This window comes from Zea mays, chromosome 4, assembly GCF_902167145.1.
Source record: "Zea mays cultivar B73 chromosome 4, Zm-B73-REFERENCE-NAM-5.0, whole genome shotgun sequence".
In the NCBI taxonomy this organism is placed as follows: Eukaryota; Viridiplantae; Streptophyta; class Magnoliopsida; order Poales; family Poaceae; genus Zea; species Zea mays.
Window position 1 is genome coordinate 226,318,565 of NC_050099.1, and position 72,089 is coordinate 226,390,653.

At 48.3% G+C, this 72,089-nt stretch overlaps 1 protein-coding gene across 1 annotated transcript; it reads left to right on the top strand.

Moving 5' to 3' along the window:
• The first annotated feature begins 31,216 nt into the window (after nucleotides 1-31,216).
• On the top strand, nucleotides 31,217-34,438 carry LOC100191247 (Reticulon-like protein B17). Its single transcript, NM_001136681.1, has 8 exons — nucleotides 31,217-31,895; nucleotides 32,001-32,151; nucleotides 32,249-32,323; nucleotides 32,404-32,545; nucleotides 32,635-32,704; nucleotides 32,787-32,852; nucleotides 32,952-33,074; nucleotides 34,033-34,438. The coding sequence occupies exons 1-8, from the start codon at nucleotides 31,310-31,312 to the stop codon at nucleotides 34,137-34,139; spliced, it is 1,320 nt and encodes a 439-aa protein (NP_001130153.1). The 5' UTR covers nucleotides 31,217-31,309; the 3' UTR covers nucleotides 34,140-34,438.
• Nucleotides 34,439-72,089: the final 37,651 nt, after the last annotated feature.

The following is a 72,089-nucleotide window of genomic DNA, read 5'->3' on the forward strand; positions in this document are numbered from 1 at the left end:
TTGGTTGACTCCTCTATGTGCCTAGGGGTCCCTTTTATAGCCCCAAGGCAGCTAGGAGCCGTTGGAACCCAACAAGGAAGGCAATTCTTGCCTTCTGTCGGGTGGCGCACCGGACAACCACTGTAGCATGTCCGGTGCGGATCTCCTTCCATTCCTGGCGCAGCCGACCGTTGGAACTTCGGGCTGGTTGGCACACCGGACACTGTCCGGTGCACACCGGACAGTCCGGTGCCCCCTGCCGACCGTTGGAGCGGGCCACTCGTCGCCCGCGGATTTGGCGGCCGACCGTTGCGCTGGCGGCCGTTGGCTCACCGGACAGTCCGGTGCGCCATCAGACAGTCCAGTAAATTATAGCCGTATGCCGCCAAAAACTCCCGAGAGCATCCAGTTCGCCGGAAGCCAGCCTGGCGCACCGGACAGTCCGGTGTGCCAGACTGAGCAGAGTCTTGGCTGCTTCGAGCCAAGTTCTTCTCTTCTTTTCTTTTCTCTGATTCTAGCACTTAGACAAATATATTAGTACACAAAAACCAATGTACTAAGTCTAGAATCATACCTTCTTGTTGATTTGCACTTCATTCATCATTTGGCATAAAATAACCCACTTAATATGTGTTGGACACTTAATCACCAAAATATACTTGAAATGGCCCAGAGGCACATTTCCCTTTCATGTACTCTCCATCAACGAGATTGCAATCTAATGAATGCAATGAGTAAGATATATGCATGACATGATATGTAATTTAACAATTAAGATTTGATGGGGATGATCAATTTAATAAGGTAGGGCTTATTCTTACTATTAGAGATTTTTGTGGTATACTTAGCAACCTAGGGTCAAGTTGATTACTGAATGGTTAACCCATTTTTAGTGTTCTACTGATTTTCTTCTTTATATCTTATGGATATTTTTAACCATATTCTTAGCTGCCATGTTGGGGTAATACTTATTAATCTTTCTAATTCCTCTATTCTTCTCTATTTTTCTTGTGCTTTTAAGGTGGGTTTGAACTACAAGATAGCTTAATAAATTTCCAAAAAATCTGCAAAAATTACAGTGGCTTCTCACTGGTGTATAATTCTTTGTACAAAAAGTGAAGGGTTCTCTCTGTACAAAATTATCAAATATTAGGGCAGAGGGGGTGTTTTGAACTACAACTCCCTTTTAGCAGCGGGTTATTCTCTAGGACTTATTTTTGCTGGCATTTAGATGTTATAACATGGTTTTGTACAAATTTTCAGCCACTAATAGTTATTAGTTATTTTGCTATCATTTTCTAAAGTTTCTAGCCAAAGGGGTGCTTTCTACTACCACTATACTTGAAAAATATCAATCAACAGATTTCCAATTTTTCCTATCTTCTTTTTTATGCAAGAGCAATCATTCTAAGATTTGGTAACCTTTTGATTAAGGGAAAGGTGGTAGGAATTTCTTGAATTAAATGACCTTTCTCATGAAGTAGGGGCAAGGGGTATTACTTTGTAGTTTTGAATAGGTTTTTGTATTTTTCTCTGGTGGTTTATTCCATTAATAATCTGGTAAAAATTTATTTGCCCACTGTTGCACACTTTTTGGCTTGCTTATGATTTAATTGAAATATGGCTTAATATCAAGTTTTATTTGTTCAACCCACTTAAAAAGATGGGCTGGGGTATCTATCATTTTTGGAGTGGTGTCCTGGTGGTTACAAGTCTACTGAATGTTTCTTACAAATTTTGAAATTGTTCTTATATTTTTAGTAGTGGCCTTTCTAGTATTATTAGTGCCCAATAAAACATTTCACCATGAATTTGTTCTGGACTAGGGTTTCCTTTATTTTTCCTAGGTTCTTTATTCCTTAAGTGGACTAGGAAAAATATTTGCATCCACTGTTCATTATTTTCCAGTGTCTTTCTCATTTTCCTAAGTTTTGGGCAAAAATGGCCTTTAATAAGTAACCTTGTCTAAATCTTTAATACTGGGGTGCTTACTATTTTTGAATAGTGTCTAAGTGGGGTTTATACTTCTACAAATTTTCTTAAGTTCAGCACAGAAGTATAACTAATTTTCTTTATTTTAAAAAGGTTTGGTCAGTTTCCTTAATTAATTCCAAACTATAAAATGTAAAACAGAAAGCACAAATTTCACTATTTTTATATGACGATTCATAATATTCTGAATCCAGTAAAATTGGTTTGTCTAGATTTGGCTAAATGTGTTACAGACAGGTCCTTGGTTCATTATTCATCTGAGTCTAAGACTCTGCAGAAAACCCCCTAAGGTTTTGCGAAATCGAACCCGCAGTCCTTCCCCTAATGGAATAGTGACCACGGCGGAGGAAAAGGGCGGAGGGGCTTACCGGCGGCGAGGTTGCTCCGGTAAGGGGTCGGGCGAGGTCCGGGGGTCTCTAGCGATCACGTCGAGGTACGAATCGTTGGCGATGGTGGTCGGAGTAGGTCGGTCCACGCGCGCAGGCGGGGGAGCTTGTCGTCGGCGAGGAATTCAGCCTAACCAGGGCGATACAGTTCAATTGAATGGGTCAGGGAGCTTAACTGGAGATCAAGGAAGATGTGCGCACGAGGATTTGAGAATGGCTCACCGGATTGCTCGGTCTACACGCGGCCGCGGGCGACCGAAGTCCGTCGAAGGCGATCCTGGGTCTCCGGTGAGGTTCTGTCGGGTCCGAGGGCTTGGAAAGCTTCATGGGCCACTGGCGAAGCTAACCGAGTGACAGGCGTGGCTTGGACGTGGCTGGAGTGAGCTGGCCGCGGTGGCCGAGGCTCGGGCAGTGATGGCAGGCGGAGGAGAGCTCGCCGAAGCTAAGGGAGAGGTGTCTGGCCAGCAAGGGTGAGCGCGGAGTGAGGTGAGGCGCGCCTGGGAGTGGTTTTAAAGGCGCGGGCGAGCACGACCGAGGGGAGGCTTTGACAAGCGCTCGAGGCATGCGCGGGCGAGCGCTAATGCGCGCTCTGGCGTCTGGGCACGGCGTCGAGGGTTTAACGTGTCCAGGGCACGCGTCCCAATGCCATCTTCAGGTATGAGGTAGAGGGGTTAGTTAGACACATTTTTGTCAATGGGAGCTTAGAGTTTTGAGAAAGAGATCAAGGTGAACGCGCTCGGTTTTGGTTTAGAGGCTGAAAATTCAGAAATCTGAATTTTAGATTTCCCCATTAAACCTCCACTTGAATGGCTTGCTTGGAGTTTTTAACCAACTATTTTGGCCAAACTTTTATAATCTTTATTGTAGCTTAGTTAGTGTATTCCAATTTTAATAATTGGCCTAAGCCATGATTTCATGTTTTTCATGGTCTTTTATCCCTTTTCTTCCTTTCTACTTAAGTGGCTTAATTAGTGTCGGGGACCATAATTAGGGGTACCCTCAAGACGCCTAATTCTCAGCTGGTAACCCCCATCAGCATAAAGCTGCAGAGGCCTGATGGGTGCGATTAAGTCAGGGATCAGTCCATACGAGCGACTTGATCACGCCTCGCCCGAGCCTAGCCTCGGACAAGGGCAGCCGACCCCGAGAGACTTCCGTCTCGCCCGAGGCCCCCCTTTAACGGCGGACACATCTCCGGCTCGCCCGAGGCCTTGCCTTCGCTAAGAAGCAACCCTGACTAAATCGCCGCACCGACCGACCGAGTCGCAGGAGCATTTAACGCAAAGGTGGCCTGACACCTTTATCCTGACGCACGCCCCCCGGCAGAGCCGAAGTGACCGCCGTCACTTCGCCGCACCACTGACCGGTCTGACAGAAGGACAGCGCCGCCTGCGCCACTCCGACTGCAGTGTCACTTGACAGAGTGAGACTGACAGGCAGTCAGGCCCTGCCAAAGGCGCCATAGGAAACTCCGCTCCGCCCGACCCCAGGGCTCGGACTCGGGCTAAGACCCGGAAGACGGGGAACTCCGCTCCGCCCGACCCCAGGGCTCGGACTCGGGCTAAGACCCGGAAGACGGCGAACTCCGCTCCGCCCGACCCCAGGGCTCGGACTCGGGCTAAGACCCGGAAGACGGCGAACTCCGCTCCGCCCGACCCCAGGGCTCGGACTCGGGCTAAGACCCGGAAGACGACGAACTCCGCTTCGCCCGACCCCAGGGCTCGGACTCCGCCCTGGCCTCTGCCGAACGACCTCCGCCTCGCCCGGCCCAGGGGCTCGGGCTCGGCCTCGGCAACGGAAGACAGACTCGACCCCAGCTTCGGAGGAGCCCCCACGTCGCCCGACCTAGGGCACAGGCCCGCCACGTCAACAGGGAGCGCCATCATCACTCTACCCCGAGCCGACTCGGGCCGCAGAGAACAAGACCGGTGTCCCATCTGGCTAGCTCCGCCAGATAGGCAATGATGGTGCCCCGCGTGCCCTGTGACGACGGCGGCTCTCAGCTCCCTTACGGAAGCAGGGGGACGTCAACAAAGACTCGACCGCTCCGACAGCTGTCCCTCCGCCAAGCTCCGTTGCTCCTCCGACAGCCACGACATCACACCTGCAGGGTGCCAAGATCTCTCCGGCTGCCACATTGGCATGTACTTAGGGCGCTAGCTCTCCCTCCGCTAGACATGTAGCGCTCTGCTACACCCCCATTGTACATCTGGATCCTCTCCTTACGACTATAAAAAGAAGGACCAGGGCCTTCTTAGAGAAGGTTGGCCGCGCGGGACGAGGACGGGACAGGCGCTCTCTTGGGGCCGCTCGCTTCCCTCACCCGCGTGGACGCTTGTAACCCCCTACTGCAAGCGCACCCGACCTGGGCGCTGGACGAACACGAAGGCCGCGGGATTTCCACCTCTCTCACGCCCGTCTCCGGCCACCTCGCTCTCCCCCTTCGCGCTCGCCCACGCGCTCGACCCATCTGGGCTGGGGCACGCGGCACACTCACTCGTCGGCTCAGGGACCCCCCGGTCTCGAAACGCCGACAGTTGGCGCGCCAGGTAGGGGCCTGCTGCGTGCTGACGAACAGCTTCCCGTCAAGCTCCAGATGGGCAGTCTCCAGCAACTTCTCCGGCCTGGGACGGTGCTCCGTTTCGGGAGTCTTGAGTTCATGTGCTTCGACGGCAGCTACGACATGATACTCCTTCCACCGCCACACGACAACGACAATGGCGGCCGACAACCCGCCCGCCGGCGGCGGAATCGACGACATCTTCCCCGCGTGGTGGAAGAACAACATTCGAGCTCGCCCCGTCCTCTCCCCCGCCAATGGAGGAGGAGGCGGGGCAACCAAGGCCAAGCGGGAGGCCGCGCTTCGTCGGCCGTCGAGCGAATCGACGTTCCCAGCGCCCCAACGGAAGGCACGCCGGGCGTCGACCTCGCGTTCGAGACAAAGGCAAGCGCCGTCCCCCCGCGACGCACTGATCCCGAGCAAGAAGACGACGCCAGCGCGCTCGCGGAGGGCTTGCAGGACGTCGCCCTTGTACCTGAGACGACGGTGCAACCAGTCCTCGATGTGACTACGTCGCTCCTCGTCGACCAAAAGGTACAGACTAATTCCCATCCTACGTCATTTCGACTCGGCCTCAACCCGCCTAGCGACCTTGCTTTGGCGGGCACTCTCGTTGAGGCGAGTGCAACCCCACTGGGGTTTCGTGTGCGGTCGCCTTGGGACCGATTGACGGACGTCTCGACCTACGGGCCCTCTGGGTCCGAGGAAGATGACGCCCCCAGCATCTGTTGGGATTTCTCCGGATTTGGCAACCCCAGTGCCATGCGGGACTTCATGACCGCATGTGACTACTGCCTCTCCGACTGTTCCGACGGTAGCCGCAGCCTTGACGACGAGGACTGCGGCCCAAGCCGCGAATGTTTCCACGTCGAGCTGGGGGATCCCTCCGAAGGCAACCATCTTGGCATGCCGGAGGACGGTGATCTTCCTAGGCCGGTGCCTCGTGCTGACATCCCGCGGGAGCTAGCTGTGGTCCCCGTTCCGGCGGGGGGTCACGACCCACAGCTCGAGCAAGTCCGCGGGGCGCAGGCCAGGCTCGACGAGGGAGCAGGAGTGCTTGAGCCGGTCCGCCGGGACGTCGGGCAGGTATGGGCGGGCCAACCCCCGGCCGGAGAAATACGTCACCTGCCCCAAGGTTTCCAACACCGCGTCGCCAACGACGTCAGGGTCAGGCCGCCGCCCGCATCCAGCGGGGTCGGTCAGAACCTGGCAGCCGCAGCGATGCTCCTCCGCACGATGCCGGAGCCATCAACCACCGAGGGTCGGCGAATCCAGGGAGAGCTCAAGAATCTCCTGGAAGGCGCTGCGGCCCGACGGGACGAGAGCTCTGCCTCCCGAAGGCAGGGGTACCCCTCGGAACCTCATGCTGCGACTTCCCGATTCATGTGGGAAGCCTCGGTCTACACCGGGCGCACGCGCAACACCGCGCCTACGGCCCCGGGCCACCTCGGCAACGAGCACCACCGTCGCGACCGTCGGGCCCATCTCGACGAAAGGGTGCGCCGAGGCTACCACCCCAGGCGTGGGGGGCGCTACGACAGCGGGGAGGATCAGAGTCCCTCGCCCGAACCACCCGGTCCGCAGGCCTTCAGTCGGGCCATCCGACGGGCGTCGTTCCCGACCCGGTTCCGACCCCCGACTACTATCACAAAGTACTCGGGGGAAACGAGACCGGAACTGTGGCTCGCGGACTACCGCCTGGCCTGCCAACTGGGTGGAACGGACGACGACAACCTCATCATCCGCAACCTCCCCCTGTTCCTCTCCGACACTGCTCGCGCCTGGTTGGAGCACCTGCCTCCGGGGCAGATCTCCAACTGGGATGATTTGGTCCAAGCCTTCGCCGGCAATTTCCAGGGCACGTACGTGCGCCCCGGGAATTCCTGGGACCTTCGGAGCTGCCGGCAGCAGCCGGGAGAGTCGCTCCGGGACTACATCCGGCGATTCTCAAAGCAGCGCACCGAGCTGCCCAACATCACCGACTCGGATGTCATCGGCGCGTTCCTTGCCGGCACCACCTGCCGTGACCTGGTGAGTAAGTTGGGTCGCAAGACCCCCACCAGGGCGAGCGAGCTGATGGACATCGCCACCAAGTTCGCCTCTGGCCAGGAGGCGGTCGAGGCTATCTTCCGAAAGGACAAGCAGCCCCAGGGCCGCCCATCGGAAGAGGCTCCCGAGGCGTCTACTCCGCGCGGCGCCAAGAAGAAAGGCAAGAAGAAGTCGCAATCGAAACGCGACGCCGCCGACGCGGACCTTGTCGCCGCCGCCGAGTACAAGAACCCTCGAAAACCCCCTTGAGGTGCTAACCTCTTCGACAAGATGCTCAAGGAGCCGTGCCCCTATCATCAGGGGCCCATCAAGCACACCCTCGAGGAGTGCGTCATGCTTCGGCGCCACTTCCACAGGGCCGGGCCACCCGCGGAGGGTGGCAGGGCCCGCGACGACGACAAGAAGGAAGATCACCAAGCAGGAGAGTACCTCGAGGTCCGCGACTGCTTTATGATCTACGGTGGGCATGTGGCGAATGCCTCGGCTCGGCATCGCAAGCAAGAGCGCCGGGAGGTCTGCTCGGTGAAGGTGGCGGCGCCAGTCTACCTAGACTGGTCCGACAAGCCCATCACCTTCGACCAAGCTGACCACCCCGACCATGTGCCGAGCCCGGGGAAATACCCGCTCGTCGTCGACCCCGTCATCGGCGACGTCAGGCTCACCAAGGTCCTGATGGACGGAGGCAGCTGCCTCAACATCATCTACGCCGAGACCCTCAGGCTCCTGCGCGTCGATCTGTCCTCCGTCCGAGCAGGCGCTGCGCCCTTCCACGGGATCATCCCTGGGAAGCGCGTCCAGCCCCTCGGACGACTCGACCTTCCCGTCTGCTTCGGAACGCCCTCCAACTTCCGAAGGGAGACCTTGACGTTCGAGGTGGTCGGGTTTCGAGGAACCTACCACGCGGTACTGGGAAGGCCATGCTACGCGAAGTTCATGGCCGTCCCCAACTACACCTACCTGAAGCTCAAGATGTCGGGCCCCAACGGGGTCATCACCGTCGGCCCCACGTACAAACACGCGTTCGAATGTGACGTGGAGTGCGTGGAGTACGCCGAGGCCCTCGCCGAATCCGAGGCCCTCATCGCCGACCTGGAGAACCTCTCCAAAGAGGTGCCAGACGTGAAACGACATGCCGGCAACTTCGAGCCAGCGGAGACGGTTAGGGCCGTCCCTCTCGACCCCAGTGGCGACACCTCCAAGCAGATCCGGATCGGTTCTGGGCTCGACCCCAAATAGGAAGCAGTGCTCGTCGACTTTCTCCGCGCAAACGCCGACGTCTTTGCATGGAGTCCCTCGGACATGCCCGGCATACCGAGGGATGTCGCCGAGCACTCGCTGGATATTCGGGCCGGAGCCCGACCTGTCAGGCAGCCTCTGCGCCGATTCGACGAGGAGAAGCGCAGAGTGATAGGCGAAGAGATCCACAAGCTAATGGCAGCAGGGTTCATCAAAGAGGTATTCCATCCCGAATGGCTTGCCAACCCTGTGCTTGTGAGGAAGAAAGGGGGGAAATGGCGGATGTGCGTAGACTACACTGGTCTCAACAGAGCATGTCCGAAGGTTCCCTACCCTCTACATCGCATCGATCAAATCGTGGATTCCACTGCTGGGTGCGAAACCCTGTCCTTCCTCGATGCCTCCTCAGGGTATCACCAAATCCGGATGAAAGAGTCCGACCAGCTCGCGACTTCTTTCATCACGCCCTTCGGTATGTACTGCTACGTCACCATGCCGTTCGGTTTGAGGAATGCGGGCGCGACGTACCAGCGATGCATCTCCATCGCCGAAGGTCAGGAACTCCTGCAAGAAATACACTCGGGGGCTTGCGGCCATCATGCAGCGCCTCGAGCCCTTGTCGGAAATGCTTTCCGGCAAGGCTTCTACTGGCCAACGGCGGTGGCTGACGCCACTAGAATTGTCCGCACCTGTGAAGGGTGCCAATTCTATGCGAAGCAGACCCACCTGCCCGCTCAGGCTCTGCAGACGATACCCATCACCTGGCCCTTTGCTGTATGGGGTCTGGACCTCGTCGGTCCCTTGCAGAAGGCGCCCGGGGGCTACGCGCACCTGCTGGTCGCCATCGACAAATTCTCCAAGTGGATCGAGGTCCGACCCCTGAACAGCATCAGGTCCGAGCAGGCGGTGGCGTTCTTCACCAACATCATCCATCGCTTCGGGGTCCCAAACTCCATCATTACTGACAACGGTACCCAGTTCACCGGCAAAAAAATCTTGAATTTTTGCGAGGATCACCACATCCGGGTGGACTGGGTCGCCGTGGCTCATCCCATGTCGAATGGGCAAGTAGAGCGTGCCAACGACATGATTCTACAAGGGCTTAAGCCCCGGATTTACAACGACCTCAACAAGTTCGGCAAGCGATGGATGAAGGAACTCCCCTTGGTGATCTGGAGCCTGAGGACAACGCCAAGCCGAGCCACGGGTTTCACGCCGTTCTTCCTGGTCTACGGGGCCGAGGCCATCTTGCCCACTGACCTGGAATACGGCTCCCCAAGGACGAGGGCCTACAACGATCAAAGCAACCAAGCTAGCCGAGAAGACTCACTGGACCAGCTGGAAGAGGCTCGGGACAAGGCCTTACTACACTCGGCGCGGTACCAGCAGTCCCTGCGACGCTACCACGCCCGAGGGGTCCGGTCCCGAGACCTCTAGGTGGGCGACCTGGTGCTTCGGCTGCGGCAAGACGCCCGAGGGAGGCACAAGCTCATGCCCCCCTGGGAGGGGCCATTCGTCATCGCCAAAGTTCTGAAGCCCGGAACATACAAGCTGGCCAACAATCAGGCGAGATCTACGGCAACGCTTGGAACATCAAACAGCTACATCGCTTCTACCCTTAAGATGTTTTCAAGTTGTTCATATACCTCGCGCCCACGCAAAAGTTTAGTCATCAAGGAAGGGTCGGCCTCACCTCGGCAAAGCCCGACCCTCCCTCGGGGGCTAAAAGGGGGGAGACCCCCTCTGCGTCAAAATTTTCCTCGAAAAAAGATCTCTTTTTAGCAGAATTTCTTTCGTGCTTTTTGACTACTTCGAAAAGCGGATCCTGGAAACGACGGAGTACACGTAAGCAGCCAAGGCTGACCGAGCCGAGGGACTCCTACGCCTCCGGGATACGGATACCTCACTCATCACCTTCTGCGATAAGTAACTCGCGTTCGGATAAAGTGATCCCGCGGACCGAACAAGTCTTTACGTTCGGAAGCTCTTCTGCCGAAGCGGATCCTTCGAGCCTTCTCGACTGAGTCGGGGACAGGGCCTCATGGACGGGTGAAAGTACGCGTAAGTGGCAAGGCCGACCGAGCCGAGGGACTCCCACGCCTCCGGGATATGGATACCTCACTCATCACCTTCCGCGAGAAGCAACTCTCGCTCGCACAAGCATCCCTGTTACCGACAAAAAGTCCAGATGCTCGAAATAAGAGGAAAGGAGACGTAGCTTTACAACGCAGCGAGGGTGTGTTTTCTGGCCTCAGCGGCCGCAGAAGGCACACGCTACAAGGCGATCTGATCCTGCAGGCTCGGGTCTTCACGCTGGAAGGGGGCTAGCACCCTCGGCATCGACGACACCTTCAGCGAGATCCGACCCAGCCTCGGACGGCGACGCGGTCCAGGGACTTCTCCGGGAATCCGGCCCGAGCAGGCGGCTCGGCCGGTTGCCTCAGGAGCCTCGGCCGACCATCTTCCAAGGGCGCCAGCCCGACCCGAGGCCTCGGCTGGTCAATTCCGGTGTCGGTCCCGCTGACGGACAACCCGGCTAGGCTCCGGCCAACCAGGTTCCCATTTTCGAGACAACTTCGCCTCTGTTCGTGCTGATATCGCTACCCCTGGCCTCGGCTCATCAAAGAGCGGCCAAGTGGTCTCCTTAACTAAGCTAGAGGAGCCCCAGACAACAAGGCCGATAGAGCCGAGGGACTCCTACGCCTCCGGGATACGGATACCTCACTCGTCACCTTGACACGGGGCGACTCATGCTTGGTGAAGCGGTTCAGATAATCAACAGGCGAGACTTAGTGCTCGAAAATGAGGAAAAAACACGGCTCCGTGCCGAAATTACATACATGTTCAGGCCTCGACAGCCACGATGAACAAACACACTGGCATCCAAGGTGCCATTACAAACGGAACTCCGGTTCCCCCTCCGCAGGTACGAACAACCCCACTCCATGGGGGTGGGCCTGCGGAGCAACAGAAGACCGACGAGCGGCTCGCCGCCGCCCGCTCTGACTACGACGACAATGACCCCCGCTCCGGATGGTCAAGCTGCAGCAGCGCAGGCCTCAGGGTGGGCGCTGCTGCAATCTTGCCCTCGCCCACACCGACGCTCGAGGGGCGAGGACAAGTGCGAAGAGCCGGAGGCCAGAGGCGCGGATGGTGGCGGTGACCCCGTCGGTGACGGGGACTTCTCGAGCCGCCTCCGCCTCGGCACCGACGGCAGAGCCCACCGGCTCCCCGGCAGATCCCCACTCAAATCCTCCCGGGTGAGTGGGGCACCGACCTCCGCGTGAAGGCGCCATCCCGGTGCAAAGGCAGGACCACCCCAGAACACGAACGCCGCCCTAGCAGCGCGCGGCAACTTGGGTGGTCCTCCCGTGCACACAGCGCGGCAGCCGCCCTCCGACAGGAGGGGCCGCCGGGAGCCAAGCCAACGGGCCCGACACGCTGGAGGTGACGACGCCCGCCGTCGACCAGCCCCGCGTTGTCGAAGTCCGGGCCGCCCGCAGGGCCAGTGAGCGCCCTCTCCCCCGAACGCCGTGGGAAAGGGTGACTCGCGAACCCGCGTGGGAGGTAGAGCGCCGGCTCAGCCCGGCCCCCACCCCAGCGAGGATGATGAACATCCTTGAAGCTGAGGGTGGGACCAAGATCGCAGCCCGGCTTGCTTCTCCCCACCCAGGAACTGGCGGTCACCGTCTTGGGTGACCACCAGCGGGGGGAGCGACCGGGCTGCATGATGAAAATCCTTGAAGCCGAACGATGGCTGAAAGGTACCAACTCCCGCGGAGTTGCGTTCCTCCAACGATGAGGTGAAAAGACGGCGGATGCCCCCCATCCGGGGGCTTCGAAGGTGGAAAGACGCGACGCATGAGGGAGGAAGAAGACATGGTTGCCTTCCGAAAGGGGTCGCCCTCCTTTTAAAGGCAACTCTCCCTACGTGCGCCCCCAAAGGCCACAGGCTGAGTCTTCTCCAACATGCTCCAAGGCCCTCCCCTGCGGCGCGGGGGCTGGGTCCCGCATGTCATGCAAACCAGCTCAGAGCAGAAGAAGCCAAAGCGCCGCGCGTGGTGCACACAACCGCCCAGCGGTTACAAGCGACCCCCCACTTTTGCCCAGACCAACGGGCGGAAGGAGTGGGCAGCCATGCAGGCGGCATGCAACCGCGCCAAGTGGACACGCTTCTCCGACTCCCAGCGCGCCAGCACGGAGGTCCAGGCCCACGCGTCGCGCAACCGGCGCGCCGGATGCTGCATGCAGGCAACTGCACCGCCACTTGCGCCACCGTCGCGCCTCTTCGGTTGCGGAACCAATGCCGCGACTCGAGGCGACCCAGCGCACGACCCAGCGGCGCCAGCCTGGCGCGGCGGTCAATGCGGCCGAAAGTGGGCCGACAGTAATGACGGTGGCAGGCGGGCGGGAGCAGCGGTCACGTCGTCAGCCAGGCTCACGTCCCATCCAGGGGCAGCAAGAGAGCCTCCTCTCACGGCATGAAGACGGCGCACCCGTGATCCGTCCCTCGAACGGCTCGCGCACGCGCAACGGCCGCCCCGCCAACCACTCGCCCCGTCGCATTAACTCCGCGGCGGGACAGGCGGCGTTTCTGGCAGGAGAAGCGGGCGACGCTTCGCCTTCGCCGTAATAACCGCGCCAAAAAAGGTACGCCACGTCGTTCGATTTCGTATCCTTTTCCTTTTTTTCCTCTTTCTCTATCTCTTGCAACAGGGACCGAGAAAGGGGGATACCCCGAAAAGGATCCTTCCCTGTGAAGGAATCGGGCTCCGAGCCCCCCTTACTGATCAGAGGTTCAAAGGCTGGCCCTCCGCGGGGTTCAACAGTCGCCTCAGATCGCATGGGCCCTACACCCACTACTGGTCAGAGGTTCGAAGGCCGGCCCCCCGAAGGGCTCCACGGCCGCCTCAGGCTACTCGGGCTCCACGCCCATTACTGATCAGGGGTTCGAAGGCTGGCCCCCGAAGGGTTCACAATCGCCTCAGACGCCGAGCGAGGGATGACCAGGGGTACGTTCGATACATAACCGAGGCTCGGGCTGCGCTCCCGAGGTACCCTAGGACATTTCCGAGACCAGCGGGAGCGATCTTGTAACGGAATCCCATCGGAGGGAGGCATCGAGCCCTCGGACCCCGTCGCCAGGGGACCGGGTCCGACAGATCACCCGCAGGTACTTTTGGGCGTGCCTCTGGGCCCCTAGCCGACCCCCAACGAACGGGGCACGGACGTCCACTCGGATTACTCGCTTGCAGCTCACCGGAGACACCATGTTCGGTGCCCATCGAGGGTAACATGGCGCACTCCCCCCTCCTCCTTGTGGAAAGGCGACGTAGGGGCGTATGTAAAAAAGCCGAGTCTGTCCCTGATCGCCCTCTCGCCCTGTGCGGAGGCTCGGGGGCTGCTCTCGCAAACCCGGCTCCGGCCGAACCGTTGACAGCGTCAACATACCAGCCCGAGAGCTTGGGCCCCGACCGTGCACCCGGGCTACGGCCAGTTCGCATGAGGGAACAACCAGACCAGCCGAAGCATTACGCAAGGCATTAAGACCTCGAAGGAGTGAAACCACTCCTCCGAGGCCTCGGGGGCTACACCCGGCGGGTGCGCTCGCGCGCACCCACCGGAACAAAATGCAACCGAGAAAGGCTGGTCCCCTTGCAAAAAAGTGCGACGAAAGCCTCCAAGCGAGTGCTAACACTCCCTTCGAGGCTCGGGGGCTACTGTCGGGGACCATAATTAGGGGTACCCTCAAGACGCCTAATTCTCAGCTGGTAACCCCCATCAGCATAAAGCTGCAGAGGCCTGATGGGTGCGATTAAGTCAGGGATCAGTCCATACGAGCGACTTGATCACGCCTCGCCCGAGCCTAGCCTCGGACAAGGGCAGCCGACCCCGAGAGACTTCCGTCTCGCCCGAGGCCCCCATTTAACGGCGGACACATCTCCGGCTCGCCCGAGGCCTTGCCTTCGCTAAGAAGCAACCCTGACTAAATCGCCGCACCGACCGACTGAGTCGCAGGAGCATTTAACGCAAAGGTGGCCTGACACCTTTATCCTGACGCGCGCCCCCCGGCAGAGCCGAAGTGACCGCCGTCACTTCGCCGCACCACTGACCGGTCTGACAGAAGGACAGCGCCGCCTGCGCCACTCCGACTGCAGTGCCACTTGACAGAGTGAGACTGACAGGCAGTCAGGCCCTGCCAAAGGCGCCATAGGAAACTCCGCTCCGCCCGACCCCAGGGCTCGGACTCGGGCTAAGACCCGGAAGACAGCGAACTCCGCTCCGCCCGACCCCAGGGCTCGGACTCGGGCTAAGACCCGGAAGACGGCGAACTCCGCTCCGCCCGACCCCAGGGCTCGGACTCGGGCTAAGACCCAGAAGACGGCGAACTCCGCTCCGCCCGACCCCAGGGCTCGGACTCGGGCTAAGACCCGGAAGACGGCGAACTCCGCTCCGCCCGACCCCAGGGCTCGGACTCGGGCTAAGACCCCGAAGACGGCGAACTCCGCTCCGCCCGACCCCAGGGCTCGGACTCGGGCTAAGACACGGAAGACGACGAACTCCGCTTCGCCCGACCCCAGGGCTCGGACTCCGCCCTGGCCTCTGCCGAACGACCTCCGCCTCGCCCGGCCCAGGGGCTCGGGCTCGGCCTCGGCAACGGAAGACAGACTCGACCCCAGCTTCGGAGGAGCCCCCACGTCGCCCGACCTAGGGCACAGGCCCGCCACGTCAACAGGGAGCGCCATCATCACTCTACCCCGAGCCGACTCGGGCCGCAGAGAACAAGACCGGTGTCCCATCTGGCTAGCTCCGCCAGATAGGCAATGATGGCGCCCCGCATGCCCTGTGACGACGGCGGCTCTCAGCTCCCTTACGGAAGCAGGGGGACGTCAGCAAAGACTCGACCGCTCCGACAGCTGTCCCTCCGCCAAGCTCCGTTGCTCCTCCGACAGCCACGACATCACACCAGCAGGGTGCCAAGATCTCTCCAGCTGCCACATTGGCATGTACTTAGGGCGCTAGCTCTCCCTCCGCTAGACACGTAGCGCTCTGCTACATCCCCATTGTACATCTGGATCCTCTCCTTACGACTATAAAAGGAAGGACCAGGGCCTTCTTAGAGAAGGTTGGCCGCGCGGGACGAGGACGGGACAGGCGCTCTCTTGGGGCCGCTCGCTTCCCTCACCCGCGTGGACGCTTGTAACCCCCTACTGCAAGCGCACCCGACCTGGGCGCGGGACGAACACGAAGGCCGCGGGATTTCCACCTCTCTCACGCCCGTCTCCGGCCACCTCACTCTCCCCCCTTCGTGCTCGCCCACGCGCTCGACCCATCTGGGCTGGGGCACGCGGCACACTCACTCGTCGACTCAGGGACCCCCCGGTCTCGAAACGCCGACAATTAGGGTTGGTCTAGAGTTTTAAAATTTTCCCCTTCTTTTTTTTGAAACCTCATTTGTTTTAGACATGATTCTTTAGATATAACTTAGTGGATCTTTTATTCTTAAGTTGATTGGTGCCTCTTGCCCAATTTGGTTCACATGAAATGATGGCACTTGAGTTAGTACTGAGAAGAAACCCTATGTGACACTGGGGTGTCACACCGTGCCTTCTTCGCTCGCCCGGAGTCACCGGCTCCGGTCATGGCGCTCGTGTCGTGCGCGCGACCAAGGTAGACGGTGGTCCTGACAAGGAGGACCCGCCCATAAGTATCCCCCTTCTTTCCCCGTTCTGTGTCACTGCCTGAAGGGCCCCGTCCGTCAGGGCGCGCCCGCGAAGTCGCGCCTACGCATGCCCTCTACCGCTGACTAGCGGGTCCGACCCCCCTCACCCCGCCCGTCAGACCCCCGCCGTTTCCCCCTCCCAAGTGCCTAAGTCGCCGACCTGTGGGCCCCGCCCGCCAGAGAGCGCCCGCGCTCGCATCCCGCACCGTGGATACCCGGGCCGCTGACGTGTGGGATCCGCTGGTCAGCCCTTGCGTCCGATCCCGCGCGCCCGTTTCTAATCTCGGGCGTCCATTCTCGATCGGATGGCCGAGAAGCCCGAATACCCTTTTGTTGGGTTGTTTTGCTTAAGACCACCTCGATTTTCTGCGAATAGAACCCACCGTCCCTATACTTTATACGCAGACCCCTGTAATCATGCACATCGAACCCTAGGCTTTTAAATAATTACAGAATTAGACCTATTTTCATATTTTAAACTCCCAAACTTGTTTATTTCATATCTTTTACATATGGACTCCAAATTTAGTGATTCAAATTGCAAAATGTTCATAGGAATATTATCTGTTTAAATAAATTAGTTCCATTCACTATCTACACACTCTAATTTTTATGGCTAACTAGGAACTAGTATATGCATTGATTTATTCATTTAATAAAATAAATAAAAGGAAAACCCTAGGGGTAAAAGTATATTTATTCTTGTGAGATTAATAAGGTATATTACATGAATTTATCTCTGGTTTAATTTGTATGTCTCTTTAAAAGGAATTAAATTAGATTATGTAATCATGGACAATACTTAGAGAATAATGAACTATTTGATGAGAATTAGTTCACCCTATAATTTAAATTCCCTTTTGAATTTATACTTTTCTTTTTGAAATGTGTTCCCATGTTTGTACATGATTGATGTGCTGTTTATTTGTCATTTACCAAATGTATTGAATGCATGATCGCTTTATTTAGACAACGAGCAATACGTGGTTCTTGAGTGTGTTGTTGTAGACCTTCCTGAGCAACAACCTTCTTGAGTCCGTGGTTCACATTCGGTTTACCTTTCAAAAACCGGGTGTGACATAAATGGTATCAAAGCCTTGCTGACTGTAGGACCGCTAGCGTAGACTAGAATGGTCGCCCTAAGGACTATAGACCCCACTCTTACCTTGATCTTTAGAGTCATTTCAAAAGTTGGCCATCTCGACCAACTCTATGTTATTTACTTATCTTACAAAATTTTGTCTCACTTTTCTTTCTAGTTACTTTCTGGTCTTATAGTTCTACTCTCACTCTTGTGCTTACAATGTCTTTTGTATATGGCTTGTCTTAGATGCACTGCATGTAAGTCAGTGATCCCCTTTTTGCCTTCTCGCTTGATGAAGCGTCCACTGTGTCGCACGGTGCCAGGTCAGCCCAGTCACCTGGAAAGACTGCATCGTCGCCTGCACAAGGAGCAGGAGCACCAACGCCAGGAGCAGGAGCAGGAGTAGCATGACTCTTCCCCCTCGCCTCAGTAGGAGGTGGAGTCTGGGAGGCCGCCTTCCCCTACACCTCAGCCAAGGATGCCCCCTGCACCACCACAGGGCATCTCGGCTGCTGGAGGAGACCCTGACTGATACTCCCAGCCCAGGTGGGGTTGGCCGAGGCCCAACAAATTAGGGTTGCCCGGAGCCCAACAGTTCATTAAGCACACCCAACTCAGGGAAAGGCCCAATCGCCCCAAAAGACTAGTCCTATGGGGGAAGGGTGGCTCTCCCTTTTAAAGTGGCTTCCTCCTCCCAAGTTAAGTGAGGTGGGATAATTCTGAGGCTCACACGGTCGCCGTTCGACTACAATTGGGCCAACTGGGCCAATTGCGTCTTTACCAACGGGTAATAGTGGAGGATGTCCTCATCATTCCCACCTTCTTAAAATGGGCCCTAGCTTCGATACCAAATGATACACCCAGCCCAAGTGGGGTTGGCCGAGGCCCAACAAATTAGGGTTGCCCAGAGCCTAACAGTTCATTAAGCACACCCAACTCAGGGAAAGGCCCAATCGCCCCAAAAGACTAGTCCAATGGGGGAAGGGTGGCTCTCCCTTTTAAAGTGGCTTCCTCCTCCCAAGTTAAGCAAGGTGGGATAATTCTGAGGCTCACAAGGTCGCCGTCCGACTACAATTGGGCCAACTAGGCCAATTGTGTCTTTGCCAATAGGTAATAGTGGAGGATGTCCTCATCACTGACGGAGACGGAGACGACGACGACGCTGGTGGCAGTTCGAGCCACAACATGGAGCTCTCGGAGGAGCCGGAGCCGGAGGGGTGGATCGCTAGACCCATCACTCGCGATGCCGCTCGCGGGTGTCACTTCCATAATGTTCTCGACACCTTGCTGCGTCGGGCCTTCGACCGACACACTTGGTCTATCGAGTACCGTTGTGTAGTCTACCAGCACCATCACGGGTTATACCCGGACCAGTGGGAGGCTACATGCTTGGTGCGCCGTCCGGACGATGATCTCCAGGGTGCAGAGGCCTTCTTAGAGCACTATTCTATTACTGAGAGGGATACTGCCGAGGCAGCCATGCAAGATGCAGCACGACAGGCACTTTCTCGGTATTGCCCGTTGTTCAGCGGGGTAGCTGACGACCTTGACATGAAGTACTACCCTCGTTGTTCGACCGACAGTACTGGAAGTGTGATTGTCTCGCCTATTGGTGAAGGCAATCCTAGGCTGAACAGCATGGTCAACCTGGCTGCCGTGCTCAACACAGAGCTGGACCACGCCCTTGACGAGTTGGGCAAGGTTCGGGCGGAGGTTGCGGAATTGCGTGCTGAGTGCGCAACACATCACTATTTGGATGGTGGTTCTCCCGCCCCTATTGGGATTCAACACCCTTACCGTTCACCGGCCCGTGGTCGCTTCGACTATGGTACCCCAGACAGCAGGACCCGGATAGATTTGGATCCATAGATCGACAGAGTCGGAGTCTGTAATAATGCTTAATTCAGTGTCTTAGTCTTAATCAGTCTTAGTTAGAGTTAGTTTGCTTATCAGATGTTTGATGCTTGTCATGATGAACATGTAATGAAGTTGGATTTTTGTAATGATTGTCATCAAGGTGTGGGCATCCCCTGCAACTTGTTGTAGTTATCAATGAAGTTAGTTATTTAGTTGGGTAATCCATTTATTTCCACTTTCCTCTTTATCTGAGAAGCTGTCGGTCGCAAAGATGATCAATTGTTCAGTGTTATCAAGATTTTCCATACATCTTTTCTTATGCTGAAAGACTGCAGAGTCAGATCTGATATGTGTGTGATTTCTATAGATGTCTGAGAACAGGCGCAGGGGTGCAAGGCGTGCTCAGCCAGAACAACAGGCATCCTAGGAAGATGCAGCTCAATAGCAGTTGCCACTGCCACCCCTGATGACCATTGAGCAGATGTTCCTGATGCAGACACAAGCAGTCCAAGCAATTGGTCAGACTCTAGCAGCGATGCAGCAGATGCAGCAGTAGCCACCCCCACCTCAGCCCCCAGTGCAAGTCTAGATGCCATAGATGCCCAGAGACAAGCGGGCAGTATTAATGAGGGGCCATCTCCCTGTGTTTGCCCATTCTGCCAATCCCATGGACGCCTGCGTACTGTGGAACGTGAGTTGCACACCGCCCAGTGCAAGGATCGTGAGAAGGTGTTGTATGGTCCTCTGTAGCTGAGGGGAGCAACACAGTCTTGGTGGGAGTCTTACCTCGCCACCCATGCTAACCCTGAAGCCATCACCTGGGAGGAATTTGGGGACAATTTCCGTCGCTACCATGTGCCCGAGGGACTAATGATAGTGAGGAAGGAGGAGTTTCTCGCCTTGAAGCAAGGTCCCCTGTCTGTCAGTGAGTACAGGGACAAGTTTCTGCAGCTATCACGTTATGCCCCAGAAGATGTCAACACGGATGCCAAGAGGTAGTACCGCTTCCTGAGAGGATTGGTTGATCCCCTCCACTACCAGCTGATGAACCACACCTTCCCTACCTTCCAGCATTTCATCGACAGAGCAATCATGACTGAAAGGAAGCGTCGGGAGATGGAGGATAGGAAACGCGAGATTGGTGGATCTTAGGTTGGGAGTAGTCGTCGTCCCTGCTACTCAGGCAACCTTAGCCATTCAAGCAAGGTCACCAACACCAGCACCAACATCAGCGTCAGAGCAACCAGGCACCTCGCCTTCCTGCCCCAGCAACCAACCAAAACAACCAAGCAGTGCCAGCGCAAGGAGGAGGTCATGCATGTTTCCACTGTGGGGAACAAGGCCATTGGGCGAATCATTGCCCAAAGAAAGCAGCTCAGCAGTAACCAACTCCCAATGTCCTAGTCAGACAGAATGCAATGAAGCAAGGAGGCAACAACCATGGGCAGCCTCGTGCCCAGTATGGAAAGGTGAACCACTTGGAGACCGACACAGTCCAGGAGACTCTAAGAGTGGCGCTAGATACGTTTTCAGTCGAGTACCATTCTGCAAATGTGTTATTTGATACTAGAGCAACACATTCTTTTGTGACTGCATCATGGGTAGAATTACATAACATACCAGTAGCACCCATGTATCCACCTATGAGGGTTAGTTCAATTGGTGGGAGAACCCAAACAGATAGATTTTGCCCTAGTGCAAGAGTTCAAATAAGGGGATAGAGTTCCCCGCTGATTTAATAGTTATGGGTAACCAGGATGCAATTATAGATGTCATCCTAGGGATGAACTGGCTAACCAAGTATCAAGCCAGTCTTAGCTGTGACAAGAGAACGGTGAAGTTAGTGTCCCTATTAGGAGAAGAAGTGTTAGTGGAGTTGGTCTTGTCTAGACCAAGGAAAGGAAGCTGTCACCAAGTCACCGCCCATATTGAGGAGATTAAACCATCAGAGGCTATCAATGTAGTATTAAAATTCCTAGATGTGTTTCCCGAGGAGTTACCAGGCATGCCACCTAAAAGGAAAGTTGAATTTGCCATAGAGCTTATACCAGGCACCACCCCTATTACCAAGAGAGCATATCGAGTGTCCGGACTAGAATTGGTGGAACTCAAGAAGCAGATTGATGAGTTGTTAGAGAAAGGCTACATCAGACCAAGTACCTCACCTTGGGCAGCCCCAGTGCTATTTGTGGAGAAGAAGGACAGAACAAAGAGGATGTGCATTGACTACAAATCCTTGAATGAGGTTACTGTCAAGAACAAGTACCCCCTGCCTCGAATCAAAGATCTATTCGATCAGTTGAGAGGAGCCAGTGTGTTCTCGAAGATAGATCTGAGGTCAGGTTACCATCAGCTCAGAATCCAACCTTCGGATATACCGAAGACAACATTCATCACCAAGTATGGGCTATATGAGTTCACGGTCATGTCATTCGGTTTGACGAATGCGCCAGCTTATTTCATGTACCTGATGAACAGTGTGTTCATGGACTACCTCGACAAGTTCGTAGTGGTGTTCATTGATGACATTCTTATATATTCTCAGAATGAGCAAGAGCATGAGGAACATTTGAGGAAAGTACTTCAGAGACTACGAGATTGTGAGCTGTATGCCAAGCTTAGCAAGTGCGAGTTCTGGATCAGTAAAGTCCTGTTCTTGGGTCACATTATAAACCGAGAGGGATTGGCTGTAGATCTGAAGAAGGTAGCAGCTATTCTGGACTGGAAAGCACCAAAAGACGTCCGAGGAATCAAGAGTTTCATTGGAATGGCCGATTATTATCGACGTTTCATTGAAGGTTTCTCCAAGATTGCTAGGCCAATGACAGCCTTGTTGGCAAAGAAGGTTGAGTTCAAGTGGACCCCAGCATGACAAAAGTCCTTTGAGACATTGAAGGAGAAGTTGACGACAACGCTAATATTAATTCTGCCAGAGGTTCACAAGCCATTCTCAGTATATTGTGATGCTTCGTACACCGGCTTGGGATGTGTGTTAATGCAGGAAGGGAGAGTAGTGACATACTCGTCCCGCCAGTTGAAGATTCATGAGAAGAATTATCCTACTCATGATCTGGAATTAGCAGCCATGGTTCATGCATTGAAGACCTAGAGGCATTATTTGTATGGGTAGAAGTGTGATATCTATACGGACCACAAGAGTCTGAAATATATATTCAAATGTGGTTGCAGATGCTCTTAGCAGAAAGAGTTAAGTTAATATGTTGACTGCTCACCCCATGCCGTATGAGCTAGCGAAGGAATTCGACAGATTGAGTCTCGGATTTCTGAACAACACTCAAGGAGTGACAATTGAGTTGGAACCCACTCTAGAGCTAGACATCAAGAAGGGCCAGAAGGATGATGAGAAGATCAACAAGATCCGGTAGCTGATTATAGATGGAAAAGGCAAGGATTTCTGTGAAGATGCAGAAGGAGCGGTATGGTTCAAGGATATAATGTATGTTCCCGACATCAAATCGATCTGGGAACTAATTCTCAAGGAAGCTCACGAGACAACATATTCTATACATCATGGTAGCGAGAAGATGTATGAAGACCTAAAGAAAAGATTCTGGTGGTACGGTATGAAAAGGGATATAACAGAGTATGTGGTTGTATGTGACAGTTGTCAGAGGATTAAGTAGAACACCAGAGACCTGCAGGTTTGTTGCAACCGTTGCAGATCCCTCAGTGGAAATGGGATGAGATCGGGATGGACTTTATAGTTGGTTTGCCTCGCACTCGTACTGGTTATGACTCCATCTGGGTAGTAGTGGACCGTTTGACAAAGACGACCCATTTCATACTAGTCAAGACCACCTACAACAGTGCAGTGTTGGACGAACTATACATGTCTCGGATTGTGTGTTTGCATGGCGTACCAAAGAAGATGGTATCAGATAGAGGCACTCAGTTCACCTCTCATTTTTGGCAGCAGTTGCATGAAGCTCTAGGCACACACTTGAAGTTTAGCTCAGCTTATCACCCGTAGACAGATGGTCAAACAGAGAGAAGCAACCAGATTCTTGAAGACATGTTGAGGGCTTGTGCTTTGCAAGACAAGATAGGTTGGGACAAGAGGCTACCGTATGCAGAATTCTCTTACAACAACAGCTATCATGCCAGTCTGAAGATGTCACCATTTGAAGCGCTTTATGGGAGGAATTGCAGGACTCCATTGCATTGGGACCAACCTGGCGAAAGACAGGTGTTCGGTCCAGATATTTTGCTTGAAGCCGAAGATAACATCAGAATGGTCTAAGAGAATCTGAAGGCAACATAGTCCAGACAGCGAAGCTATGCTGACACCCGAAGAAGAGAACTGAGTTTTGAAGTATGAGACTATGTTTACTTAAAGGTGTCACCGATCAGAGGAATCAAAAGATTTGGGGTCAAAGGCAAACTAGCACCTCGATACATCGGACCGTACCAAATTCAAGCAAGGCGTGGAGAAGTGGCTTACCAGCTCAGTTTACCAGAGAATCTGTCAGCTGTGCATGATGTGTTCCATGTGTCACAACTGAAGAAATGCTTGAGAGTGCCAGAAGAACAGTTGCCAACAGAGGACCTTGAAGTTCAAGAAGATCTAACATATATTGAGAAGCCAACTCAAATTCTAGAGACAGCAGATTGAGTCACTCGGAGAAGCACCATCAGGATATGCAAAGTCAAATGGGGCCATCACTCAGAAGAAGAAGCAACCTGAGAAAGAGAGGATGATTTGAAAGCCAAGTACTCGAGCTCTTTTCTAGCCAGCCTTGAATCTCGGGGGCGAGATTCTTTTAAGGGGGATAGGTCTGTAACACCCTGAATTTGGAGGTATAAAATTTCTTTCTTATTATTATCCGAATTCAGGTGTTACTCTTCTCTCTCTCTCACTCTAGTTTCTATCTCTCTCTAGTTTCTCTCTCTTTTTCATTTTGTGTAAATTTAGCTTAATTAGGGAGAGATTAATTATTTTTCTTGGCCAAAACATTATGAGTCATGAAATGTTGCATCATGCTGAGTTTACATATTCTTTGAATTGTTGCACATGTTTGAATTAGCGTGAATTTGAAACTTGGTTTGAATTTGAATTGAAAACCTAGAGAAAATAAATAGAAAAGCAATTGAAAAATCCCTAGAAAAAAGAAAAGCCATTTTGGCCCAATCGGCCCACTAAGTCGAGCCGCGCGCGCGTGCCTTCGCCCCCGCGCTCCAGGTCTCTGACAGGCGGACCCCGCCTGTCGGCACTGACCCACGCCTCTCTTCCTCTCTCCCTCTCGCTGTTCTGTGGGGTCACCTTGTCAGCGCTTTGGCCCGTCGTGTGCTCGCACGTCCGTGCCATTGTCCCGCGGGCCCCGCTCGCCAGTCCCTCCCCCTCCTTCAATCGCTCGCCTGCGCGGACCGCGCGCACGCACACCGAGATCGCCACGCCCACGTCGCCACCCAGCTCCAAACCAGCACCCCGACCCCCTCTACAAGTCCCCACACACCCCCACCTCCCCCTGCCTCGCTCATTTCGCCTCTGCCCACTCACCCGAGCTGCACGCACCCGTTTTTCAAGCTCGCCGGAGCTTCCCCGTCGCCAGGCCTCCTTTGCCTGAACCCGCCGCCGGTAGAGCTCGACCGTCGTCCGTGACCGTGCTCCGCCACCGTCAGGCATAGCCTCGCCACCGGCCCTGCCCCACCCGAGGTGAATTTCCCTGCCGGACCTTCTTTTCTCTCACCCCCGTTTTCTCTATCTCGTCGATTAGTCGCCGGTGATCGCCGGTACCGGTACCGCGCCGTCAAACCAAGACCCCCGGCCAACCGCAACCGCCTCGTGCCTTCTACGTCCGCTCGGAGTCGCCGGCTCCGGCCATGGCGCTCGCGCCGTGCGCGCGACCAAGGTAGACGGTGGTCCTAACAAGGAGGACCCGCCCGTCAGTCTCCCCCATCTTTCCTCGTTCTGTGTCACTGCCTGGAGGGCCCCGTCCGTCAGGGCACGCCCGCGAAGTCGCGCCTGCGCATGCCCTCTACCGCTGACTAGCGGGCCCGACCCCCTAACCCCGCCTGTCAGACCCCGCCGTTCCCCCTCCCAAGTGCCTGATTCGCCGACCCGTGGGCCCCGCCCGCCAGATTGCGCTCGCGCTCGCATCACGCACCGTGGATACCCAGGCCGCTGACGCGTGGGACCCATCAGTCAGCCCTCGCGTCCGATCCCGCGCACCCGCTTCTAATCTCAAGCGTCCGTTCTCGATCGGATGGCCGAGAAGCCCGGATACCCATTCGTTGTGGTTGTTTTGCTTAAGACCCCCTCGGTTTTCTGCGAATAGAACCCGCCGTCCCTATACTTTATACGCAGACCCCTGTAATCATGCACATCGAACCCTAGGCTTTTAAATAATTATAGAATTGGACCTATTTTCATATTTTAAACTCCCAAACTTGTTTATTTCATATCTTTTGCATATGGACTCCAAATTTAGTGATTCAAATTGCAAAATGTTCATAGGAATATTCTCTGTTTAAATAAATTAGTTCCATTTACTATCTGCACACTCTAATTTTTATGGCTAATTATGAACTAGTATATGCATTGATTTATTCATTTAATAAAATAAATAAAAGGAAAACCCTAGTGGTTAAATTATATTTATTCTTGTGAGATTAATAATGTATATTACATGAATTTATCTCTGGTTTAATTTGTATGTCTCATTAAAAGGAATCAAATCAGATTATGTAATCATGGACAATACTTAGAGAATAATCAACTACTTGATGAGAATTAGTTCACCCTATAATTTAAATTCCCTTTTGAATTTATACTTTTCCTTTTGAAATGTGTCCCATGTTTGTACATGATTGATGTGTTGTTTATTTGTCATTTACCAAATGTATTAAATGCATGATCACTTTATTTAGACAACGATCAGTCCGTGGTTCCTGAGTGTGTTGCTGAAGACCTTCCTGAGCAACAACCTGGTGAAGGCAAGTGTCCTCTGACCCATTATGTCCCATTCATTTATAATACATTTTCCCACATTACATTATTTAAACCTAAGGATTGACTAGTCTATATTTACTTATCCTTGTTTACCTTTTGGGTTATTATGGTTAGCTTATGCTATTGCTTTAACTTAATCAATGAACATGACGTGAATATTTATGAGACGATGATGTTATCCCGATGATGATATTGTGATATTCTAGGGGGCTCATGCCATTTTTCCTGAGTACCTCTCCGTAAGGACTTGTTCGTGGAGTGACCACCCAGGATAACAGTGCAACCATGAGGGTCGAATGGGACACCCTTAGCTAATTAATTAGATGAACCTGGGGGTGTAGTTGGCTTTGCCTGAGGGCCGTCAATGGGGGCCGGGGTGTAGTGCTCGCTCTGCCAAGGGGGTGCAGAGGTTCATTTGATTTGGTTTTGTTAGTCACCCACCTTGGGGAGGTGTACTGCGTTTGTACGACTGGCGAAACCTAACGAGCAACTATGCACCAGGGGAGTCTTTGTAAAGGTTACATAGTGAAACCTTGCCGACTCACCTTGGTAGTGTTTGAGGGTTTGATCGACCCGAGGCATAAAGGGATCATGACTCGTGGGTAAAGTGTGCAACCTCTGCAGAGTGTTAGAAACTGGTATATCAGTCGAGCTCACGGTTAAGAGCAGCCTTGGGATCCTCTTTGATTAGAAGAACTTTGATTACTTTATGATGATAGTCAAGAATGTTGGTTATAATTCTGATCTCTGGTATTTCCTCTTGGAGGGAGTACTTTTGGGTAATAACTGAGTTTATTACTAAAACTTGGATTTACTAATAGTAATAAATGTTTGACCAACTAAAAGCAACTGCTTAACCTCAACCCCACATATAGCCCACTTCAGCCAAACGAGACATTTGTTGAGTACGTTGATGTGTACTCACCCTTGCTTTACAAACCACCCCCACCCCAGGTTGTCCCCACTGTACTCAGTGCTAAGGAGGAGATGCTGGCAACATGGAGGACTTTAAGGAGTTACAAGACTACGACGAGTTCTAGTTTTTCTTAGTGGCAAACCCCCAGTCAGCTGCCTGTGTAGGCTTATCTTCTACGTTTCGTTTTCCGCACTTTGATATTAATGTTAATGACAATGGTTATGTATTAGACTCTGTGGATGTCTTGGACATCTTGATGTAATTAAAGTACATTTCCTCTATTTACTTTGAGCAATGTGTGATGATGTCCAATTATGTAATCGCTGTGTACGTGAGTTTCTAATCCTGGCACGTACATGGTTCGCATTCGGTTTACCTTTCAAAAACCGGGTGTGACAAAGAATGGCGCGAGATTACAATCCAGTCTCTCTAGTACGAGGGTACTGTTAATCTATTTATAGTCACGGGACGCAGCCCGGATAAAATTACATTTATGTTCCTAGTAACTATCTATAATTTTAACAAGAATTATTAAGGAATGTATGGTCTTTATCCTTTTTCAGTCGTTATCATGCTTGAGCTTCGTCAACATATTGAGCCAAAGTCCTTTGGCTTCTACATTCATCGTCAACTCTTTATTTTCCTTCGTTCTGTTATAAGATAAGTTCTCCATCCCAATACCGAAGCTTCCTGTAACTATTCATAATCATGCTGAAAACATATGGTTAGTCACATTTTTGAGGACCTTCGGAAGAGGAAGGCCCCCAACAGTAGCCCCTTGCAGTATTAATTTGTTTCCTTGTAACAAGTTTAGAATGTGACATGAACGAAGGCCTTTAGCCGAAGGTCCTAAAAACACCTTCCCTTCACTAGAATAGCAAACGACACTGACATGCCAGACCCACCAAGTTGTGGGGCGGTAGGCATATAAATAGGAGCTCGTATTGAAAGCATTTCTTGCGCCATTTCAGTTGCTTACACTTTACTTGCCATTTTAAACTTTCTTGCTCTGTCGAGTTTTGATCGGATTTTAGGCTTCGGTATTTCAACAAGGCTTGGTTTAATGGCTGACGAAAAGAAGACTATCGACCCGGCGATGTCCGAGTTTTACGAAGCTATGGAGAGAACAAATGCGGAAAAGATTGCGCATGAGACACTAGCTGGGATATCTGAGGGTTCCAGTGATAGTGAAGACTTTGATGCAGAAAGTGAGAATGAGGGTGTCGAAGATCGGCCCTGGAGGCCAAGTCATGTTGTCTTCAAAAAGTCAATGATCAAACAAGGACAAATTAATGCCATGAGGGGAAGGTACTTTCGTGACATTTCAATTGTGCGGGTTGGAGGGGAGAGTAATGTCCCTCTGCCCGAAGCTGACGAGGTGGTTGTCTATAGAAGTTTCATGAAAGCAGGGCTTCGTTTTCCTTTGGATAGTATGCTGGTTGAAATGCTGAAAACCTTTGAAGTCTACCTTCATCAGCTTACCCCCGAGGTCATCATCAAGATAGGGGTTTATATTTGGGCCATGAGGAGCCAAGGACTAGAACCAAATGTGAAATGCTTCTGCAACATGCATGAATTGTCTTATGAGACGAAGGTTACCCCCGGAAAAGAGCAATATCACAATAACTTTGGTTGCTACGGCTTCGTAACCCGCTTTGAGGTAAGCAAGCCAGTTCCAACATTCCGCAAGAGATGGCCGGGAGCCTAGAAGCAAGAATGGTTCTATGTGAAGAATTATCTGGTTGAGAGAGAAGACATCAAGGGGATTATCCAACGTCTATATGGTTTCACTTCGGCATTAGGAGACCATCCCTTACCCTTAGGAACGACATACAAGCGTGCCAAGCTGCTTATAACACAGTATGTACTTACATACGCACTAGTGACTTAGTCTAGAAGCACATTGCCTACAAAGTATGGCCACTCGGGAGTGGGTGGGAAATGCCGAAGGAGGCTGCTGCTGGGTCTAGCCAAGGTGGCTTGATTTACTTGAAATATACATTCAAATACAGGAGCCAATTTGATGAGCCAAACGACGACTGGCTAGATGTCATTGACACAACCAGCGATGAATTGCTTGGTGCCTATTCAAGGGCCGAAGATGATGCCATGACAGCGGCCTTCGGAGGTCGAGGCAAGAAAAGGTTGAATATGGTTTTTGATGTTATTGGTTTCGTATATCCAGATTACTGCTATCCTTCACGAAAGCAAGGAAAGAAAAGAAGAGCTGCTGCTTCGGTGATTTCTACTACGCTGAAGCCGAAAAAGGTTAAAGTTTTTACACATCGCCCCAAATGCGTTGAGACAGCCGAAGAGCCGAGGCCTGTTGAAGGGTCTTCTGCTTTTGAGTCAAGTTACCCTGCTCCTGCCGAAGCTAAGACAGAATCGGCTAAAGAGCCAAAACCAAAGATAGCAGCGGAGCAGCTGAAAGCCTTGAGTCCATTGCAAGAAACAGGACTACCGAAGGTACAAAAGATTGCTTTAGTGACACTGTTATAGAAGGATGGCTTGTCTGCAATGACGAAGAACCAACTCGCAGATAGCCTTGCCTATAACAGTCTGAAGGTGGGAACACTTTTACTTGTTAAGGGGATTTGATTTTCCAAACTAACCCTTAATATGGTTTCCTAGCTCTTTCAGTTCCAACATTCCGCAAGAGATGGACGGGAGCCTGGATGCAAGAATGGTTCTATGTGAAGAATTATCTGGTTGAGAGAGAAGATATCAAGGGGATTATCCAACGTCTATATGGTTTCACTTCGGCATTAGAAGACCATCCCTTGCCCTTAGGAACGACATACAAGCGTGCCAAGCTGCTTATAACACAGTATGTACTTACATAGGCACCAGAGATTTAGTCTAGGAGCACATTGTCTACAAAGTGTGGCCACTCGGGAGTGGGTGGGAAATGCCGAAGGAGGCTGCTGTTGGGTCTAGCCAAGGTGGCTTGATTTACTTGAAATATACATTCAAATACATGAGCCAATTTGATGAGCCAAACGACGACTGGCTAGATGCCATTGACGCAACCAGCGATGAATTGCTTGGTGCCTACTCAAGGGCCGAAGATGATGCCATGACAGTGGCCTTCGCAGGCCGAGGCAAGAAAAGGTTGAATATGGTTTTTGATGTTATTGGGTTCGTATACCCAGATTACTGCTATCCTTCACGAAAGCAAGGAAAGAAAAGAAGAGCTGCTGCTTCGGTGATTTCTACTACGCCAAAGCCGAAAAAGGTTAAAGTTTTGACACATCGCCCCAAATGCGTTGAGACAGCCGAAGAGCTGAGGCCTGTTGAAGGGTCTTCTGCTTGAGTCAAGTTACCCTGCTCCTGCCGAAGCTAAGACAGAATCGGCCAAAGAGCCAAAACCAAAGATAGCAGTGGAGCCGCTGAAAGCCTTGAGTCCATTGCAAGAAACAGGACTACCAAAGGTACAAAAGATTGCTTCAGTGACGCTGTTATAGAAGGATGGCTTGTCTGCAATGACGAATAACCAACTCGCAGATAACCTTGCCTATAACAGTCTAAAGGTGGAAACATTTTACTTGTTAAGGGGATTTGATTTTCTAAACTAACCCTTAAAATGGTTTCCTAGCTCTTTCTAAATTTTAGAGTATTGGATGGAGTGCATGGCTGCGAGATTTTTTTACTGGATAGCGTTTGCTTTAGAGTTCGTTGCTGCGCATAGTCTAAGGCTGGCTCCAACAAGACCCTCTAAAGGGTCCTGTACCCTAAATTTAGAGGACGAGGACGTCCTCTACTCCCTCCAGCAACGTCCTCTAAACGGTCCTCTAAATTTAGAGAACGTTGCTGGATCCTCTATATGTAGAGTTTCTCTAAACGGTTCTCTATCTATTTAAATACTTTAAACAACCGGTTTAATAAAACTAAAATATGTAAAATACATTTGAGAGTATGACAAATACGTATGTACAAAAATTAAAAATGTATTTAATATAGGTATTTACATATATAGGACGTGATTTAGAGGACGTTGTTGGAGAGAAAGTAGATATAGGAGATGAAATCTTTTAGAGAAGACTGTAAAAGACGGATATATGGGGTGTTTGAATGCACTAGAGCTAATAGTTAGTGGCTAAAATTAGTTGAAACATCTAAACACCCTAGCTAATAGTTTAACTATTAGCTATTTTTGGTAAATTAGTTAATAGTTAGGTAGTTATTTATTAGCTAGCTAATTCCACTAACAAATTTTAGCCAACTAACTATTAGTTGTAGTGCATTCAAACACCCCCATAGAGGATGTATATAGAGGACGTTGCTCCTGTCCGTCCCACCAATCGAATTCAAACTTAACCCACTGCAGGCTGACCCCACTTTCATCCCCTCAACAAGCCAGTTAGCCACCAGGAAATCGAAAACCCCTGCCGCATTCTCCTCCAACGGCTATATTTGTCATGAGCACCACTGACACGCTGGCCCAACTCGCTTTCTGATCTCCAAAATAAAGGGTAATCCCCGAGGAACCGATTCGAAACAATCAAATAGCTCCAGGACTCTAACCCAAAGAACTGAGCGAGCCAAATCGTCGAACAGATGGAAGCCATGGACACGGAACCGTCCTCCCCTGCGCCGGCAGCAGCCGTCAATCTGCCTCCTCCGCCGTACCATCACTGCCCAGCTCCAGCTGATGAGGTTGCAGCGACGCCGCAGCCGAAGCCGAAGCAATCAACCGCGGGGCCGGGGCTGAGGACACCCTCGCCGCCGCCGTCGGTTCAGGTGTCCGGGTACTCTCTACACGACCTGCTGCTGCTGTCCCCGCCACCCCCGAGCTCACGCCGCCACCGGTCGAGTACGCGTGGGGCAGCTGGGACGAGCGTGGACGAGAGCCTGGAGATTGTTGCGGTGGCGGGGACGCCCACGCCTCCAAGGCGCAGGCGGCGCGGGGGCGCGGAGCAGTGTGTGACGCCCGTTCTGGCGTCCCCGAGGAATGCACGACGGGCGAGACGGAGGCTGGAGAAGGACGTCGAGGCGGTTGAGGACGCCGGCAGGAGGGCCCGCAGGAGGAAGTCCACAAGGGCTGCGCCGAAAGCTGCAGCGGCTGCCGACAAGGCAGAGGCGGCGCTGAACGAGGAGGATATAACCATGGCTGTGGTCCCGGCTTGTCCTGCTGCTACCTGCGGTGAGCAATGGTGTCTCGGCCTGCTCGTGATGGCTATAGCCTTTGGGATGTCTGCTTCAATTTTGCTAAGGATTCCACTGTGATTGTTCCTCTTTTGGCACGTAGGAACTGACTTCCTGGAGCAATCTGACTTGGAAGGTCTCTGGGAAAGGATCGTTGAATTGGTGATGTGGAGGAATATGGCTAAATCAGCACTTTGGTTCGGATTTGGATCGATGTTCTTCTCATGCTCATTGTCAAGAGACGTCACCTTCAGGCATGCGAATTTCGATATTCAATTTACCCGAAAGTTATTGGTTCACCTATGTATCTTCGTTGTAATCTGGTACCTGGCTTTGGGTGATGATTTGCAGCCCAATCTCAGCTCTCTGTCACCTCGGCGTTATGATCTTAGGCTTAGCTTTCTTCAAAGATTCTGTTCCTCAGAGGTATGATTTGATTATATTTGAATTTTGACTTGTCCAAAAGATGATTGAACCAGAGGTAATATGAGTTTGCAATTGGGCAGGCCGCAGGTGGAGAATGAGAGAAGGTTCCGGTTGACTGAAGAAGACATGCTTCGTGCTTCTCAAGCTGTGCTTCCGTTTGCAAACTCCATGATATCGACGGCGCAAGTGATTTTCTCTGGTGAACCTTCAATGACTCTCAAAGTGAGCTCCAAATTTGGTTCAGATCTGGCAGCACTGCAAGAGACATTTTTCTTAATAATTTTAGGAGCCTGTGTTTGCTTGAATTTCAGGTATTGCCTTTACTTCTGTTCGGTGCTAAATATGGGGGCCTTGTTACAGTGTGGAGGCTTTTAGCTGCAGGTATAATCGAATGCACAAGGTACAAGCAAACAGTCTTGCCATGACTTTTGTAATATAATGTTGTGTTTGCTGCAAACTGCAGGATTTTTCATCAGTTTTACAGTCCCAAAGCTATATAGCTGTTATTCAAGTCGTATTCATAAAAGAGGTGTGATTCACTTACCAGTAATGACACTTTTGTTCTCTCTAGCAATCCTTCTCATCATAAGACTGAATACTCTCTCTCTTTTTTTTCCTGTTACCTCAGTTGAGATTTTGAGAGATCAGGCTCTAGAAGCGTGGAAGTCTTGCCCACGCAAAAAACTTGTTGCAGCTATTATAGTAACAATGTTCTGGAACATGTTCAGTGTGAAGACACGCGTCATGGCAGGTATCTCTAACTAATCTGGCTGACATGTGCAGTTTCCATGAAACATATCCTTTACTATTTACAAGTTATTAGGTGATACAATTTTCAGACGTGCAAATATTGAGTTATTATATATATCATGCAAAATGTTGAAGTTTGCATCTTCATGAAAAACTGATTTCTGCTTAATTCAGGCTAACGTGTGGGTATAAAACTGTTGATGCTTGAAATTGTTAAATTAAGATAATTTGCATGTTTCAAAAGGCATTTAAGGCTTTAAGCTACACCTTAGTTATGATGATTAAAGCTGATGGCCGATGTACACCAGCAGTGTCCACTTGTGGTGCAAAGTTAAAATAGGGAACACAATGTCATTTGGGTATGTAATAACCATACTACTTGACTCACAAACCAATTGTGATAAGAAAAGAAAGACTTGTGACAGGGACAGTGGGCCCTTGCCACTTCACTAGAACAGTTTGCTCAAAATATGTACTGTGATGCCAAATTCAGCAATCTGCCAAACTTTATGTTGTCAGTGTGTAATTTCAGGATTGCACGACCAAAATGTTATTGGTGTAGCGCTGTTTATTACATAAACACTATTGAACTTGAAACATGTGCAACTAAGCGCCTGTTTCGAGCGGTTTCTCTAGGCTCCGGCTACTCTACTATAGCAGCGATGTGGCGGAGCCAGGAGAATCCCCAAATATGCGGCTCCCGGCCGGTTTCCTCCCAGCTACAGTGTAGCCTACAGTAAAAAACTGTGATGCACAATTGGGAGTCAGAACCGGAACACCCTAATAAAGGAGCACCAAACGGGGCCTAAAATCTGTTTCAGTTCGTTGTGATTCCTAAATGATGTATGGATTGCTTTTTAGTATGAGAGCAGTTGTTGTTATTCTCTTTCCCTGCACTCAAGTAAAAAGAATCATTTGTTCTCTTAATAAATTAACATGGACGTATATCTTTTGTCCAGCCTTTGTTTCACTTGTAATACTGCGCTATAATAAGAAACACCACAAGGCAGCAGAAGTTGGAAGTTACCGAGATGAGCAGGGGCAGACAATGGAGATGGATAGCTAAAATTTTCAGTACTATGCGGTCCTAATGATGTAGGGTTGTCAGAGTGCAGCCACAAGTACTGCTACTATTTCTGTACAATAATATTCAGTTAGTTCCATGTCTAGTGGTCCTACTAGCTAAGATGTATTTTCTGTACGTTGCATAAGGGAGCCTTTGCAAACAATGGAGATGGATAACCAAAGTTTTCAGTACTATGCAGTCCTAAATGATGTATGATTCCCAGAGTGCATTCCTAAATGATGTATTATTCCACAGTGCTGCTACTATTTCTGTGCAATAATATTCATTTAGTTCTGTCTAGTGGTCTACTAGCTAAGATGTATTTTTTGCATATTGCATAAGGCTGTATCAACGGACAACCGGTGACATAGCGGCGCGGGCGGTCGGTACTGATCGAATTGGCTCCAACTCCAATTGGCTCAGTTGGTCGGTTAATTATTAGTCAGTTTCTGGGTCAATTCTATTTAATAAATATAGCGGGTGTCCGATTCATTCACACCACAACAGTAGGTACAATTATTTTCGGCGACCGCTGTTATTTTCGATGGTGTTCTCTGGCCACCGACAATAGCGGTTATTTTCGGCGGCCCTAAACGCTGAAAATAAATGGTTTATACCGTTGTTTCTCCCTTTCTCTTCTCTCTTCCTCCTCTCTATGTTCCTGTGTGCACGCCCCACTAGCCCCCCCCCCCCCCCCCCCCCCGCCGCCCCAGCACCCTCGAACCCGTGTTGACGAGCCGCCCGTGCCACCTCGACGTCCCACCCCCACGCCGCCCCAGTGACCTAGCCCCGCCCCATGTCGCCCCTCCTTCGGTGACGTCCTTGCCCACCACCGTCGTCGGTCGCTGATCGCTCTACACCGGTCAACTCGGCCTCAATCCATCCTCCGGTCGGCCACCGCCCCATACCGAGGGGTTAAAATTTTTTGCCTGTTTTATTCCTTATTTTCGACGGCCATTATTCATTTGTCGACAAAATTAATATGTTTTTCATGACTAGTATATTTGTTTGATTAGGGTATTTAATTGTTATGTTTGGTTGGTTAGGGTTTTGTGGAGGGTTTATGCATTTCAAAACACGATTAAAAACATGTTTAGTTAGTGTATTATTGTTTAGTTCGATTTCGTTAATAACATGTGTTTTATGTTTTTGTTTTAGTGGTATGTGGTATTTTACTTCAATTTCATATGAACATGCATTATTGTTTAGATTCATAAATTTGTTTCATGGCATTAACTAATAAAATATTTAACTTAAATTCCATATTATTATATATTATTACTAAGTTTGATTTGATTAATAGCATATTATTTTCTATTTAGTGATTTGAGATATTTTACTTGACTTTTAAGTTAGCATGCTCTATTTAGTGGTTGGAGTAGGAATAACATATCATTTTCTAGCCCTTGCCGTCGAAAATAAGGTTATAGCCCTATCCTTGCCTACAGATGTAGGATCTATACCCTTGACGAAGTTGAATGATGTTTTTACGATATGGTCTGCTTTAACAGTCTCAGGCATGGCTAAAGATCGTGCATGGATGTACAATGGCTAGGGTAGGAATAGACGTCGTTCTAATGAGTGGGTAGTCAAGATCAAAGATTTTGTGGACCATGCTTTCTCCTTGTCATTAACCAGCACTGTAAGGTGCCCTTATAGGCAGCACGAAAACAATATATTCCTTAATAAGGAAATAATTAGCCTAGACCTCTTTTAGTTTGGATTTATGCCTGGATATGAGGTGTGGGAACATCATAGTGTGGTAGTACCCAACTCGAATGTAGAAGAGGAGGAGAACAATGATTGGGCTGGCGGTGATGTGAAGCATGAGATGCTAGATTCGCTACGTCTAGAGTTAGACCTAAGCTCCGAGGATCCTGCCATACCAGAGGGCCACCAGAGGTTTCAAGATTTTTTAAGCTACTAAAAGACTCTGAAGAGCCGTTGCATGAACACACATATGTAAGTATACTCGTTTTTGTGACCCAGCTCATGGCCATTAAGTCCAAGTACTTTTTCTCGAACAACCATTACAATGAGATTTTAAAGTTATTCGGGGATGTGCTGCCAAAGCCCAATAAGTTGCCTAAAGACATGTACCATTGAAAGACAATTATCAAAGGTCTCAGTATGGATTATAAAAAGATTGATGTGTGCAAAAATAATTGTATGCTTTTCATGAAGGAGCATGCAGGAGAGAAAAATGCCTGAAATGTGGACAATTTAGATTTGTGGAAGTTGTTAATGATGAGGGTGACAAGGTGATGACAGAGGTTGCACATAAGTAGCTTTGCTACTTGCCACTAACTCCTCGAGTGAAACAGTTGTTTCTATAAAAAACCCGCCATGCTCATGCGATAGCATAAAGAAGGTGTTTGTGAGAACGATGAGCTAATGATGCACCCTTCATATGGGGATGCTTGGAAGGCTCTCGACATGTTTGATCCAGACTTTGCTGCTGAACCGAGAAATGTTGAATTGGCCTCACGACCAATGGCTTCACACCTTTTGGTCAAATGGCATCATCATACTCATGTTGGCCCGTCTTTATTATTCTATACAACCTTCCACCTCTTTGTATGAAGTATGAATTTATATTTATTTGCTTGATCATACCTAGCCCGGACCATCTTGGAAAGAAACTCAATGTCATGTTAAAACCCTTGATTGAAGAGTTGAAGGAGCTTTGGAAAGGAGTCGAAGCATACAATGTTTTTAAAAACAGATATTCAAACTTTGAGAAGCGTATTTGTGGTCGGTGCATAACTTCATGGCCTATGCTATTTTTGTCGGTTGGAGTACACATGGTAGATTGACATGTACATATTGCGGTTCAGATATAGATTGCTCCTGTCTTTCTCATTGTGGAAAGATCACTTACATAGATTATCATCGACGCTGGCTGCCTAGGAAACACCCCTTTAGGAGTGATAAGAAAAAAATTATAAAGAACACCGTGGTCATGAAAGGACCACCAAAACGTCTGAATGCAGCATAAAGTTATGTTCAGCTGAACAACCTTGTCCTAAATAAAAAAGGGGACAAGTACCAAGGGTTCTTTGTAAAGTTTTTCTTGTCGCTCCTAAAGGGGTGTTTCTTGTGCACAACATTGATGTCATGCACCAAGAAAGTAATGTTGTCGAAGCCCTCATACACACCTGCATTGAAAGTCTCCTAGAGGGGGTGAATAGGCGAAACCTGAAATTTATAAACTTAAACACACACTAAGGCCGGGGTTAGCGTTAGAATTAAATCCGAGTGTGCAAGATTGTTTCTCTTGCCACGAGTTGCTCAAAAGATGCGGATGACGTTTGGGAGCAAACTCAAATCAATATTGGCAAGGAAACTTTAGAGAGAGGAAAGAGGGAAACAAATCAAATGGAAATCAACACAAGTGGACACGGTGATTTGTTTTACCGAGGTTCAGTTCCAAAGAACCTAGTCCTGATTGAGGAGGCCACAAAGACCGGGTGATGAGGACATCCTCCACCATTACCCGTTGGCAAAGACGCAATTGGCCCAATTGTAGTCGGGTGGCGACCGTGTGAGCCTCAGAATTATCCCACCTCGCTTAACTTGTGAGGAGGAAGCCACTTTAAAAGGGAGAGCCACCCTTCCCCCATTGGACTAGTCTTTTGGGGCGATTGAGCCTTTCCCTGAGTTGGGTGTGCTTAATAAATTGTTGGGCTCTGGGAAACCCTAATTTGTTGGGCCTTGGCCAACCCCACCTGGGCTGGGTGTATCACTGGGTCTATATCAACCCTTTCCCTCTCTCAAATGGTCACTTTGACTGAGTGAGCCTTTTCCTTAATCACACAGGTCACTAAGACCTCGCAAGGACCACCACACACTTAGGTGTCTCTTGCTAGCTTTATAAAGTACTTAGGAATTAGAAAGAGAAAGGAAGAAGGCAATCGAAGCAACAAGAGCGCAAATGAACACAAATGATCCTCTCTCAAGTCTCTAAGCACTAGAGTTGATTTTGGAGACTTGGAGTGGATTGAATGCTTTGAATGTGTCTTTGAGTGGTTGGCTTTGCTCTTGTATTGAATGGGAAGTTCAGAATACTTGGATGGCTTTGAATGAGGTGATTGGGTGGTATTTATAGCCCCAACCAGTTACTAGCCGTTGGCTGTTTCTGCTGGCGATGGGCACACCGGACAGTCCAGTGACGCACTAGACAGTCACTGTTCAATGTCCGGTGCGTGCCACGTCAGCGCGCCCGTTGGGGTTTGGAGCTATTGACCATTGAAAACCTTTGTCTTTTTGCTGCACCGGACAGTCTGGTGGCACACCGAATAGTCCGGTGACCTCTGACTTCGCTGCTCTGACTTCTTCGCGACACTGTTCATCACTGTTCATATTTGCAGTCGACCGTTTGTGCATAGGGAGCCGTTGCTCCGCTGGCTCACTGGACAATTCAGTGCACATCGGACAATCCGATGAATTATAGCGGAGCAAGCCCATTGAATTCCTGAGAGTGGCTGTTCGCTTGTGTACGGGCCTGGTGCACCGGATAGTGTCTGGTGCACACCGGACAGTGTCCGATGCGCCACTTGGCAGCACACTCTCATGTCTTGCTCCAAATTTTGTTTGTGTCCCCAACTAAATTTTTTTCTTGGTTAGTGTTGAACCTTATGCATCTGAGATAAATGGCATCTAGCCAAACTAGTTAGTCCACATGGTTTGTGTTGGTCGTCAACCACTAAAATCGATTATAGGAAATGATTAGGTCCATTTCCCTTTCAATCTCCCCCTTTTTGGTGATTGATGCCAACACTAACCAAAGCAAATATGAAGTGTAGAAATGCTTAGTTTTCAATTTAAATAGATGTGCATAGGTTACTTAGAATTAAACCAATGAAAGACTTTATGCATATGTCTAAGAATGAATGGATTGCTTTTCTCTTATTTAACATTTTGGACCACATTTGCACCACTTGTTTGTTTTTGCAAATCTTTTCAAAATCTTTTTGCAAATAGTCATAGGTATAGGAATATGATTGTAAGAAGCATTTTTGAGATTCGAAATTTCTCCCCTTGTTTCAAATGTTTTTCCTTTGACTAAATGAAAGCCCCCCTGAAGAAATTCTCCCCTTAGCTTTCAAGAGGGTTTTTGAAACACTTTTCCCTTTTTGAAATAGATGCCAAATGAAATTATACCAATTGAAATCTCTATACTTATGAAATTTTGAAGCCAAATGAGATACTAATTGAAAATCCATTTTGAGGCCAATTGAAAAGTTTTCATACTCATTGAAGTCAAATAAGATACCAATTGAAATAAACACTTTCTTTATTAAAAAGTTTGATGCCAATTTGAAATATATACTAAAATTTTTAAAATGGTGGTGCGGTCCTTTTGCTTTGGGCTTAATACTTTCTCCTCCTTTGGCATTAATCGCCAAAAACAAAAAACTTGAGAGCCCTTTAATACTTTCTCCCACATTGGTGAAGTAAATATAAGTGAAGAGTTATACCAATTGAGAGTTACATGAGTATCGGCAAGGGGTAAATGATATCGTCAGAGTTTGGAGTGGAAGCCTTGTTTTTTGCCGAATACTCCATTTCCCCTTTCAATCTAGGACTAATCATAGGGATATACTTGAAAACACATTAGTCTTAGCCTTGGCACAAGAAGAGTAAGAAATATGCATTTGTACCAAATGAAAGAGACATAATCAAAGGTATATAAATTAGCGATTTGTGCAATGTTTCAATCAAAGTTCCGAGAATCAAGTATATTTAGCTCATTCCTAAGTTTGCTAAACGTCTTTTCATCTAGTGGCTTGGTAAAGATATCGGCTAATTGGTTGTGAGTATTAACATAAGTAATTTTGATATCCCCCTTTTGTTGGTGATCTCTCAGAAAGTGATACCGAATGTCTATGTGCTTAGTGTGGATGTGCTCAACGGGATTATACGCCATGCGGATTGCACTCTCATTATCACATAGAAAAGGGACTTTGCTTAATCTATAGCCATAGTCCCTAAGGGTTTGCCTCATCTAAAGTAATTGCACACAACAATGAAATGTGACAATGTACTCAACTTTGGCGGTGGAAAGAGCTACGGAGTTTTGTTTCTTTGAAGCCCAAGACACCAGGAATCTCCCTAGAAACTGACAAGTCCCTGATGTGCTCTTTCTATCTATTTTACACCATGCATAATCGGCATTGGAAAATCCAATTTAATCAAAGGTAGATCCCTTGGGGTATCAAAGCCCAAACTTAGGAGTGTAAACTAAATATCACATGATTTTTTCATGGTCCTAAGGTGAACTTCCTTAGGATTTGCCTGAAACCTTGCACACATGCATACAGAAAGCATAATGTTTGGTCGAAATGCACATAAGTAGAGTAAAGAACCTATCATCGACCGGTATACCTTTTGATCTACGGACTTACCTCCCGTGTCGATGTCAAGATGCCCATTTGTTCCCATGGGTGTCTTGATGGGTTTGCCATTCTTCATCCCAAACTTCTTAAGTATGTCCTGAATGTACTTAGTTTGACTGATGAAGGTGCCCTCTTAGAGTTGCTTGATTTGAAATCCAAGGAAATACTTCAACTCCCCCATCATAGACATCTCGAATTTCTGTATCATTATCCTACTAAACTCTTCACAAGATGACTTGTTAGTAAACCCAAATATAATATCATCAACATAAATTTGGCATATAAACAAGTCTTTAGCAATTGTTTTAATGAAGAGGGTAGGATCAGCTTTACCGACTTTAGTGATAAGAAAGTCTCGCAGGCATTCATACCATGCTCTTAGGGCTTGCTTGAGCGCATAAAGCGCATTTGAGAGCTTATAAACATGGTTAGGATACTCACTATCTTCAAAGCTGGGAGGTTACTCAACATAGACCTCTTCCTTGATAGGGCCATTGAGGAAAGCACTTTTCACGTCCATTTGATAAAGCTCAAAGCCATGGTAAGTAGCATAGGCAAGTAATATATGAATTGACTCAAGCCTAGCTACGGGTGCATAGGTTTCATCGAAATCCAAACCTTCGACTTGTGAATAACCTTTGGCTACAAGTTGGGCTTTGTTCCTTGTCACCACACCATGCTCATTTTGCTTGTTGTGGAATACCCACTTGGTACCTACAACATTTTGGTTAGGACATGGAACTAAATGCCATACCTCATTCCTTATGAAGTTGTTGAGCTCCTCTTGCATAACCACCACCCAATCTGAATCTCGTAGTGCATCCTCCATCCTGTATGGCTCAATAGAGGACACAAAAGAGTAATGTTCACAGAAATGAGCAACTCGAGATCTAGTGGTTACCACCTTGTGAATGTCACCAAGTATGAGTTGACGGGGTGATCTCTTTGAATTGCTTGGTGGACTCTTGGGTGTGGCGGTCTTTGATCCCGAATCTCCTGATCATCTTCCTTGTCATTATTGTCTTCATCTCCCCCTTGATCAATGTCCTCCTCTTGAGGTGGCTCATCGTCTTGATCTTCATCTTCATCTTCTTGAGCCTGATCCTTATCTTGAGTTGGTGGAGATGCTTGCATAGAAAATGATGGTTGATCTTGTCCTTGTGACGGCTCTTCGGATTCTTTTAGACACACATCCCCAATGGACATGTTCCTTAGCGCGACGCACGGAGCCTCTTCATCATCTAATTCATCAAGATCAACTTGCTCCACTTGGGAGCCATTAGTCTCATCAAACACAATGTCACAAGAAACTTCAACTAATCTAGTGGACTTGTTAAAGACTCTATATGCCCTTGTGTTTGAGTCATAACCTAGTAAAAAGCCTTCTACTGCTTTAGGAGCAAATTTAGAATTTCTACCTTTCTTAATAAGAATAAAGCATTTGCTCCCAAAGACTCTAAAATAAGAAATGTTGGGCTTCTTACCAGTGAGGAGTTCATACGATGTTTCTTGAGGATTCGGTGAAGATATAACCCGTTGATGGAGTAGCAGGCGATGTTAATCATCTCGGCCCGAAACCGATCCGGTGTCTTATACTCATCAAGCATGGTTTTTGCCATGTCCAATAGAGTTCTATTCTTCCTCTCCACTACACCATTTTGTTGAGGTGTGTAGGGAGAAGCGAACTCATGCTTGATGCCCTTCTCCTCAAGAAATCCTTCGATTTGAGAGTTCTTGAACTCCTTCCATTGTTGCTTCTAATCTTTTTGATTCTCAATCCGAACTCATTTTGAGCCTGTCTTAAGAATCTCTTCAAGGTCTCTTGGGTTTGAGATTTTTCCTACAAAAAGAATACCCAAGTGAAGCGAGAATAATCATCCATAATAACTAGATAGTACTTACTCCCGTCGATGCATATGTAAGCTATCAGGCCGAATAGGTCCATGTGGAGTAGCTCAAGTGGCCTGTCAGTCGTCATGATGTTCTTGTGTGGACGATGGACTCCAACTTGCTTCCCTGCTTGACATGCGCTACAAATCCTGTCTTTCTCAAAATGAACATTTGTTAGTCCTAAAATGTGTTCTCCCTTTAGAAGCTTGTGAAGATTCTTCATCCCAACATGGGCAAGTCAGCAATGCCAGAGCCAACCCATGTTAGTCTTAGCAATTAAGCAAGTGTCTAGTTCAGCTTTGTTATCATTAAAATCAACTCAATACAGCTGACCATCTAACACTTCCTTAAATGCTATTGAATCATCACTTCTTCTAAAGACAGTAACACATATATTAGTAAAAATACAGTTGTAGCCCATTTTGCATAATTGAGAAACAGAAAGCAAATTGTAATCTAAAGAATCTATGAGAAAAACATTAGAAATGGAATGGTCAGGGGATATAGAAATTTTACCGAAACCTTTGACCAAACCTTGATTTCCATCCCCGAATGTAATAGCTCGTTAGGGATCTTCATTTTTCTCGTATGAGGAGAACATCCTTTTATCCCCTGTCATGTGGTTTGTGCACCCGCTATCGATTATCCAACTTGATCCACCGGATGCATAAATCTACAAAACAAATTTAGGCCTTGTTTTTAGGTACCCAAATGGTATTGGGTCCTTTCACATTAGAAACAAGCACCTTGGGTACCCAAACGCAAGTTTTTGGACCCTTATGTTTGCCCTCAACATATTTAGCAACTACTTTGCCTGATTTGTTAGTAAGCACATAAGAAGCATCAAAAGTCTTAAATGAAATGTTATGCTCATTTGATGCATAAGGAATTTTCTTCTTAGGCATTTTGATATGAGTGGTATGCCTAGAACTAGAAGCCTCATTTCTATACATAAATGCATGATGATAAATAGAATAAGGTTTCCTAACATGAATTTTCCTAATCTTATGCTCAGGATAGTTTGTAGGATATAAAATATAGCCCTCTCTATCCTAAACCATGGGTGTCTTACCCTTAACAAAATTAGACAATTTCTTGGGGGCATTAAGCTTGACATTGTTTTGACTAACTTGTTGAAAACCAATGCCATCCTTAATGCCAGGGCGTCTCCCATTATAAAGCGTGCTTATAGCAAATTTAAAATTTTCATTTTCTAGCTCATGCTCGGCAATTTTAGCAGTTAATTTAGCTATGCGATCAGTTTGTTGTTTAATCATAGCAAGGTGATCTTTAATAGCTTCAATATTAACATCTCTACATCTAGTGCAAATAGTAACATGCTCATCAGTAGATGTAGAGGGTTTGCAAACATTCAATTCATCAATCTTAGCATTTAAATTAGCATTCTCATTTCTAAGACATGAAATTGAATCATTGCAAATGCTAAGCTCCTTAGACAAATTTTCACATTTTTCGACTTCTAGAGCATAAGCATTTTTCAATTTAACAAAATTTTTTGTTTTCCTTAACGAGTAAGTCCTCTTGGCATTCCAAGAGATCATCCTTCTCGTTAATGGTTTCTATTAATTCATTTAATTTTTTCTTTTGGTCCATGGTAAGGTTGGCAAAGAGAGAAACTAAGTCATCTTCATTATCACTAGAACTACCCTCATCATCAGATGTAGTATATTTGGGGGTATTTCTAGAATGTACCTTCTTCTTCTTGCCATCCTTCGCCATGAGTCATTTGTGGCCGATGTTGAGGAAGAGGAGACCTTTGTTGATGGCGATGTTGGTGGCGTCCTCGTCTGAGGAGGAGTCGGTGGAGCTCTCATCGGAGTCCCATTCCTGCACCATATGCGCCTCGCCACCCTTCTTCTTGTAATACTTCTTCTTCTCCATCTTCTTCTTCCCCTTCTTGTCGTCGTCCCTGTCACTTTTACTAGAATATGGACATTTAGTTATAAAGTGACCGGACTTACCACACCGGTAACACACCCTTTTAGAGCAGGGCTTATAGTCCTTCCCCCTCCTTTGCTTGAGGATTTGATGAAAGCTCTTAATGATAAGAGCCATCTCCTCATTGTCGAGCTTGGAGGCATCGATTGGAAGCCTACTTGGTGTAGACTCCTCCTTTTCTTCCGTTGCTTTGATTGCAACGGGTTGCACCTCGGGTGTAGAGGTGGCGCCTTGCTCCAAGTTGACAATATGTTTGGAGTCTTTGATCGTAACGCCCTAAATCTAGCAAAAGCAAACAACCCTATTTGGATTATAAAATTTTAGTAGAAAGGAAAATATTTATGTTTTCAAATAAGGAAGCATTGATTTGAAGAATTTATTGAATAGATAAAATTACCAAGTGTTGTTGCACTCATGCCGAAGCATATATTTTGTTTGAATTGATTTGATTTATGAATTTGATCTTGTGAAGAAAATCTCATTTTACAAAACAATAATGAATTGCTAAAATAAGGTTTTCGGAAAATATGTATATTAATAATTTTAGTTTATAATGGTAATTAGGGTAATAAGTTTTTCATTTAATTGTGTGTCATTTATTTGCATTTGGAATAATTTTGATTGCGCACGATTGGTTTTTGAATATTTAATAACATTTCTTCTTGAAGGAAAATTCACAAAAATAATATAATTATTAGTCAAAAATAAATATTATATTTATAAATAAATTTGGGTTAATTATTATGATTTTTAGGGTTATTTAAAAATGTATTTCGAATCTAGGAAAAGGGAATAAAAAAAGAAGAGAAAAAAACACAAAACCTAATCCTACCGGCCGTTTGGCCCATAAGGCCCAACAGCCGACCGCGCCTCCTGCTCCCCTTAACCTAGCCGCCACTTTGATGGAGCCAGACGCACCCTCGCTTCCCCTGCACAGCCATCGCCGCCGCCATTCCTTCTCCCTCCTCCCTGCTCTAGCCACCAGGATTCGAAGCCGAGGACCCGCGACACCAGGCCGAGCACCCCTGCCCGAATGTGCCGAGCGCGCGACCCCGCCAGGAAGCCCCAGCCGCGACCCTGCGAGACGACCCGCCGCCCTTCGCCCTGACGCGCTCCAACCCGCGCCCCTGCAGCGACCGAGCCGCCCCATGCGCCTAGTGACACCGTCGCGCCGCTCGCCCTGCCGCACTCGGCCGGCCCCTGCATCGCGCACGCGCTGTTCCGCGTCAGGCCGACCGCGACCGAACCACAGCCCGCGCCGTGACAACACCGACGCTTCGGCTGGACCCGAAATCGAAGCTGTCATTCCTCTTCCCTCCCCATTCCTCTCCCCGTTAATGGTGATAATGGCGACGTTGTGATGGCCGTCGTTTCTTCTTCCTCCCCGGCACCCTCTCATTTTCCCTCTCCTCCTCTATAAATTAGACAGTCATGCTCATGAGCTCTCCCTCCCCAAACTCGCCATCTCTTTCTCGCTCTCTTTGCTCTCGCCATAGGCCGCCCCCGCATCGTCAAACGTCGTCACAAGAGCTTGTGCCCATCGCGCCGGAGCTCGTCCGCGCAGCACCTCGGCACCCGCAGCAACGCCACGTGCCCGTCGTCGAGCCCCTGCTCACGTCGTGCCCAGCTCGCCGTCGTGAAGCTCGTCGTGGGACCATTCGCATCCGTACGCCGTTCGCCATCCCTGGAGCCTCACCGGAATTCGCGTCCAACGCCGAGCCTCGTCCGCACCGCGACCGAATCCCTCCATTCACCACAAGGTTGAAGACAACCCGAATATTTTTATAACTCCAAAATCATGTTTTAAATTAATTCATGAATTTGGTAATTATTCGTTGTGATTTGGAATTCATGCGTAAACGATTGATTTTGAGTATTTGTGCGATGAATTAGTGAATGTTTTTAGACGTGATATTGGTTTACGATTTCTTTAGAATTTGGGATTGGAAAGAGGAATGATAGGTTTTGGTAGACCATGTGTTAGTGATGAAAACACTAGATAAATAATATGTTAGTTAATTTTGTTTATGACGAATTTTAGAATTTATCTAAAAAATTATATTCATAAGTGCATTTAAACCCACTAAATAGATAATAAAAGCTTCTCTTAACATATATTGAGTAAGCGGTATAGAATTCATAACAATACAAATATTATAGTATAAACAGTGGTTTAATGTATTATTAGATGTTTTGATCTCTAATTATTATAATGGCATTTTTCTTTTAGAAAGAAAAGATAAATCTAAAATGAGATCACTATTCATAGTATAAATAATTAGGTAATAATTAGTTTATTTCTATAGAATTGGTTAAGTCATTACACCTAGGCCACGTATTCTTGGTCAAATAATAATATAGATTTTTCTAGTCATGATAAATATAAGTATAACACTTAATTACTTAGAATTAGTAAAATACTTGTTTATGTCATAATAACCATGAATATGTTATTAAAAGTCCAATTAGTAATTTACAATTAATTCTTAGAATATAAATGTTAGAAGAATTATAAATAAATAATTTTTAGTTATACGTATAATTTCTATTTAGAAAAGAAAGGAGAAAACAAAAAGAATAGAATTTTATAATAATAAAAGGGCTTAATTAAGTGCTCACACCGTCATAACGAAAATGATAGTTTATACATAATTTCCTTTCTAATAAATTAGATCATTTGTGCTTACAATAGAATTGAAGATAATTAATAGATTAATTATCCTTTATCATAATTTATTAACCAAACCGATAGTCAATTTGTTCTTAACTAAATTTATGGCATGATTAATGATTTCATAGAAATTAATCCACATTATATACGAATCACTTAGCTTATCCTAAAGGATAAAATAATGTAATAAGAGTTTAAGTTCTATTATAACTTAAAATGTTACTTTATATATGGACTTCGAATATAATATAGGCTATGTGTTTCTAACGAAATTAAAAGATAGTTATTTGTTTATTATCTTTTGCATGAAAATCCACTTAATGCTCATAACCTAACTCATCTTAAATAGGTAATTAATAATATAACTATGATCTTTTCACATGAAAAGTTGTTTAAGCTATTTATGAGCTTGTTATAAAAGTAATGTTTAATAATGTGTTTTATAACTCATTAACCTTAGATATATAACATATATCTTCTCTAAAAAGTTAAAAAGGTTTAATATTGTTGTTACATGTTTTATCATCTTATAAACCCTTTATCTTAGACGTATCACGTATGATGTTTTATAAAAGATTAAAATTGATGAACCCAATATTTGTATATTTTAATTAAGATATTTTAAGCTCATGTCTTGTTTTATAAAGTATAGATCATACATTTTTTGAAAAGAATACCCTCTTGTTATAACCATTACTTGAGATGTTCTTTAAAAGTGAACGCTCTTTTCGTTAGGCCTTCTTTTAGCTTTACGTATGGTGAATGTGGTATGTTATTGAGTGGTGTTTGTTCTTCTTGTTTGTTTGTGTGATATTTAGTGGTTGATCTAGTAGTTAAGAATCAAGATCTATTCCGATCCGTGGAAGAACCTCAAGTTTTCAATAAGCAAGGCAAATGGACTTCTCCCTCTGCATACTCTGTTTGATCCCAAATAATACATTTAATAAAGTTTATTCTTTGATATATATGCATAATTTGATGGGTTACCTATTCAGATACACCTAACCTTTCCAACCTTATTCCTTGTTAACCTGGGTTATGATATAATCAAGCAGCTATGCTATTGCTACAACTTTAACTTTATGATGTTACTCCAACTGATGATATCAATGTTCCAAATGGTAAGTTTATATTATTGTTGTTAATCCGATGATTAAACAAGATCATATTGTGATAATTGGAACATGGAGTGACCACCCGGGATAACAGAGCAACCACGAGTGCTATCATGGCTCTGGCTTTGGTAATTAGCTTTATATGCTTAGCGCCTGGCAACCTTACCTGAAATATGGGCAAGAGGGGGAGCGGTGGTGTTGGCAGCCCACGTTATCATGGGGACGTATTCTTGGCTAAGGTACCTCACCCAGGGGGTCACCACCATCGGCTTTAGAAACCTTAGCGGGTTGCTTCGTATTAAGTGTATTTTGTGAAAGCCTCATAATGGATCCCTAGCCATTCACCTCGGCAGTGTTTAAGGGTCCGATCAACCCGGGCTAGATGGGATACATGGCTTGTGGGTAAAGTTGTACCACCGCTGCATAGTGTAAAACTGATATATCAGTCGTGCTCATGGTTATGAGCAACCTGGACTCCTCACATGATAATTGAACTTGAAGATGGAAATAAATTGAGTTCCGATGATCTGCCAATGGTTTGTTTAAGTGGTTTCACTTAAGTGTTTTTGATATACTCCTGTACCTTTGTTTAATGGGAATACTTGGGATTCACACTTATTAGTAAGACAAGTGTTGTTACTAAAATGTTGACCAACTAAAATGCTTACTGCTCAACCTTAGCCTCACCTAATTATACCTGCATTAGTTTTTCCCCCACTTGCTGAGCCCTGACTATAAGTGAGCTCACCCTTGCTTAAATTTTGATCAGAAATTTGCAGATGAAGATATGATGCTGAACTCCATGGATGCTAGTCTAGTGATACCCCCGGTCATCTTCCTGTGGATGGATGTCCTTGTTTCGCTGTACTTTGATGAATAAAGGTTAAGACATTATGTCTGTTCGAAGTGTACTATGTTAATATAATCTTTATTTACGCTTTTATGCATTGTTCTTTTGATATATTACACTTGTGACGTCAACATATGTGTGGAAATAGATCCTGGCACACATATGCTATGCACCCGGCTCTGCTCTTTAGAAACGGGTGTGACAGAAGTGGTATCAAAGCAATGTGACTGTAGGTCGCTAGATTAGTTAGAAATGGAAAGCCCAGTCAGTCTTTCAAAGCTTGATATATTTTCCTCCATAAAAACTTACTTTATATCAAAACTCGTCTCTTTTATTTTCAACTCTTCTAGTCTGATTTTGGTCTATCAGAAGACTCTACTCAGAAGCACTACAAGATGATCAAGTTAGGATTGAGGAACTTGAAGTGAAGTCTACCGGAAGGAACCCTTTAGAAGCTATGGAAGATGACCCATTCTCTGTCTTATCCCCGCCCCGCAAGAAGTTTCGTTATAGATCTCTTGGATCTATTACCATTCTTCTTGGTTAGGTTGATAGGATAGTTCTATAATGCTAAGTTTTCGACTAGATCGGTAAGGACGATGTTATATTGTAGTTGTTTTCTAATCCATAATATTGTTATATAACCCTTGATTTCTTCTACTCTTGTTTTCTTGCCATTGTATTGTCATCCTTGGACAATATCTATCTCGATATATTGAACCCTTTGTCTCTCTACTTCTCTCCTTGATAATGCCTTTGTATTTTGTATCCTTAAAAAAATCTTTCTCATATCCTTGGTTGTATAATTTATCCTCGCTTCATCAGTTAAAGGTTATCTTATTTCACTCTTGGCCATTAACAATAATGTTTTGAATCTTGTCTACCTCCCTATTATTTCTGATCTAATTTCTGGATTTTATAATCTCTCTTTCTTACTCCTAAGCTTGTCTCGCCTTTTTAAAAAAAAACTATGATAAATTGTTGTTCTTAGAAAAGATTCCCTTTGATCGAATGAGTAGCATCGAGTTGTGTTGTGCTGATATGTTTGAGTTCATGTTAGTTATCTTTGTGACTATGATTGATTTGATTCTTTGTAATGATTGTTGTTGTATTGTGTGACTTTTGTCCACAATGACAACAGTCACCTAGGTTAAACCTTAGATAGTTGGGTTCTCTCTACTCTTTATAGTCTGTCTTAGCTCAATCTCTTCGTCCCCTCCTTCCTTGCTATATCCATATAGATGTCAGAACTTGGAATGTCAACTACAAGCGATGTCACTAAGTACAAAGAATGCATTGTGTTGGCAACTCCTCCAGCTAAGTCTCAGATGGAACAATTCAAGAAGGCGCATGCATAATTTCTGCAAGCAACATCTCAAGTGGTAGCTAGACTCCAATAAGTTGATTTAGCAGAATTTATGGCACATGAGCAGACTACCGATAACCATATGACATCAATTACAACATCACCCTCAATAGTTGACTTAGAGAAGCTATTACATGCACAAGATATGATAATACAGAAAGCATCTCAACTCACCTCCTCATACTAGCAAGTGTTGGCAAGTCGAAACGTCACTAGAAATGAAACAACTAATGAACAGACACAAAAGGATGCACACCAACAGACAAATGACCTTGGAACATGTTGTTGTTGTAAGTACTATGGAATTCCTTATCGCTAGATCAGTACAAACGAAAGTGAAACTACAAAACAGAAGAACCGAATTTTATTTTTTGGCATAAACAGATGGATGTCTCCTCAAGAACAACTAATAGCAGATGCACTGTCAGACGATGAATTGCCAGGTTTTCCAAAAAGGAAACATCACAAGGATGCCCAACTCCAAAAAGAGGCAAATGAGTGTTACATTGATGGATTGACTATCACCTGCACATAGTTTCAGCCCTGTCGTCGCATCAGATCCAAGAAACAAAAAATGAAGCATGGAAAAAGTCAAGAAATAACTGCAAGAAAAGCTTGCTATCTTTGTGGACGTGAAGATCATTACCTTCGTAATTATCTTGAGAAGAGCTCAGTACCGAACACCCCCGAGATTAAGCTATCTCAGTCTCCAGACGTGGAATATGAACAAAAATGCATAGAAACTTCTACCAACATCGTGAAGAAAAACAAAAGGAATAGGAAAATGTTTGGATACATGAGTAGTCCACCTCGACCACAAGCAAAAGCCCCAAACAGAAGAACCAATCCAGACTCAGCTATATGGGATACAGACACCCAATCATCCCTCATCACCTGTTGGTCAAGCAAAGTTGACCCGCAAAGATCTCAAAGCAAGAGGTGCTTGTTTCTACTGCAAGAATGAAGAACATATTATTCGCCAATGCCCCAAGAAATGTCTAAACCAACTAAAGATAAAGTCTGCAAAGAAAGACCCAAATAATAATCTAGAAGACCAACCGGTTATAAGTACGATGATGAAGATCGCTTGATTTGTAGTCATTGCGGAGCGAAGAAACAATAAGTTCCTTAAGTTTACAAGAGTTCAATGTGAACCAAGAATCTACGAGTAACCATATATCAACATTGTTTTCTTGCTAGCCTTCCCTAATCTCGAGGACGAGATTCTTTTTAAGGGGGGTAGATTTTGTAACGCCCTAAATCTAGCAAAAGCAAACAACCCTATTTGGATTATTAAATTTCAGTAGAAAGGAAATATTTATGTTTTCAAATAAGGAAGCATTGATTTGAAGAATTTATTGAATAGATAAAATTACCAAGTGTTGTTGCACTCATGTCGAAGCATATATTTTGTTTGAATTGATTTGATTTATGAATTTGATCTTGTGAAGAAAATCTCATTTTACAAAACAATAATGAATTGCTAAAATAAGGTTTTCCAAAAATATGTATATTAATAATATTAGTTTATAACGGTAATTAGGGTAATAAGTTTTTCATTTAATTGTGTGTCATTTATTTGCATTTGGAATAATTTTGATTGCGCATGATTAGTTTTTGAATATTTAATAACATTTCTTCTTGAAGAAAAATTCACAAAAATAATATAATTATTAGTCAAAAATAAATATTATATTTATAAATAATTTTGGGTTAATTATTATGATTTTTAGGGTTATTTAAAAATGTATTTCGAATCTATAAAAAGGGATAAAAAAAGAAGAGAAAAAACACAAAACCTAATCCTACCGGCCGTTTGGCCCATAAGGCCCAACAGCCGACCGCGCCCCCTGCTCCCCTTGACCTAGCCACCACTTTGATGGAGCCGGCCGCGCCCTCGCTTCCCCTACACAGCCGCCGCCGCCGTCATTCCTTCTCCCTCCTCCCATCCTCCCTCCCTGCTCCAGCCGCCAGGATTCGAAGCCGAGGACCCGCAACACCAGGCCGAGCGCCCCTGCCCGACCGCGCCGAGCGCGCGACCCCGCCAGGAAGCCCCAGCCGCGACCCTGCGCGATGACCCGCCGCCCTGCGCACCGACGCGCTCCAACCCGCGCCCCTGCAGCGACCGAGCCGCCCCATGCGCCCAGTGACACCGCCGCGCCGCTCGCCCTGCCGCACTCGGCCAGCCCCTGCACCGCACACGCGCTGTCCCACGCCAGGCCGACCGCGATCGAACCCCAGCCCGCGCGGCGACAACACCGACGCTCCGGCTGGACCCGAAACCGAAGCTGTCATTCCTCTTCCCTCCCCATTCCTCTCCCCGTTAATGGTGATAATGGCGACGTTATGATGGCCGTCGTTTCTTCTTCCTCCCCGGCACCCTCTCATCTTCCCTCTCCGCCTCTATGAATTAGACAGTCGTGCCCATGAGCTCTCCCTCCCCAAACTCGCCATCTCTCTCTCGCTCTCTTTGCTCTCGCCATAGGCCACGCTCGCATCGTCAAACGTCGTCACCGGAGCTCGTGCCCATCGCGCCGGAGCTCGTCCGCGCAGCACCCCGGCACCCGCAGCAACGCCACGTGCCCATCGTCGAGCCCCTGCTCGCGTCATGCCCAGCTCGCCGTCGTGAAGCTTGTCGTGGGACCGTCCGCATCCGTACGCCATTCGCCATCCGTGGAGCCTCACCGGAATCCGCGTCCAACGCTGAGCCTCGTCCGCACCGCGACCGAATCCCTCCATTTACCACAAGGTTGAAGACAACCCGAATATTTTTATAACTCCAAAATCATGTTTTAAATTAATTCATGAATTTGGTAATTATTCATTGTGATTTGGAATTCATATATGTAAACGATTGATTTTAAGTGTTTGTGCGATGAATTAGTGAATGGTTTTTAGACGTGATATTGGTTTACGATTTCTTTAGAATTTGGGATTGGAAAGAGGAATGATAGATTTTGGTAGACCATGTGTTAGTGATGAAAACACTAGATAAATAATATCTTAGTTAATTTTGTTTATGATGAATTTTAGAATTTATCTAAAAGTTTATATTCATAAGTGCATTTAAACCCACTAAATAGATAATAAAAGCTTCTCTTAACATATATTGAGTAAGCGGTATAGAATTCATAACAATACAAATATTATAGTATAAACAGTGGTTTAATGTATTATTAGATGTTTTGATCTCTAATTATTATAATGACATTTTTATTTTAGAAAGAAAAGATAAATCTAAAATGAGATCACTATTCATAGTATAAATAATTAGGTGATCATTAGTTTATTTCTATAGAATTGGTTAAGTCATTACACCTAGGCCACGTATTCTTGGTCAAATAATAATATAGATTTTTCTAGTCATGATAAATATAAGTATAACACTTAATTACTTAGAATTAGTAAAATACTTGTTTATGTCATAATAATCATGAATATGTTATTAAAAGTCCAATTAGTAATTTAAAATTAATTCTTAGAATATAAATGTTAGAAGAATTATAAATAAATAATTTTTAGTTATACGTATAATTTCTATTTAGAAAAGGAAGGAGAAAACAAAAAGAATAGAATTTTATAATAATAAAAGGGCTTAATTAAGTGCTCACACCGTCATAACTAAAATAATAGTTTATACATAATTTCCTTTCTAATAAATTAGATCATTTGTTCTTACAATAGAATTGAAGATAATTAATAGATTAATTATCCTTTATCATAATTTATTAACCAAACCGATAGTTAATTTGTTCTTAACTAAATTTATGGCATGATTAATGATTTCATAGAAATTAATCCACATTATATACGAATCACTTAGCTTATCCTAAAGGATATAAATAATGTAATAAGAGTTTAAGTTCTATTATAACTTAAAATGTTACTTTATATATGGACTTCGAATATAATATAGGCTATGTGTTTCTAACGAAATTAAAAGATAGTTATTTGTTTATTATCTTTTGCATGAAAATCCACTTAATGCTCATAACCTAACTCGTCTTAAATAGGTGATTAATAATATAACTATGATCTTTTCACATGAAAAGTTGTTTAAGCTATTTATGAGCTTGTTATAAAAGTAATGTTTAATAATGTGTTTTATAACTCATTAACCTTAGATATATAACATATATCTTCTCTAAAAAGTTAAAAAGGTTTAATATTGTTGTTACGTGTTTTATCATCTTATAAACCCTTTATCTTAGACGTATCACGTATGACGTTTTATAAAAGATTAAAATTGATGAACCCAATATTTGTATATTTTAATTAAGATATTTTAAGCTCATGTCTTGTTTTATAAAGTATAGATCACACATATTTTGAAAAGAATACCCTCTTATTATAACCATTACTTGAGATGTTCTTTAAAAGCGAACGCTCTTTTCGTTAGGCCTTCTTTTAGCTTTACGTATGGTGAATGTGGTATGTTATTGAGTGGTGTTTGTTCTTCTTGTTTGTTTGAGTGATATTCAATGGTTGACCTAGTAGTTAAGAATCAAGATCTATTCCGATCCGTGGAAGAACCTCAAGTTTTCAATAAGCAAGGCAAGTGGACCTCTCCCTCTGCATACTCTGTTTGATCCCAATCAATACATTTAATAAAGTTTATTCTTTGATATATATGCATAATTTGATGGGTTACCTATTTAGATACACCTAACCTTTCCAACCTTATTCCTTGTTAACCTAGGTTATGATCTAATCAAGTAGCTACACTATTGCTACAACTTTAACTTTATGATGTTACTCCAACTGATGATATCAATGTTCCAAATGGTAAGTTTATATTATTGTTGTTAATCCGATGATTAAACAAGATCATATTGTGATAATTGGAACATGTTGTGACCACCTGGGATAACAGTGCAACCATGAGTGCTATCATGGCTCTGGCTTTGGTAATTAGCTTTATATGCTTAGTGCCTGGCAACCTTACCTGAAATATGGGCAAGAGGGGGAGCGGTGGTGTTGGCAGCCCACATTATCATGGGGACGTATTCTTGGATAAGGTACCTCACCCAGGGGGTCACCACCATCGGCTTTAGAAACCTTAGCGAGTTGCTTGATATTAAGTGTATTTTGTGAAAGCCTCATAATGGATCCCTAGCCATGCACCTCGGCAGTGTTTAAGGGTCCGATCAACCCGGGCTAGATGGATACATGGCTTGTGGGTAAAGTTGTACCACCTCTGCAGAGTGTAAAACTGATATATCAGTCATGCTCATGGTTATGAGCAGCCTGGACTCCTCACATGATAATTGAACTTGAAGATGGAAATAAATTGAGATCCGATGATCTGCCAATGGTTTGCTTAAGTGGTTTCACTTAAGTGTTTTTGATATACTCCTGTACCTTTGTTTAATGGGAATACTTGGGATTCACACTTATTAGTAAGACAGGTGTTGTTAATAAAATGTTGACCAACTAAAATGCTTACTGCTCAACCTTAGCCTCACCTTGTTATACCTGCATTAGTTTTCCCCCACTTACTGAGCCCCGACCATAAGTGAGCTCACCCTTGCTTAAATTTTGATCAGAAATTTGCATATGAAGATATGATGCTGAACTCCATGGATGCTAGTCTAGTGATACCCCTGGTCATCTTCCTGTGGATGGATGTCCTTGTTTCGCTGTACTTTGATGAATAAAGGTTAATACATTATGTCTGTTCGAAGTGTACTATGTTAATATAATATTTATTTACGCTTTTATGCATTGTTCTTTTGATATATTACACTTGTGACGTCAATATATGTGTGGAAATAGATCCTGGCACACATATGCTATGCACCTGGCTCTGCTCTTTAGAAACGGGTGTGACATTGATCATAAGTTCAAAGCTCACAAACTTACTGTTGGGGGCCTTCGTCCTCCGAAGGTCCTCAAAAACGTAATTTAACAATGTTTCCCAAGTATGATTTATGAACAGGTATCTTCGGATTCATGATAAAAGCAGACACGATGAGGAGCTTGATCGTGACGAAGGGTGTCGTCGCTCCGAAGCTGTGCGGAAGGGAGCTTCAGCTAAATCGCAGAAAAGGGAACCGACTTAAAAGGGAAAAGGTTGGTCAGTCCTCATAGATTTTTCTATAAGTCAATAGCAAATGTAAAGGGCATAATTGTAATCTCTCATAGGCTACGTCATGTGCCTATAAATAGATGAACAGTGCCCCTCGTACTGTTCACGCTGATTGATACTTGCTTTTGCGTCACAATTGTACTTTTAGCCTTCTGTCAAGCCGAAGTTACTTTTGTAATTCAATATTGTTTCTAACTTTCCATGGTAATATAATAAGAATGAATTAACAATGTTATATGATTCTTTATGTTGTCTCTTATATTTCATATGCTTCTTCTTTTATTATTATATGCTGCAATGATGAAGGTATGTCCTTCATAACCTTCGTCTGAAGATCATTATATCCTAAGGGGAATAATGTTTCAAAGGACGAATGGCATTAACATTTAATATCTTGTGTTGCCTTGTTCTTAATTCATAGTATTTGAGAACAAGTCCCCAACACTTGCCAATCACCTCCTCGGGAGACATATGTTTATATCTAGGGTCTCCACGGATTAGTTGCACTTGAGTGGGATTATGAAAAACAAGTGATCTAAGAATAACCTTGACCATTTTATGGTCATCCCATTTTGTTCTCCCGAGGTTGCGCACTTGATTGACCATGGTCTTGAGCCGGTTGTACATGGCTTGCGACTCTTCTCCTTTGTTGAGGACGAATCGACCGAGCTCTCCCTCGATCATCTCTCGCTTAGTGATCTTGATCACCTCGTCCCCTTCGTGCGCTATTTTGAGGACGTCCCAAATTTCTTTGGCATTCTTCAACCCTTGCACCTTATTATACTCCTCTCGACACAAGGAGGCGATGAGTATAGAAGTTGCTTGGGAGTTGAAGTGCCTAATTTGGGCGGCGTCGTCCGAGTCATAGTCCTCGTCCCCCACCTGTGGTGCCTGCGCTCCAAATTCAACAATGTCACATATGCTTTCGTGGAGTGAGGTTAGATGATGCCTCATTTTGTCACTCCACATACAATAATATTCACCATCAAAATATGGTGGTTTGCCTAAGGGAACGGAAAGTAGAGGAGCGCGCATGGAAATACGGGGATAGTGTAGGGGCATCTTACTATACTTCTTGCGCTCATGGCGCTTAGAAGTAGTGGACGACTCGGTGCCGGAGGTGGAGGGTGTTGAAGAATCGGTCTCGTAATAGACCACCTTCTTTATCTTCTTTTTCTTCTTGTCACCCCTCCTATGTGACTTGATGGAAGAAGAGGATTCCTCCTTGTACTTGTTGCCGGACTCCCATGAGAGAGTCTTCCTCGAGCTCGTGGGCTTGTAGACGGTCACGATCTCCCTCTTGGCGTGATCTCTAGACAACATTTTGAGTTGGTTAGACTCTTAATGAAGCACTGGCTCTGATACCAATTGAAAGTCGCCTAGAGGGGGTGAATAGGCGAAACCTGAAATTTATAAACTTAAACACACACTAAGGTCGGGGTTAGCGTTAGAATTAAATCCGAGTGTGCAAGATTGTTTCTCTTGCCACGGGTTGCTCAAATGATGTGGATGACGTTTGGGAGCAAACTCAAATCAATATTGGCAAGGAAACTTTAGAGAGAGGAAAGAGGGAAAACAAATCAAATGGAAATCAACACAAGTGGACCCGGTGATTTGTTTTACCGAGGTTCGGTTCCAAAGAACCTAGTCCCCATTGAGGAGGCCACAAAGGTCGGGTCTATTTCAACCCTTTCCCTCTCTCAAATGGTCACTTAGACCGAGTGAGCGTTTTCCTTAATCATACGGGTCACTAAGACCCCGCAAGGACCACCACACACTTAGGTGTCTCTTGCTAGCTTTACAAAGCACTTAGGAATTAGAAAGAGAAAGGAAGAAGGCAATCCAAGCAACAAGAGCGCAAATGAACACAAATGATCCTCTCTCATGTCTCTAAGCACTAGAGTTGATTTTGGAGACTTGGAGTGGATTGAATGCTTTGAATGTGTCTTTTAAGTGGTTGGATTTTCTCTTGTATTGAATGGGAAGTTCAGAATACTTGGATGGCTTTGAATGAGGTGGTTGGGTGGTATTTATAGCCCCCAACCACTTCCTAGTCGTTGGCTGTTTCTTCTAGCGACGGGCACACCGGACAATCCGGTGACGCACCGGACAGTCACTATTCACTGTCCGGTGCACGCCACGTCAGCGCACCCGTTGGGCTTTGGAGCTATTGACCGTTGGAACCCTTTGTCTTTTTGCTGCACCAGACAGTCCGGTGGCACACCGAATAGTCCGGTGGCACACCGAACAGTCCGGTGGCACACCGAACAGTCCGGTGACCTCTGACTTCGCTACTCTGACTTCTGTGCGACACTATTGATCACTATTCATATTTGCAGTCGATCGTTTGTGCGCAGGCAGTCGTTGCTCCGCTAGCTCACCGGACAGTCTGGTGCACACCAGACAGTCCGGTGAATTATAGTGGAGCAAGCCCATTGAATTTCCGAGAGTGGCTGGTTCGCTTGTGTATGGGCTCGGTGCACACCGGACAGTGTCTGGTGTGCCACTTGGCAGCACACTCTCATGTCTTGCTCTAAATTTTGTTTGTGTCCCCAACTGAATTTCTTTCTTGGTTAGTGTTGAACCTTATGCATCTAAGATAAATGACATCTAGCCAAACTAGTTAGTCCACGTGGTTTGTGTTGGTCGTCAACCACCAAAATCGATTATAGGAAATGATTAGGTCCATTTCCCTTTCATGCATGCATTTTGAAAAAAACAAAGGACAATCTGAAAGCTCGAAGAGATCTAGCAATGCTTTGTGACCAACCAACCCAAGTGCTCAATGGTAACGGTAAACCGCCACATGCCTTGTTATGTCTTACCTCTAAGGACAAGATCTAGGTGATGAGATGGATGAAAAAAATTAAATTTCTCGATGGTTATGCTGCGGGCTTGAAAAGGGCTGTGAATTTGAAAACGAGAAAACTAACTGGGTTAAAGAGCCATAACTTCTATATTTTCATGGAGAGGATTTTCTCTGTCATGTTTCATGGTTACATGCCCAACGTCATGTGGCAAGCAATAACTGAGCTAAGATATTTCTACAGGCAGATCTGTGCTAAAGAAATAGGTAAAAATATCATGGAGAAGTTGGAGAAAGAAATACCATGTTGCTATGCAAGCTAGAAAAAATATTCCCACCTAGATTCTTCAATCCGATGCAACATCTATTTATGCACATTCCATATGAGGCAAATGTTGGTGGACCTATACAATATAGGTGGATATATCACATTGAAAGTGCACTCAAAAACTTGCGAGCCATGGTTAGAAATAAGGCTAGAGTAGAAGGATGCATTGCCAAAGCTTTTTTCCTAAAGGAGGTTTCTGTGGCAGAACTACCTGAATTATTTCAGCTTAAGTGCCCAAGTCACGCCTTAGAGGAAGCAACACACTTAAATCAGAATAAACCATCAGTCCCTCAGATCTAGTCTGATAAAGCCACTTACCAAGGATCGAATACCACTAGCTCACTGAAGGTGAGGCACAGAGAAAATACAATAAACATGAAACCACAAATTAAGGTACCGAAGTAATTACATGAATTGGAGTTTTGACAAAAGATAACAAGTTCAGAATTAAATGCAGCGGATAATCGATAATGTCGATGTTGAGGAATAGGGCAAGGCCTAGCCCACTACTCCTCCTGGTCCTCTCCTATCGAGGCAGCATCCCATTCGATCGTCCAACCCGGTGGCAGAGTGGAAGGCCAAGTCACACCATCAACCATATCCTGTAGCGTATCTGAAAAAGATATGCCACAAGCAAGACTGAGTATACTAATACTCAGCTAGACTTACCCGGTGTGAGGAGTCTACTCCTCTACCTCTAGACCATGCAGCTGTTTGGGGGTTTTGTTTGCCAAAATCACTAGCTGAGTCTAAAAAATAGTTTTTAGCTTTTCCCCAGTTCTAGCATATTTAATTAAACTAGGTTTGCTCCTTTCTAAGCATACATGGTAGCAATCACTTAGTACAATCAATCATGTTATCTCAAGTAAAACCTCGTTTCACTTTTTACTCAATGCAGTACAAGAGGTCAAGCAGTCTCATTAGCTGTGAGAAGCAGACGATTCGAACCGAGTTTTAATCCTTGCAAGGTAAACCTAAACACACGACATTTAGGGGCACTCCATCCCCACACACGTCAGTCGTCCCCATCGATTCCTCGTTCGCGGCCAGGGCTCACCGCCTTGGCATACAATGCTCCACTGACCCCGGCTGCCGCCGTGCAGTGACCGCACTTGTACCCACCATAGCTAGCATGGGAGACCCGGTCTCAGGATAAGTGAGGGATAAAGTCCACGCCCGGCTTCACTCAGGTACTAGGCTTACTGGTTACCATATTTCCCAACATGTGTTTAGTACTTTCAAACGCTTGACTTAGGTATCCACACATTAATCCTTAATTCCATTTCCGTCTCAAAGACAAGGCATCCACCCTAGATCTAAGTCCATATACCATCATAGATCTCGTTATTAAAATGAGTACAATCAATTTCCTGACCTCGCGCAGGTGCTAGAAAAATCACTCGACTTCTACTGAGAACCCTATTTAGCAAAGCAGCTACTCGACCTAGCATACTAGTATCCATCTCAAAAGGAATCCTGAATTCATGCAACTAGGGTTTCAAGCAACTCCTACACTTAAGTGCACAGTACAAACCTACAAACATTAAGTGTAGTAAAGTAGCATATATAAACGGTTATACATAAAACCGGGGCTTGCCTTCAAATGCTGGGGCTGCGGGGAGGTCCTCGGTGGCAGGCTCTTGAGCTGGCTCCTGGACTTCCTCTTGGACAACTCCTTGCTCGGGAATGAGCACATACTCTCCGTCAGCGATGTTGCACTCTAATAAATGCAATGAATAAGATACATGTATGCAATGATATGTAATTTATTAATGATAATGCAAGGTGAAATAATTAAGTTAGTGATATAAAGCTAAACCCTTCTATTGGAGGTTTTAGTGGTATACTTGGTCATTTAGAATCAGGTATGGTCAAGTTTAGGTGGTTAGATTATTGTTGGGAACTTGTTCTCAAATGCTATGAGTTAAGAACAAGGCAACACAAAAAATGTTTAATGTCAGAGTCCTTCGTCCTTCGAAGCATTATTTCCCTTGAGGATATAATGATTTTCGGACGAAGGTTATGAAGGACGTACCTTCATAAACATAACATATAATAATGAAGAAGAAGACATATGAAATGTAAAGGATAACGTAAACAATTATATATTATTATTAAATCATTTCTATATTATTACTATGGAAAAATGGAAATGATATCAAATTACAAATGTACCTTCGGCTTCAAAGAAGGTAATTGTACAAGCGTGACGCAAAAGCAAATGCCAAGTCAGCGTGAACAGTACGGGGGCACTGTTCACCTATTTATAGGCACGGGACACAGCCCATGTAAAATTACACCCATGTCCTTTACATTTGGTAGTAATTCTATAGTACTCCACCAAGGTCTAAATAGCCTTTTCATCTTTAAGTCGGTTTCGTTTTCTGCTATCACGCCGAAGCTTTCCTGCTCACACCTTCGGCACTGTGTCAACCTTCGTATTCTTTGGGCTTCTCCCACTGTGGTACTGATTCGAGTCCGAAGATACCTGTTCACACATTATACTCCAGAAACATCGTTAAATCATGTTTTTGAGGACCTTCGGAAGCCGAAGGCCCCCAACAGTAGCCCCTCGCAATATTAATTTATTAGAATGATAAATTTAGATTGCGACATGGACGAAGGCCTTAAGCCGAAGGTCCGAAAAAACACCTTCCCTTTGCTATAATAGCAACATTCACTGACAAGCGGTGTCTACTAATTTTCAATGCGCTGGGCGTATAAATAAGAGCATACCACAAGCTCATTTGGTACGCTTTCTTGCATCTGCTCTTGCTTACTCGATTTTTAGCTCTTGCGCACCAACACTTGCTCGGCTTTTTAAGTTTTTAAGCTTCGGCTTTGAAAGCAGTTTTTAGCATTTTCGAAGATGTCTGAAGATAAGAAGGCTAGTGCCGAGATGAAGCTGAGTCTCTCTGAAGAGAAAAACCTAGGGTTTCTTGTAGCAATGTCAAAGACCAATACAGAAAAAATCACCAAGGAGATTTTAGAAGGTTTATCTGAAGATACTGATGACAGCGACAGTTATGATGTGGATAGTGGTGGTGAAGACTCCGAAGATCGCCCTTGGCGACCAAGCCATGCGGTTTTCGGCAAATCAAGTATCAAAGAAAATCATCTTGTCAGCATGAGGGGAAGATATTTCCGGGACTTGTCCGTTGTGAGGGCCGACGAAGGAGAAAAGACTTGTCCGACTCCTGAGGAAGATGAAGTCGTAATATTCCGAAGCTTTTTGAAAGCTGGGCTACGATTTCCCCTGAGCAGCTTTGTCGTAGAGGTGCTGAAGATATTTGAAATCTACCTTCACCAACTTACCCCCGAAGCAATCATAAAGATGAATATCTTCGTGTGGGCCGTGAGAAGCCAAGGTCTGGAGCCTGATGCGAAAAGTTTCTGCAACATACACGAATTGTTATACGAGACAAAACCCTGGGGTAAGGAACAGTATCACAATAATTTCTGCTGCTACAGTTTCGTCTCTCGGTCCGGGTCAAGCTGTCCCGTGCCAACCTTTCGGAAGAGATGGCCCGGCGATTGGATGACAGAATGGTTTTATGTGAAGAATGACCTTAAAACACGGGAAGATATTAAAGGTATAATTATGCGCCCTATTTGGCAAAGCTTCGGCCTACGGAGGCCGAAGGTTGAAATGAATGAAGGTACCGAAGAATGCCAGAGAGCCTTCGGAGTTACTTGCTCTTTTATTGGAACGAGGGATTTGGTCCAAGAGCATATTGCCTTCAGAGTATGGCCGCTCGCGGAAAAATGGGAAATGCCGCAAGAGACCATAAAGGAGGCCGACGAAGGTGGACTTATCAGGCTGAAATATACTTTCAAGTTCGGAGATAAATTCGTTGAGCCAGATGATGATTGGCTAAAAAGCATTGAAAATGTAAGCGATGAACTACTTGGGGTTTATTCAAAGGCCGAAGATACTGCATTGTCGGCAGCCTTCGGAGGCCGAAAAAAGAAAAGACTCAACCGGGTATTTGATGCAATCGGGTTCGTCTACCCTGACTATCGTTATCCCATTCGAGGGCAGAAAAGAAAAGGCACAACTTCTGTGAAAGAAGAAGCTGCAGCTGCTCCTAGTGAGCCAGCACCGAAAAGAAAAAGGATAAAGGTCCTCACCCATCGGCCACGCTATATTGAACCAGCCTCGGTGCCTGAGTTCACCGGAAAGACCTCTTCGGCCACCGAGGCTGAAGAGCCAACCTTGCTGCCAGAAGTCGCAGAACTGGCTGAAGCGCCAACAACAACAGAATTGGAGGAACCAAAGATTTTATTACCAGAAACCAAAGAGATGGCCGAAGCGCCATCGACAGAAAAGATGGAAGAAACAAAAGGATCAACTGAGGGATCAAAAATATCAGAAATTTTAAGTCCTTCAGTAGAAATTGAAGTAGCAATAATTAAAAAGGGGCCAACGGTGACTCCGAAAAGAAAAAGAATGGTCAATGTGCTAGATGTTCTGGAGACAATTAAGTCCTCAAGCACAACTCCGAAGAAGACTATTGAAACTTCCGAAGCGGAAACTGAAATTTTTTATACTAAAGGTCCAAAGCAACAAGCTGAAGCTGAAGCTGGGCCTTCAGAGCCCACGAAGGTAAAATCCTTGGAAACCGAGGAAGAAAAAATGACGGAGCCAACTCTTGTTGAAGAAATCAGTGTTGTTGCCCCCGAAGCATCCCCCAAAGTCCTTGATTATATTATTCGACATGCTTCGGGGAAAAAGTTGTCTGAAAAAGAAAAGCAAGAGGCCCAGTTTTACGCCCAAAAACTGAAATATCCAAAGGGGGCGTTGATATTCAACGGCAGCGGAGAAGAAGACTTCTTGTATTGTCTCCCTGACAGCAAGGAGATTTCTGTCTGTCGGGAGATGAGCAAGAGCTTCGGTTTCCCAACACTAGAAGACGGGCTCTCGGCACTATCGAAAAACGAGCTGGCCGACAGCTTGGCATACAATAGCTTAAAGGTGCAAAAAATGAGGTCTTTGTATTTTTTCTTGAGACCAAAATTTTTCGTTTGCTTAAATTTATTGACACACACACATTTTTCTTTGCAGAGCCTTATACTTAGCAATGCCCTCAGGGCCCAAAAAGATGCCGAAGACGAAGGGTGTGTCATGGCTCTGAGCAACCTTCGTTCCGAAGTAATTGAACTAAGGAACAAAGGTCTCGAAAAAGATAAAATATTACATTCATTGATAAATAGAATTGTCGGTGTTTCGAGACCGGGGGGTCCCTGAGCCGACGAGTGAGTGTGCCGCGTGCCCCAGCCCAGATGGGTCGAGCGCGTGGGCGAGCGCGAAGGGGGGAGAGCGAGGTGGCCGGAGACGGGCGTGAGAGAGGTGGAAATCCCGCGGCCTTCGTGTTCGTCCCGCGCCTAGGTCGGGTGCGCTTGCAGTAGGGGGTTACAAGCGTCCACGCGGGTGAGGGAAGCGAGCGGCCCCAAGAGAGCGCCTGTCCCGTCCTCGTCCCGCGCGGCCAACCTTCTCTAAGAAGGCCCTGGTCCTTCCTTTTATAGTCGTAAGGAGAGGATCCAAATGTACAATGGGGGTGTAGCAGAGCGCTACGTGTCTAGCGGAGGGAGAGCTAGCGCCCTAAGTACATGCCAATGTGGCAGCCGGAGAGATCTTGGCACCCTGCTGGTGTGATGTCGTGGCTGTCGGAGGAGCAACGGAGCTTGACGGAGGGACAGCTGTCGGAGCGGTCGAGTCTTTGCTGACGTCCCCCTGCTTCCGTAAGGGAGCTGAGAGCCGCCGTCGTCACAGGGCACGCGGGGCGCCATCATTGCCTATCTGGCGGAGCTAGCCAGATGGGACACCGGTCTTGTTCTCTGCGGCCCGAGTCGGCTCGGGGTAGAGTGATGATGGCGCTCCCTGTTGACGTGGCGGGCCTGTGCCCTAGGTCGGGCGACGTGGGGGCTCCTCCGAAGCTGGGGTCGAGTCTGTCTTCCGTTGCCGAGGCCGAGCCCGAGCCCCTGGGCCGGGCGAGGCGGAGGTCGTTCGGCAGAGGCCAGGGCGGAGTCCGAGCCCTGGGGTCGGGCGAAGCGGAGTTCGTCGTCTTCCGGGTCTTAGCCCGAGTCCGAGCCCTGGGGTCGGGCGAAGCGGAGTTCGCCGTCTTCCGGGTCTTAGCCCGAGTCTGAGCCCTGGGGTCGGGCGGAGTAGAGTTCGCCGTCTTCCGGGTCTTAGCCCGAGTCCGAGCCCTAGGGTCGGGCGGAGCGGAGTTCGCCGTCTTCCGGGTCTTAGCCCGAGTCCGAGCCCTGGGGTCGGGCGGAGCGGAGTTCGCCGTCTTCCGGGTCTTAGCCCGAGTCCGAGCCCTGGGGTCGGGCGGAGCGGAGTTCGCCGTCTTCCAGGTCTTAGCCCGAGTCCGAGCCCTGGGGTCGGGCGAAGCGGAGTTTCCTATGGCGCCTTTGGCAGGGCCTGACTGCCTGTCAGTCTCACTCTGTCAAGTGGCACTGCAGTCGGAGTGGCACAGGCGGCGCTGTCCTTCTGTCAGACCGGTCAGTGGTGCGGCGAAGTGACGGCGGTCACTTCGGCTCTGCCGGGGGGGCGCGCGTCAGGATAAAGGTGTCAGGCCACCTTTGTGTTAAATGCTCCTGCGACTCGGTCGGTCGGTGCGGCGATTTAGTCAGGGTTGCTTCTTAGCGAAGGCAAGGCCTCGGGCGAGCCGGAGATGTGTCCGCCGTTAAAGGGGGGCCTCGGGCGAGACGGAAGTCTCTCGGGGTCGGCTGCCCTTGTCCGAGGCTAGGCTCGGGCGAGGCGTGATCAAGTCGCTCGTATGGACTGATCCCTGACTTAATCGCACCCATCAGGCCTCTGCAGCTTTATGCTGATGGGGGTTACCAGCTGAGAATTAGGCGTCTTGAGGGTACCCCTAATTATGGTCCCCGACAGTAGCCCCCGAGCCTCGAAGGGAGTGTTAGCACTCGCTTGGAGGCTTTCGTCGCACTTTTTTGCAAGGGGACCAGCCTTTCTCGGTTGCATTTTGTTCCGGTGGGTGCGCGCGAGCGCACCCGCCGGGTGTAGCCCCCGAGGCCTCGGAGGAGTGGTTTCACTCCTTCGAGGTCTTAATGCCTTGCGTAATGCTTCGGCTGGTCTGGTTGTTCCCTCATGCGAACTGGCCGTAGCCCGGGTGCACGGTCGGGGCCCAAGCTCTCGGGCTGGTATGTTGACGCTGTCAACGGTTCGGCCGGAGCCGGGTTTGGGAGAGCTGCTCGAGCCTCCGCACAGGGCGAGAGGGCGATTAGGGACAGACTCGGCTTTTTTACATACGCCCCTACGTCGCCTTTCCGCAAGGAGGAGGGGGGGAGTGCGCCATGTTACCCTCGATGGGCACCGAACATGGTGTCTCCGGTGAGCTGCAAGCGGGTAATCCGAGTGGACGTCCGTGCCCCGTTCGTTGGGGGTCGGCTAGGGGCCCAGAGGCACGCCCAAAAGTACCTGCGGGTGATCTGCCGGACCCGGTCCCCTGGCGACGGGGTTCGAGGGCTCGATGCCTCCCTCCGATGGGATTCCGTTACAAGATCGCTCCCGCTGGTCTCGGAAATGTCCTAGGGTACCTCGGGAGCGCAGCCCGAGCCTCGGTTATGTATCGAACGTACCCCTGGTCATCCCTCGGTCGGCGTCTGAGGCGACTGTGAACCCTTCGGGGGCCAGCCTTCGAACCCCTGATCAGTAATGGGCGCGGAGCCCGAGTAGCCTGAGGCGGCCGTGGAGCCCTTCGGGGGGCCGGCCTTCGAACCTCTGACCAGTAGTGGGTGTAGGGCCCACGCGATCTGAGGCGACTGTTGAACCCCGCGGAGGGCCAGCCTTCGAACCTCTGATCAGTAAGGGGGGGCTCGGAGCCCGGTTCCTTCACAGGGAAGGATCCTTTTCGGGGTATCCCCCTTTCCCGGTCCCTGTTGCAAGAGATAGAGAAAGAGGAAAAAAAGGAAAAGGATACGAAATCGAACGACGTGGCATACCTTTTTTGGCGCGGTTATTACGGCGAAGGCGAAGCGTCGCCCGCTTCTCCTGCCAGAAACGCCGCCTGTCCCGCCGCGGAGTTAATGCGACGGGGCGAGTGGTTGGCGGGGCGGCCGTTGCGCGTGCGCGAGCCGTTCGAGGGACGGATCACGGGTGCGCCGTCTTCACGCCGTGAGAGGAGGCTCTCTTGCTGCCCCTGGATGGGACGTGAGCCTGGCTGACGACGTGACCGCTGCTCCCGCTCGCCTGCCACCGTCATTACTGCCAGCCCACTTTCGGCCGCATTGACCGCCGCGCCAGGCTGGCGCCGCTGGGTCGTGCGCTGGGTCGCCTCGAGTCGCGGCATTGGTTCCGCAACCGAAGAGGCGCGACGGTGGCGCAAGTGGCGGTGCAGTTGCCTGCATGCAGCATCCGGCGCGCCGGTTGCGCGACGCGTGGGCCTGGACCTCCGTGCTGGCGCGCTGGGAGTCGGAGAAGCGTGTCCACTTGGCGCGGTTGCATGCCGCCTGCATGGCTGCCCACTCCTTCCGCCCGTTGGTCTGGGCAAAAGTGGGGGGTCGCTTGTAACCGCTGGGCGGTTGTGTGCACCACGCGCGGCGCTTTGGCTTCTTCTGCTCTGAGCTGGTTTGCATGACATGCGGGACCCAGCCCCCGCGCCGCAGGGGAGGGCCTTGGAGCGTGTTGGAGAAGACTCAGCCCGTGGCCTTTGGGGGCGCACGTAGGGAGAGTTGCCTTTAAAAGGAGGGTGACCCCTTTCGGAAGGCAACCATGTCTTCTTCCTCCCTCATGCGTCGCGTCTTTCCACCTTCCAAGCCCCGGATGGGGGGCATCCGCCGTCTTTTCGCCTCATCGTTGGAGGAACGCAACTCCGCGGGAGTTGGTACCTTTCAGCCATCGTTCGGCTTCAAGGATTTTCATCATGCAGCCCGGTCGCTCCCCCCCGCTGGTGGTCACCCAAGACGGTGACCGCCAGTTCCTGGGTGGGGAGAAGCAAGCCGGGCTGCGATCTTGGTCCCACCCTCAGCTTCAAGGATGTTCATCATCCTCGCTGGGGTGGGGGCCGGGCTGAGCCGGCGCTCTACCTCCCACGCGGGTTCGCGAGTCACCCTTTCCCGCGGCGTTCGGGGGAGAGGGCGCTCACTGGCCCTGCGGGCGGCCCGGACTTCGACAACGCGGGGCTGGTCGACGGCGGGCGTCGTCACCTCCAGCGTGTCGGGCCCGTTGGCTTGGCTCCTGGCGGCCCCTCCTGTCGGAGGGCGGCTGCCGCGCTGTGTGCACGGGAGGACCACCCAAGTTGCCGCGCGCTGCTAGGGCGGCGTTCGTGTTCTGGGGTGGTCCTGCCTTTGCACCGGGATGGCGCCTTCACGCGGAGGTCGGTGCCCCACTCACCCGGGAGGATTTGAGTGGGGATCTGCCGGGGAGCCGGTGGGCTCTGCCGTCGGTGCCGAGGCGGAGGCGGCTCGAGAAGTCCCCGTCACCGACGGGGTCACCGCCACCATCCGCGCCTCTGGCCTCCGGCTCTTCGCACTTGTCCTCGCCCCTCGAGCGTCGGTGTGGGCGAGGGCAAGATTGCAGCAGCGCCCACCCTGAGGCCTGCGCTGCTGCAGCTCGACCATCCGGAGCGGGGGTCATTGTCGTCGTAGTCAGAGCGGGCGGCGGCGAGCCGCTCGTCGGTCTTCTGTTGCTCCGTAGGCCCACCCCCATGGACTGGGGTTGTTCGTACCTGCGGAGGGGGAACCGGAGTTCCGTTTGTAATGGCACCTTGGATGCCAGTGTGTTTGTTCATCGTGGCTGTCGAGGCCTGAACATGTATGTAATTTCGGCACGGAGCCGTGTTTTTTCCTCATTTTCGAGCACTAAGTCTCGCCTGTTGATTATCTGAACCGCTTCACCAAGCATGAGTCGCCCCGTGTCAAGGTGACGAGTGAGGTATCTGTATCCCGGAGGCGTAGGAGTCCCTCGGCTCGATCGGCCTTGTTGTCTGGGGCTCCTCTAGCTTAGTTAAGGAGACCCCTTGGCCGCTCTTCGATGAGCCGAGGCCAGGGGTAGCGATATCAGCACGAACAGAGGCGGAGTTGGCTCGAAAATGGGAACCTGGTTGGCCGGAGCCTAGCCGGGTTGTCCGTCAGCGGGACCGACGCCGGAATTGACCAGCCGAGGCCTCGGGTCGGGCTGGCGCCCTTGGAAGATGGTCGGCCGAGGCTCCTGAGGCAACCGGCCGAGCCGCCTGCTCGTGCCGGATTCCCGGAGAAGTCCCTGGACCGCGTCGCCGTCCGAGGCTGGGTCGGATCTCGCTGAAGGTGTCGTCGATGCCGAGGGTGCTAGCCCCCTTCCAGCGTGAAGACCCGAGCCTGCAGGATCAGATCGCCTTGTAGCGTGTGCCTTCTGCGGCCGCTGAGGCCAGAAAACACACCCTCGCTGCGTTGTAAAGCTGCGTCTCCTTTCCTCTTATTTCGAGCATCTGGACTTTTTGTCGGTAACAGGGATGCTTGTGCGAGCGAGAGTTGCTTCTCGCGGAAGGTGATGAGTGAGGTATCCGTATCCCGGAGGCGTGGGAGTCCCTCGGCTCGGTCGTCCTTGCCGCTTACGCGTACTTTCACCCGTCCATGAGGCCCTGTCACCGATTCGGTCGAGAAGGCTTGAAGGACCGCTTCGGCAGAAGAGCTTCCGAACGTAAAGACTTGTTCGGTCCGCGGAATCACTTTATCCGAACGCGAGTTACTTATCGCAGAAGGTGATGAGTGAGGTATCAGTATCCCGGAGGCGTAGGAGTCCCTCGGCTCGGTCAGCCTTGGCTGCTTACGTGTACTCCGTCGTTTTCAGGATCCGCTTTTCGAAGTAGTCAAAAAGCACGAAAGATATTCTGCAAAAAAGAGGTCTTTTTTCGAGGAAAATTTCGACGCAGAGGGGGTCTCCCCCCTTTTAGCCCCCGAGCGAGGGTCGGGCTTTGCCGAGGCGAGGCCGACCCTCCCTTGATGACTAAACTTTTGCGTGGGCGCGAGGTATATGAACAACTTGAAAACATCTTAAGGGTAGAAGCGACGTAGCTGTTTGATGTTCCAAGCGTTGCCGTAGATCTTGCCTTGATTGTTGGCCAGCTTGTATGTTCCGGGCTTCAGAACTTTGGCGATGACGAATGGCCCCTCCCAGGGGGGCGTGAGCTTGTGCCTCCCTCGGGCGTCTTGCCGCAGCCGAAGCACCAGGTCGCCCACCTGGAGGTCTCGGGACCGGACCCCTCGGGCGTGGTAGCGTCGCAGGGACTGCTGGTACCGCGCCGAGTGTAGTAAGGCCTTGTCCCGAGCCTCTTCCAACTGGTCCAGTGAGTCTTCTCGGCTAGCTTGGTTGCTTTGATCGTTGTAGGCCCTCGTCCTCGGGGAGCCGTATTCCAGGTCAGTGGGCAAGATGGCCTCGGCCCCGTAGACCAGGAAGAACGGCGTGAAACCCATGGCTCGGCTTGGCGTTGTCCTCAGGCTCCAGATCACCGAGGGGAGTTCCTTCATCCATCGCTTGCCGAACTTGTTGAGGTCGTTGTAAATCCGGGGCTTGAGCCCTTGTAGAATCATGCCGTTGGCACGCTCTACTTGCCCATTCGACATGGGATGAGCCACGGCGGCCCAGTCCACCCGGATGTGGTGATCCTCGCAAAAATCCAAGAATTTTTTGCCGGTGAACTGGGTACCGTTGTCAGTGATGATGGAGTTTGGGACCCCGAAGCGATGGATGATGTTGGTGAAGAACGCCACCGCCTGCTCGGACCTGATGCTGTTCAGGGGTCGGACCTCGATCCACTTGGAGAATTTGTCGATGGCGACCAGCAGGTGCGTGTAGCCCCCGGGCGCCTTCTGCAAGGGATCGACGAGGTCCATACCCCATACAGCAAAGGGCCAGGTGATGGGTATCGTCTGCAGAGCCTGAGCGGGCAGGTGGGTCTGCTTCGCATAGAATTGGCACCCTTCGCAGCTGCGGACAATTCTAGTGGCGTCAGCCACCACCGTTGGCCAGTAGAAGCCTTGCCGGAAAGCATTTCCGACCAGGGCTCGAGGCGCTGCATGATGGCCGCAAGCCCCCGAGTGTATTTCTTGCAGGAGTTCCTGACCTTCGGCGATGGAGATGCATCGCTGGAGGATGCCCGAGGGGCTGCGGTGGTAGAGCTCCTCCTCATCGCCCAGCAAGACGAACGACTTGGCGCGTCGCGCTACCCGCCGAGCCTCGGCTTGGTCGAGGGGTAGCTCTCCTCGGCGGAGATATTGCAGGTACGGGGTCTGCCAATTTCAATCAAGCGTGGCCCCGCTCTGCTCCTCCCCGACATCCAGTGCCTCGCCCTCGGGGGCCGAGGGTACCTCGGGCTGAACCGAGGATGCCTCGGGCTGAGCCGAGGGTGCCTCGGGCTGTGCCGAGGGTGCCTCGGGCTCGGGCGTGTCGTCGATCTTGACGGAGGGTTGATGCAGATCCCGGGAGAAGACGTCTGGGGGAACCGTTGTTCGCCCCGAGGCTATTTTAGCCAGCTCGT

Bases quoted from the DNA above. Each gene is read 5' to 3' on its own strand.
- LOC100191247 (NM_001136681.1), top strand. From the start codon at position 31,310: ATGGAAGCCATGGACACGGAACCGTCCTCCCCTGCGCCGGCAGCAGCC. The intron at 32,152-32,248 runs GCATGCGAATTT...GATGATTTGCAG, and splicing joins TCAAGAGACGTCACCTTCAG to CCCAATCTCAGCTCTCTGTC. The intron at 32,324-32,403 runs GTATGATTTGAT...GCAATTGGGCAG, and splicing joins AAAGATTCTGTTCCTCAGAG to GCCGCAGGTGGAGAATGAGA.